At 36.8% G+C, this 60,948-nt stretch overlaps 6 protein-coding genes across 7 annotated transcripts in view; all 6 read left to right on the top strand.

Moving 5' to 3' along the window:
• The first annotated feature begins 233 nt into the window (after nt 1–233).
• Nucleotides 234–1,873, top strand: LOC121912112 (G-protein coupled receptor 4-like). Its single transcript, XM_042434196.1, has 3 exons — nt 234–302; nt 968–1,155; nt 1,290–1,873. The coding sequence occupies exons 1-3, from the start codon at nt 234–236 to the stop codon at nt 1,795–1,797; spliced, it is 765 nt and encodes a 254-aa protein (XP_042290130.1). The 3' UTR covers nt 1,798–1,873.
• A 9,866-nt stretch (nt 1,874–11,739) lies between these two features.
• Nucleotides 11,740–16,086, top strand: LOC121912110 (G-protein coupled receptor 4-like). The gene is made up of 4 exons (XM_042434194.1): nt 11,740–12,063; nt 12,714–12,901; nt 13,036–13,537; nt 15,850–16,086. Exons 1-4 carry the CDS (start codon nt 11,887–11,889, stop codon nt 16,084–16,086), a joined length of 1,104 nt encoding a protein of 367 aa, XP_042290128.1. The 5' UTR covers nt 11,740–11,886.
• Nucleotides 16,087–24,611: 8,525 nt separating this feature from the next.
• LOC121912109 (G-protein coupled receptor 4-like) lies at nt 24,612–26,065 on the top strand. Its single transcript, XM_042434192.1, has 3 exons — nt 24,612–24,680; nt 25,239–25,423; nt 25,558–26,065. Exons 1-3 carry the CDS (start codon nt 24,612–24,614, stop codon nt 26,063–26,065), a joined length of 762 nt encoding a protein of 253 aa, XP_042290126.1.
• A 2,302-nt stretch (nt 26,066–28,367) lies between these two features.
• On the top strand, nt 28,368–39,478 carry LOC121912108 (G-protein coupled receptor 4-like). The gene is made up of 4 exons (XM_042434191.1): nt 28,368–28,567; nt 37,058–37,295; nt 38,595–38,779; nt 38,914–39,478. Exons 1-4 carry the CDS (start codon nt 28,368–28,370, stop codon nt 39,413–39,415), a joined length of 1,125 nt encoding a protein of 374 aa, XP_042290125.1. The 3' UTR covers nt 39,416–39,478.
• An 8,825-nt stretch (nt 39,479–48,303) lies between these two features.
• Nucleotides 48,304–60,948, top strand: part of LOC121911227 (G-protein coupled receptor 4-like) — a 723,099-nt gene continuing 710,454 nt past the window's right edge. The window contains exons 1-3 of one of the 2 annotated variants that reach the window (XR_006099789.1): nt 48,304–48,469; nt 50,058–50,286; nt 50,862–51,064. The gene's annotated coding sequence lies outside the window, so the exon portion shown is untranslated. Of the gene's footprint in view, nt 48,470–50,057; nt 50,287–50,861; nt 51,065–60,948 lie in introns of those variants that run through there. The other variant, XM_042432527.1, reaches the window with a different exon arrangement.
• On the top strand, nt 51,064–51,742 carry LOC121912107 (mas-related G-protein coupled receptor member A4-like). The gene is made up of 2 exons (XM_042434190.1): nt 51,064–51,089; nt 51,181–51,742. Exons 1-2 carry the CDS (start codon nt 51,064–51,066, stop codon nt 51,686–51,688), a joined length of 534 nt encoding a protein of 177 aa, XP_042290124.1. The 3' UTR covers nt 51,689–51,742.

Here is a 60,948-nt window from a genome sequence, read left to right as displayed (position 1 = left end):
GTGAACTTGCACCTCAAGACTTTAGTGATGTCACTTAACAATGTTATGTAGATATTAAAAAACTTCCATAAACTGATCTCTCATACAACAGGTTTCACTCTGAAGAAGAAGAAGATTTCTACATCAACAACACCTCACAGATGGAAAGCAATGATTACAGCAATGTCACATCCAACTACAATTCCACCTCCGATTACATCCCTTATAATATTGAACCACATATTCTGTATATGATGACATACGTAATCATTAGTATCGGCCTTCCTTTGACTCTAGTGGCCATCTACTCTCTTTATTCCCAGGTGAGTACTTTATGACTAAGATTTATTAATTTTAGGTCATGTGTCTGTCATACAGTCTGTCTGTAATGAATCTTCATCCTGCTTGGGGGATGGAAGGAAGTCTTGTAATGACCTATAAATTTAAGCTAATTGGACCTTAAACACATGCAGTTAACATGTGTAGCTTCATTTCAGCTTCTCTTAAGGTGAAGTTAACAGCATCATTAACTTGTAGAGAACAAATTGTCAGAAAAGATTTGATTTAAACAATAAAAAAAATATATGTTCTCTCTCTCTCTCTCTCTCTCTCTCTCTATATATATATATATATATATATATATATATATATATATGTGTGTGTGTGTATATATATATATATGTATATTTATATGTGTGTGTGTGTGTGTGTGTGTGTGTATATATATATATATAACATATATGTTCTTGTTGTTGTTGAGTCTTGTAACATTGATTGACCAGTGTGTCATAATTGATGACACATTGGTCGATGCATGAATGTTTCTGACTGCAATTGCTGAGCAGAGCAAAATGACGTATTTATCATTACTTAGAATTCCATCCACTTGTATTTTTACACATTTTGTACAAAGGTCCTAAATTTTGAAAAACTGAAAAAAAAAATGTTTCCAGCTCCTTTTTTTATTTCTACCATATTTTTCTTGCAGGTGCAAAATAACAATGTTGCTCCAATCTTCATCATCAACCTCCTCATCTCTGACATCATTCAGTTCTGCTACATGATCATAAAAGTGACAGAACCTGTGGATTTGAAGATCTATCGAATCTTCTTTTATATTTACTGCTTTGGTTTGGTGACCAGTGTTGGCTTCATGGTCTGTATCGCCCTGGAAAGGTAGCTATCTGTCTGTACTGTATGTTTTTAGCTACTTCCATGTGTATGACCATTATATTACCATATAAATCTGAATCCCCTTAAAGTCAGGAATATTCTGTATCTGATGATAGACTGTGTATCTTGTGTTTCAGGTATTTGATCATCGCATGGCCACTGTGGTACCGCTTCAGAAGAACCATCAAGATCTCTCTTGTAGTCTGTGTCGTGGTCTGGACCCTTCCTCTTGTTTATGTCCTTGTTTTACATTTCTGGAATGATCATAGGGTCACAAACACCATTACCCCCGTCTTCCTCCTTGTTCCTTTCCCACTGCTCATATTCTTCCTGGGTGGGACCCTCAAATCGCTGTCTGCTGCCATCTCAGTCTCCTCTGATGAAAAACGACGAATTGTGGGAATGTTGGTCCTGGTGGTGCTCATCTACACACTGCTGTTTCTACCCACCACCATCATGTACTTGAGAGCAGAAACCACTGATAAGTATGAATTCAGCATGCTGTTTGCCATTCTTCTTAGGCTCAGTCCTCTTGCAGACTTGATTCTGTATGTTTTCATGAGGAAAGGGGCCATAGACAAGCTTTTGGCCTCTCTGTGTTGTTGCAGAATGAACAGTGATGATAAAAGCAGATCATCAGTATGAAAGACAACAACATGTACACAGTCAGCTCCATGCAGGCAGAGAAAGAGGGAGAAAGAAAAGGGAGAAAACAGATGTTAACTGTAATGTGTCTGAATGTTAACTAAAATACACTTAAACTAGCAAACAAAAAATAAATAAAGTGTTCGCTGTATGACAACAAATCTACTAACACTGTTTGTTGTCAGCCAGTGGTGTGACCATCACAAGTAGATGAAAAGGAGGCATTGTTTTGTTTATGTTGTGAGAGAAGTGGTTAGTGGGAAATGTTTGTCCATGCAGGTTAACTTTTTCTGGTTCATTGTTAGGGCTTCAACAAATGTGCATTAAGTTGATGTCTATCATTATTATCCTTTGAAGGGGACATTACATGCTTTTTGTGATTTTCTGTCATTTATATTCATAATTTAAGTCTGCCAAGGAGCTGGCCAATCAGAGCAGAGTGGGCTCATCAGGAGGCGGGTCTTAAAGAGACAGAAGCTAAAACGACCTGTTTCAGACAGAGGCTGACTGAGGGGCTGCATAAAGGGGCAGTATTAGATAAATAAGGAGTTTTTTGAACTGTAAATCATGCAAAAATATTCCAGTAGAGCCCCAGAATAAAACTATAGACCTGGAAATGTGCATGTTATGTCCCCTTTAATCAAAGAAGCAAACCAGATATTATTTGTTGATCAACTAAGCTGTTAAATACCATGATCACCCTGTTATTATAGCTGCCACTCTGTCTTATTTCTACAGGGAGATCGTCATATCAAGTCTAAAGACTTTCTTCTTCTTTAGCCTCTCATACACATTATAATATGTTACTTTTTTCCTACTTATAACTATATATGTCTATTATTGTGTGGGGGGGTATTTTTATGCATAAAAGTTAAACAACATATGATTTATTTCTTTTTATTTAATGTAAGTTATATTTTAGGAGATTTTGTGGTCGGCATGCTATGGCTTGGCAATACTGATAACATCTTACATTATTATACACAGCACTTTTATAAGAAATTGTAAATTTTCTGGAAATTCTATAAAAATATGTTTCTAGTCAAAAATGAGAATGTTTCCTTTTTACTAATTATGTGAATTAAACCCTACAAATCAACAAAATATCTGCTGATTGTTTCTTGTGTATATAATCATATAGCACAACTCTACTGTTGTGTAATACCATGGAGGCATTTTGCTTTTTTTTCAAATCACCAACGTATGTTTATTCATGTTAAGTTCTCATACTTTTTTAGATAATAATGTGGAGCAGAAATTATATCATATTTTTCACTATAAGTTACAGTAGTGAGGCCTACTGTACATTTCCCCCTTCTTAAACTTGTTGATTGCCAACTGTTGCACTAATCAGCTGACACTGCAACAGCAGAGATCCAACAAAAACATATTTCCCACAATCTCTTTAAATACTTTGACTTTCTGCAGGGTGACACTTTATAAAGAAAAACATGCATTTTCAGGAGATAACGTATGATTGCTAAGAGCTTAAGGTTACTACTTGATTAGTTGTATAGTGCACAAAAAAGATGATTAATTACAGTAGTTGTAATGTATTTAATCGTATGTGATTAAAGAACAGTTTAAAAAACAAGTATTGAGTCATTTCAACTCCATTCAGAGCACACATCTGTCATTTTCCTCTCCCCAGCCCAAAATACCTGTTTGGTTAGTCCACAGATACCTTTGGAACTGAAATCTTGTATTTTAAAGTTTTCTCTCTGACTTTTTAGGCATAACTGTGACTGAATTTCATCAACTCTGCACACTTAATGTGCATTGCAATGGCAGAACTGAAAAAGTTTTGGCTAACCTGAAGGATAAAAACTCATTTAGAGCAACAAACAGTCCTGATTGTCTGCTCATATGAAAAACAACAACTAAAAAGCCACAAGCAGAACAGACTAATGTGAGCTACATGACATATTTCCATCCAGCCTGAATGATACCTTCATATAACTGATTAGATGTATAGGTTAAATGGCCATGGAGTGAGTTATCCTAAGTCATGTACAACTAAGGTACATGGAAAAGTTCAACCCTAAAAAGGCAGCTGTCTCATGCTGTTGTTAAAGTGTATGCAGCAGCTGTTTCCTCCTGTCATGAGAGTTTTGGCTATAGACCTGTCTCTGCCCCCCAGTGGAATGTGTCGGTAGTGCACGAGGCCCTAGTGAGTGATCCCTATGAGCTTCTGGAGCGCTCCTCTCTGAAGGCGTTGTCATTCAAAACAACTTTGCTGCTTGCGCTGACCTCAGCTATGAGGGTGAGCGAACTGTGCACCCTGTCAGTTCACCCTAGCTGTTTCGTGGTGACCACAGCGGGGCTACTCTCAGACCGCCTGACTGATTTTTATAACTATCAGATTTATAGTTTCTAACCCTCTGACACTGCAGAGATCCAACAGGACACTCATACAAGTCAAGAGGTTATTTTGAAAGCCATGATCCTGTAAAAGGTCACAAGGCTGAGAAATGTCAGTTTTATTCCTTTTCAGTGTCTAATACAGATATCTAGCGTCCATTGTTGGCTTTCATCGTACTCTTCCTATATCAAACTAACAAGTGGCAGTTTTTGCTCTGAGCAAATTATTGTGAGGTTTATTTGAGTGATATTCCTGTCTGCTAACATCAGTGTTGAGCTGAATATTAAAAGAAAAAACAAGAATTTAACGCAGACATGACAAGAATTAATTATCATCTATTATGCATGCTATTGTTATGCTAATATGTATCAAACCTGCTTTGACCCCTGAAGTGATGAAATGTATGGAAATAACTATGGTGAGCAACCTGCCGTCTGAGGAAGGCCCACAGTTAGACCCATACCAATTTGCATACAGACACCACAGAGGAACTGATGATGTAATCACTAGTATAGTGCACATGGTCACTAAACACCTGGAGAATCCCAGGGCCTATGCCAGACTATTGTTTGTTGATTTTAGTTCAGCATGTAACATTTAATAACCCCATATATTACTTGAAGGATATGTTCACATTTTTTCAAATGAACATTGAAATAGCTCGCTGTAATCATTCCTCCTGTTCACACTGATCATTAGAAGATCCTTTCCTAATGTGCTTTCAATGTAAGTAATGGGGGACAAAATCCACAGTCATTGATTTCTGCATGTTTTGTGCAAAAATGGATTCAAATGTTTATCTGAACCTACAGAGAGGTGACAGACATCCAAATTAATCAAATCAAGTGGATATCTTCATTTTAATATAAAATTCCCTTGTTGTGTTTCCCTAGACTTTGATTCCCTTATGCTAAATAACTCTGATGTCCAGGACCAGATGTATAAGTCTAAAATAAAGAACTTTTTACAGTGGTGTGATGAACATCATCTCACCCTCAACACAAAAAGTTGGACTCTTTCAAGTACCTGGGCATCCACATGGATAATAAACCAGTATGAAATGTATCTGTCAGAGACGTGAACAGTCTGATCCAGAGCACTCAGGGAGCAGAACTATGCACTCTAAAGTGGTTAGAGACTTTAATCATCCAATGTAGAGCCTGCATGGAGTGAAAACATGCCCTTTGAAGCAGTCAAAGATAAAAACTGTCATATCTAGAGTGCGCACGGAGCATAACTGTGTGCTCTAAAGTGGTCATAGACATAATGCAGAAGAGGAGTGAGATGGTTGGGGTTAGGGTAAGAATATCAGGGTCAGAGCCAATCAGAGGCACAGTAGGGGCGGGTCTTCACAGAATGAGGGTGGGAAAAAAAATAACACAAACTGGAAAATTGTTTGAACTCTCTTCCTGGTTCTGTAGTCCAAAACTACGGTGGCCCCTAAGGACAAAGCATATACAAGAGTGAAAGCACAAACAATAAGAAGAACACGCTCCAAATCCTCCTAGCAGCCTGGAGCACTTCAGGTGTTTTTCCTTTTTAATATGTATTTTGGTATTTGTAGCATTTCTTGATTTGGAGCATGCTTTTTTATTAATGTTTGTGCATTCACTCTTGTATGTGCTTTGTCCTTAGGGGCCACCATACAAAACCCTTTCTAATGAATCAGGAGTCAAACCTGTTATTGTTGTCAGTTTGGAGATGAGTGGATGAAGCCAGTGCAGCACTGCACCATCAGCAATGTGGCTTGGCAGCTTGCCAGTTATTCCATATGTAGGAGATTATACAGACGGTTTTATGTTTGGCCACTAGATGGTAGCATGAAACATGAAATGACACAGTGGTTGCATGAGTCAGTGCTGAAACATCAATGTTGAGGTGCAGATAAAATGAAGATCACACTCAATGTCGGGAGTTCAACAGTTTAAATATGACAAAAGTTACAATTATCACCAAACACATTTAATGTCACTTAAAATTTAACACAGTACAAGATAATCTTAAACTGGACTGATATACTGTATATGCTTGGGAGTATATTATTGGCAGAAAGAATATTCCTGTTGATGTCAACTGTTTTCTGTCTTATTCTCTTTGTTTATTTTTACCAGACTGTGACTCAAATGTAATGCTAATAAATGAGAAGCACAAACTGTTAAGTTTGGTCATAACATTTATATTGAAGAAGTTATGTGTTAATGTTGTTAGAAATGGAGATGTGTCAGCCTGCAGTTGTTCTTCCAACCAACACTTTACAATACGGTACACAAAATTTAGCAAAGTTACTAAGGGTGTGCCTGAATACAAATACCTTATTCAGCAAAGCACAAATGGTGTTTTTTTTTTTGTTTTTGTTTTTTACGAATATTTGTTTCATACAAATATTTCAAAACTGTTTGTTTTCGGGAAGAGTAAAAAACATGTCAAATACCAGCGTGCAGGTCGGTTACATCACTAGTGCCATTGTCCCGTTTTAGCTTCCCCAAAGTTGTAAATGGAACCACGTTCCAGCTAGTTGTACTAATGTACTTTACATATTCATGTCTGTCTACTTTTTCCTCTCTTCCGTAGTATCAGGAACCTGATAAGAAAAAGTAAATTTAGTGATGCAAAACAAGGAAAACAGAGATGCAAACAGTCATGAAAATGAACATGCAAACAGTGACAGTTTACTGCTGTCCAACCAGTAAGTTTCTCCCTCTCTTCCCTTCTATACAAATTTCACATGTCATGTCATTTTGCTCTCCCCAGCCCAAAATACCTGTTTGGTTATTTCACAGATACCTTTGCAACTGAAATTTTGTATTTTAAGGTTTTCTCTCTGACTTTTTAGGCATTACTGTGACTGAATTTCATCAACTCTCAAGGTTATGGAGTGAGTTGTCCTATGACCAGCTTCTGTAATATTACACTGTATAAAATATTGCTCAGTCCAAGTGGACGAGATAAGACTTGTATCTGTACCAGTTTTGTTTGAGTATCTCTTGTAGTTTACGTTCAGATTTGCATTTATTCATGTGGGAGACACTTTTATCCAAAGTGACGTACAAATGAGGTACATGGAGAAGTTCACCCCTACATGCTTTTCACAGTCTGTACAGTGAAAAACAGGAATTGCTGCAGTGACTGAGTGACAGCTTAACAAGATCTGCAAAACGTTGAGGGAGTTAACCAACAGCTTTTACAGATATGGACATGATGAAACCAAATATCAACTTCATATTAATAACAGGAAAGGTGAGTCATATCTTACAAGTCCAAGTTGTTATCTGTTCAGAATAAGATTTAGATTAACTAGCAGCTAATGTGCATCATTAAGAGAAAAATAAGGTAACAGCAATGTCCCGACATGTCAGTGACATGAGTCCATATATCTAGAAAATACTGTCTAAGGTTTGTATTAAAAGTTGTTCTTTCTGTTATGTCTTCAACAGCCTCTTTGGTAACAGCTAAGGCTATTAAAAAGAGTTGGTTGTGATGTGATAATATGTTTATTGATGAAAGGTTTCCTACTAGCAACAGTATAGAGATGCTATGTCACCCGTAAGTTATGATGAACAGCATCTGTGTTTATCAGTCCTTTATGAAACTTATAACATTTATTCTAAATAGTAATATATGGATAGTGTTAGTAAGACATGGTGAATGTGTGAGTACACATTCTATTCTACTCTTTTTAAACTTACAGGTCTTACTTATGTCAGGGTTTATTAATGATTGTTAATAACCTGTGTATCTTGAATGTCATTTTGTACAAGAACCAAGACATTTGTAACAGTTTTTAGCAGTTTCAGCTTGTTGTGTGTGACACTATTGCTACTGAGTAAAGTTAACATAGTGTTGTATTGGTGCGATATTGAACCAAACTGGGTACAATTTTGCCACAGTGATGTTTAGTGTGTAAAATCTGTCTTATAAAAGTTCTTAAGCAACATAACTTAAGACAGGAGAAGGTGATATGATGAAAATGAACCTATAGAGTAGCTGATGGTGTTTTTTGTTGTTGTTTTTTAAAATTATGTTGATGTTTATACATATTAGCCATAGCTTTCATTTTTAACAACTGATATCATAAGAAATATAAATTATAATAAATGACATTACAAAAAGTCATTTGTCAAATGAAAGAACTTAAAACTAAAACATTTCATACTGTTTACAACCTAAACAGAATATAAAAACAACAACATAAGAAATATCAAGTGTCATTTCTTCCTACCATCACCCAGCAGGTTTTCACTTCTGTAATTCGTTGTGAAACACTTCATGGGCCTTTTTTTCCTCTTTCTTATCACACAAGAAACTATTATTGACTTAATTATTTATTATTGACCTCATTGGAAAGAATTACTCTCTGTATTACCCAAATATGTTCTCTTTTTTTCAAGGAATTTGAACATTATATTAGAAATACTGAATAATGTAGTAACCAGACACAAAATTGTCTGACAGTAACACTTCTAATTTCATTACTTTGTTTTATTAACTATCATTATTTTTGTTACCCCCACATGTTCTGCATTTTTGCAAATAGCAAAAATAAAAAAAAAAAAGGGGGAAGAGGTTAAATTGTGCAATAACTTCTACTGAAACTGCTGTACAGGGGCTGTTCAGAAGCAGATAACAATCTGCAGTCGCTGATACATTTAACACATCATAGTGGTGGAACAGCAGCACGTAACCAGGAAGCTTTGTGGTATTTTACTGTTTAGCATGAATACAATTTTAAGCAGGAACTTCTTGAACATGTTTATATTTTCCTGTGAGGCCTTCTGTGTTTCCCTACTTTAATTATCATTATTATTTGTAGTAGTAGTAGTAATGATAGCAGTAGTAGTACTCCTGCTGCTTTTCATTATGTGTTCACAGTACTTTTATTTGTGAGTTGAGTTTTCATGATCAGGTTTTGCGTTCCTCTCCATGCCTCCATGTTTTCTCCAGTTCCATTTTGTGCATTGTCGGCATGTTTGTGTTAATCTTTGGGGAACATTGTGATAGTGGAAATAATGGTTTTTGTAGGAACAGAGATTAGTGGATGCTAAAAAACCGTGTGAAATGTGAGAAATAAAGCATGAGATATATACTGCTATACAGCTGGAGAACAGGAGATGTGTATCTGTGTCTGTGTGCGTGTGTGTGTCTGTCAAAGGCTACTTTTGGGGACAAATATCAGATTAATTTTATTTTGAAGTCTGATTAACCAGACTGAACGGCATAAAATACTAACGACTCATTCATTACTTATCAGCTACTCTGCAGCTCTCCTCGGCTTTACGGAGCAAGAATGCCAATAAAACAATCTTCACAAAGTACAACTTCTCTATTCTTTTGAAGTCTAAGTAGAGGAACTTCCTGTGTCTCATACTCACCACTCAATCAGGTTGAGATCCTGCAGCTTTCAAAAGTAAATTTTGTGCATTTCCTTTGTACTTTTTTTCTTTTGCTGTCATACAGTGTAGAAGCAATAATAGTGTAACTCTATGTATAATGTAGCACATAAAAACTGTGAATTTAGTGATGCAAAACAAGGAAAACAGAGATGCAAACAGTGACAGTTTACTGCTGTCCAACCAGTAAGTTTCTCCCTCTCTTCCCTTCTATACAAATTTGACATGTGAGAAAAACAAGTATTTATGTGTCATAAAATATACAGTAAAATATACAGTATTTTGAAAAACAAAACTGTGGGAAAGTAAGACGAGTAGAAATAGAGAAGAAGTGATGAAAGCTGAGTTTTATAATATTTTCATTTGAAATGTTGAAATTTTCCTGAGTTACTTTCACAACAAAGTTCAAACTCTCAAAGGAAGATAAAACCACAACCCTGTATGTGACATCTTTGATGATGTTACATATTCTGTGTGGTTCTGGCCAATCAGAGAGTGATGTGATCTGAGATCAGTTAATTACAAATGTGTTTCAGTGCTTTCACTCACCATATTTACTGTAGACTGTTTGGATGCAGACGACCAAACATCAACCTCTGTGTAGGGAACTCATCCAGGTGTGGTCTTGCAGCTTTCGAGGTAAGTTTTGTGACATTTTTCACTTGTGTATGTAGAGATTGTAAAAATGACATTAGAACTGCAAACAGTCATGATAATGAGTATGCAAACTGTGACAAGCAGACAGCTTTGGACTGTAGGTGTACAGAATACTGTGGTTAAACCAACTGTGTTTTATTTCATTTGCGTTTTTTCCCGTAAATACCATTTTGATGTGTAAAAGTTGTGTAACAAAGACAAAAGAAAATAGCTAAAAAGATAATAACATTCAGAACTTTTCACTATTTTGAATGAAATAAAATGAGCTAAATAAAGAAGAATGAAGAAACAAATATCCATTATTATATTTCTGTATTTCTTGTATTTACTGTATGTTCTGAGCCAACATTGATCCACATAGAGGTATTTATAGTGATATTTGCAGTTTTGATGACAGTTGAGATATAAAAGAGTTTCCTCTGCTGTGACGATATGAAAAGAAATAAAATAAGATAAAAAATAAAAGTCTAACAGAGGGATAGAGTTACACAAACCAAGATAGATTACAGTCAATTAATGATTCCATCCCATAAGTGTTTCTTTTGTTTGTTTGTTTTATTTGTTGGTTATTTTTGGTGATTTGGTACATTTTATCCTTTATTGAGAGGAGACAGTAGAGTCAGACAGGAAATGAGTAGAGAGAGAGAGAGATGGGGATGACATGCAACTAAGATCTGCTGGAATCAAACTGGACATAAATGTTGTAGTTTTGTGGTATGAGTCTTAACCAGTACGCTACAGGGATGACCAGTATGTTAGTGTTGTTAAACATGGTGAATGTACCAACCTGCAGTTGTTTCCTCTAATTTATTTTCATGCTAACTCCAAAACATAGTCAGAGTGCACAACCTGTAAACAAAATATAAAATATGCAGATGATTCATAAAATGGTTTGGTCAGACATACAAACCTCCTTGTCCAAAATCAGAGAGCACAGAGTTATTCAACTGGTGGGATGTCAAGTGCAGAAGACAAACCATCCTAGACCAATGTCTCTGTACCTTAAATTACTGAAAGAACTGTATGAAGTTCTGTAGTTATGACCTCACATCATCATGTAAAAATATTTATATACATCACAAGGACTTGTATTATCTGACAAGTTATTTTTTGATGAAATATAGAACTTCAATGATTAGTCGATTATTCTCATTGCTACTTTATTGCTTTATTGTTTTTTCAAATTATTGTTTCAATCATTCTTCAAGCAAAAAGACCAAATATTCTCTGGTTTCAGCTCCTTAAACATTATGATTTGCTCCTTTGCAACAGTACATTAAAAATCTTTAGGATTTGGATTGTTGGTCAGAAAAAAACAATAAGCTGAAGACATCCCCGCAGGCTCAAAGAAATTGTGAGTGCCATTTTTTTACAGTGCATAAAACACTACATTTTATAAACTCAAAGGTTAATCATTTAATAGGGAAAATAATCGGCAGCTTAATCAATGATGAAAATAATTGTAAGTTGCAGCCTTGAAGAAATATTATTAGGAGAAAATGTAACAAAGACACCTTTTTATGGTTATAATATACACTGTATTTGTGTGAACTTGCACCTCAAGACTTTAGTGATGTCACTTAACAATGTTATGTAGATATTAAAAAACTTCCATAACCTGATCTCTCATACAACAGGTTTCACTCTGAAGAAGAAGAAGATTTCTACAACAATACCTCACAGATGGAAAGCAATAATTACAGCAATGTCACATTCAACTATGATTATAACTACACCGACTATGATAGCAACACAACCTACCTCTATTTTGAAACACATATTATGCATGTGATGACATGCGTAATCATTAGTATCGGCCTTCCTTTGACTCTAGTGGCCATCTACTCTCTTTATTCCCAGGTGAGTACTTTATGACTAAGATTTATTCATTTTAGGTCATGTGTCTGTCATACAGTCTGTCTGTAAAGAATCTTCATCCTGCTTGGGGGCTGGAAGGAAGTCTTGTTATGACCTATAAATTTAAGCTAATTGGACCTTAAACACATGCAGTTAACATGTGTAGCTTCAATCCAGCTTCTCTTAAGGTGAAGTTAACAGCATCATTAACTTGTAGAGAAGAAATTGTCATAAAAGATTTGTCAGGACAATTTGTACAGCATTATTTGAGCTCAGTATTTTGGGATTTGATTTAAACAATCAAGAAATATATGTTCCCTCTCTCTCTCTCTCTCTCTCTCTATATGTATATATATATATATGTGTGTGTGTGTGTGTGTGTGTGTGTATATATGTATATAGAACATATATGTTCTTGTTGTTGTTGAGTCTTGTAACATTGATTGGCCAGTGTGTCATATTTGATGACACATTGGTCGATGCATGAATGTTTCTGACTGAAATTGCTGAGCAGAGAAAAATGACATATTTATTATTACTTATAATTCCATCCTCTTGTATTTTTGCACATGTTGCACAAAGGTCGTAAAGGAAAAGTGAAAAAAGAAATGTTTCCAGCTGCTTTTTTTATGTCTACCAATGTTTTCTTGCAGGTGCAAAATAACAATGTTGCTCCAATCTACATCATCAACCTCTTCATCTCTGACATCATTCAGCTCTGCTGCATGATCGTCTTAGTGGCAAAACCTGAGGATTTGAAGATCTATCGAAACTTCTTTTGTATTTACTTCTTTGGTGTGCTGGCCAGTGTTGGCTTCATGGTGTGTGTCGCCCTGGAAAGGTAGCTATCTGTTTATCCTGTATGTTTTTAGCTACTTCCATGTGTATGACCATTATATTACTATATATATCTGAAGCTCCTCAAAGTCAGGAATATTCTGTATCTGATGATAGACTGTGTATCTTGTGTTACAGGTATTTTGGCATTGCTTGGCCACTGTGGTACCGCTTCAGAAGAACCATCAAGATCTCTCTTGTAGTCTGTGTCGTGGTCTGGACCCTTCCTCTTGTTTATGTCCTTCCTTACTATTACTGGGTTGATCATATGGTCACAAACACCTTTTCCTATGTCTTCCTCCTCGTTCCTTTCCCACTGCTCATATTCTTCCTGGGCGGGACCCTCAAATCGCTGTCTGCTGCCATCTCAGTCCCCTCTGATGAAAAACGACGAATTGTGGGGATGTTGGTCCTGGTGCTACTCATCTACACGCTGCTGTTTCTACCCAACATCATCTGGTACCTGGTAGGAGAAGACAGATATAATCATACCTTCAGTGAACTGACTCTCATTCTTCTCAGATTCAGTCCTCTTGCTGACTTGATTCTGTATGTTTTCATTAGGAAAGGGGCCATAGACAAGCTTTTGGCCTCTCTGTGTTGTTGCAGAATGAACAGTGATGATAACAGCAGATCATCAGTATGAAAGACAACAACATGTACACAGTCAGCTCCATGCAGGCAGAGAAAGAGGGAGAAAGAAAAGGGAGAAAACAGATGTTAACTGTAATGTGTCTGAATGTTAACTAAAATGCACTTAAACTAGCGAACAAGAGATAAATAAAGTGTTTGCTGTATGACAACAAAAGACTTTGTGCCACATCATTAGTTGAAATGTTGGTGTCAGTTATGCTCAAAGAAAACTACTAAGACTGGTTGTTGTCAGCCAGTGGTGTGACCATCACAAGTAGATGAAAAGGAAATATTGTTTTGATTATGTTGTGAGAGAAGTGGTTGGTGGGAAATGTTTGTCCATGCAGGTTAACTTTTTCTGGTTCATTGTTAGGGCTTCAACAAATGTGCATTAAGTTGATGTCTATCATTATTATCCTTTGAAGGGGACATAACATGCTTTTTGTTATTTTCTGTCATTTATATTCATAATTTAAGTCTGCCAAGGGGCAGCTTCCTGGAGCCGGCCAATCAGAACAGAGTAGGCTCATCAAGGGCGGGTCTTAAAGAGACAGGAGCTACAATGACCTGTTTCAGACAGAGGCTGAACTGAGGGGCTGCATAAAGCGGCAGTATTAGATAAATAAGGAGTTTTTTGAACTGTAAGTCATGAAAAATATTCCAGTAGAGCCCCAGAATAAAACTATAGACCTGGAAATGTGCATGTTATGTCCCCTTTAATCAAAGAAGCAAACAAGATATGACTTGTTGATCAACTGAGCTGTTCAACACCATGATCACCCTGTTATTATAGCTGCCACTCCGTCTTATTTCTACAAGGAGATCATCATATGAGGTCTATAGACTTTCTTCTTCTTTAGCCTCTCATACACATTATAATATGTTACTTTTTTCCTACTTATATCTATATATGTCTATTATTGTGTGTGGGGGGGGGGGTATTTTTATTCATAAAAGTTAAACAACATATGATTTATTTCTTTTCATTTGATACAAGTTATATTTTAGGAGGTTTTGTGGTTGGCATGCTATGGCTTGGCAATACTGTTAACATCTTATATTATTATATGCAGTACTTTTATAGGAAATTGTAAATTTTCTGGAAATTCTATAAAAATATGTTTCTAGACAAAAATGAGAATGTTTCCTTTTTACTAATTATGTGAATTAAACCCTACAAATCAACAAAATATCTGTTGATTGTTTCTTGTGTATATCATCATATAGCACAACACTACTGTTGTGTAATACCATGGAGGCATTTTGCTTCTTTTTTTCAAATTACCAACGTATGTTTATTCATGTTAAGTTCTCATATTTTTTTAAATAATAATGTGGAGCAGAAATTATATCATATTTTTCAATATAAGTTACAGTAGTGAGGCCTACTGTACATTTCCCCCTTCTTAAACTTTTTGATTACCAACTGTTGCACTAATCAGCTGACACTGCAACAGCAGAGATCCAACAAAAACATATTTCCCAGAATCTCTTTAAATACTTTGACTTTCTGCAGGGTGACACTTTATAAAGAAAAACATGCATTTTCAGGAGATAACGTATGATTGCTAAGAGCTTAAGGTTACTACTTGATAAGTTGTATAGTGTACACAAAAGATGATAAATTATAGTTGTTGTAATGTATTTAATCATATGTGATTAAAGAACAAGTATTGAGTCATTTCAACTCCATTCAGAGCACACATCTGTCATTTTACTCTCCCCAGCCCAAAATACCTGTTTGGTTAGTCCACAGATACTTTTGGAACTGAAATCTTGTATTTTAAAGTTTTCTCTCTGACTTTTTAGGCATTACTGTGACTGAATTTCATCAACTCTGCACACTTTATGTGCATTGCAATGACAAAACTGAAAAGGTTTTGGCTAACCTGAAGGATAAAAACTCATTTAGAGCAACAAACAGTCCTGATTGTCTGCTCATATGAAAAAGAAAAACAACAACAACTAAAAAGCCACAAGCACAACAGACTAATGTGAGCTACATGACATATTTCCATCCAGCCTGAATGATACCTTCATATAACTGATTAGATGTATAGGTTAAAAGGTTATGGAGTGAGTTATCCTATGACCAACTTGTATCTGTACCAGTTTTGTTTGAGTATCTCTTGTAGTTTACATTCAGATTTGTATTTATTCATGTGGGAGACACTTTTATCCAAAGTGATGTACAAATAAGGTATATGGAAAAGTTCAACCCTAAAAAGGCAGCTGTCTCATGCCATTGTTAAAGTGTATGCAGCAGCTGGTTCCTCCTGTCATGAGAGTTTTGGCTATAGACCTGTCTCTGCCCCCCAGTGGAATGTGCCGGTGGTGCACGAGGCCCTAGTGATTGATCCCTATGAGCCTCTGGAGTGCTCCTCTCTGAAGGCGTTGTCATTCAAAACAGCTTTGCTGCTTGGGCTGACCTCAGCTATGAGAGTGAGCGAACTGTGCGCCCTGTCGGTTCACCCTAGCTGTTTCGTGGTGACCACAGCGGGGCTACTCTCAGGCCGCCTGACTGATTTTTATAACTATCAGATTTATAGTTTCTAACCCTCTGATACTGCAGAGATCCAACAGGACACTCATACAAGTCAAGAGGTTATTTTGAAAGCCATGATCCTGTAAAAGGCCACAAGGCTGTGAAATGTCAGTTTTATTCCTTTTCAGTGTCTAATACAGATATCCAGCGTCCATTGTTGGCTTTCATCGTACTCTTCCAATATCAAACTAACAAGTGGCAGTTTTTGCTCTGAGCAAAATATTGTGAGGTTTATTTGAGTGATATTCCTGTCTGTTAACATCAGTGTTGAGCTGATTATTAAAAGAAAAAACAAGAATTTAACTTAGACATGACAAGAATTAATTATCATTTATTATGCATGCTATTGTTATGCTAATATGTATCAAACCTGTTTTGACCCCCGAAGTGATGAAATGTATGGAAATAACTATGGTGAGCAACCTGCAGTCTGAGGAAGGCCCACAGTTAGACCTATACCAATTTGCATACAGACACCACAGAGGAACTGATGATGTAATCACTAGTATAGTGCACATGGTCACTAAACACCTGGAGAATCCCAGGGCCTATGCCAGACTACTGTTTGTTGATTTTAGTTCAGCATGTAACATTTAATAACCCCATATATTACTTAAAGTATATGTTTCACATTTTTTCAAGTCTTAAAACAACAGTCAGTTGCTCAAATGAACATTGAAATAGCTCGCTGTAATCATTCCTCCTGTTCACACTGACCATTAGAAGATCCCTTCCTAATGTGCTTTCAATGTAAGTAATGGGGAACAAAATCCACAGTCATTGATTTCTGCATGTTTTGTGCAAAAATGGATTCAAATGTTTATCTAAACCTACAGAGAGGTGCCAGACATCCAAATTAATCAAATCAAGTGGATATCTTCATTTTAATATAAAATTCCCTTGTTGTGTTTCCCTAGACTTTGTTTCCCTTATGCTAAATAACTCTGATGTCCAGGACCATATGTATAAGTCTAAAATACAGAACTTTTTTACAGTGGTGTGATGAACATCATCTCACCCTCAACACAAAAGTTGGACTCTTTCAAGTACCTGGGCATCCACATGGATAATAAACCAGTATGAAATGTATCTGTCAGGGACATGAACTGTCTGATCGAGAGCACTCAGGGAGCAGAACTATGCACTCTAAAGCGGTTAGACACTTTAACCATCCAATGTAGAGCCTGCATGGAGTGAAAACATGCCCTTTGAAGCAGTCATAGACATAAACTGTCATATCTAGAGTGCGCACGGAGCATAACTGTGTGCTCTAAAGTGGTCATAGACATAATGCAGAAGAGGAGTGAGATGGTTAGGGTTAGGGTAAGAATATCAGGGTCAGAGCCAATCAGAGGCACAGTAGGGGCGGGTCTTCACAGAATGAGGGTGGGAAAAAAAATAACACAAACTGGAAAATTGTTTGAACTCTCTTCCTGGTTCTGTAGTCCAAAACTACGGTGGCCCCTAAGGACAAAGCATATACAAGAGTGAAAGCACAAACATTAAGAAGAACATGCTCCAAACCCTCCTAGCAGCCTGGAGCATTTCATGTGTTTTTCCTTTTTTATATGTATTTTGGTATTTGTAGCATTTCTTGATTTGGAGCATGCTTTTTTATTAATGTTTGTGCATTCACTCTTGTATGTGCTTTGTTCTTAGGGGCCACCATACAAAACCCTTTCTAATGAATCAGGAGTCAAACCTGTTATTGTTGTTAGTTTGGAGATGAGTGGATGAAGCCAGTGCAGCACTGCACCATCAGCAATGTGGTTTGGCAGCTTGCCAGTTATTCCATATCTAAGAGATTATACAGATGGTTTTATGTTTGGCCACTAGATGGTAGCATGAAACATGAAATGACACAGTGGTTGCATGAGTCAGTGCTGAAACATCAATGTTGAGGTGCAGATGAAATGAAGATCACACTCAATGTCGGGAGTTCATCAATTTAAATATGACAAAAGTTACAATTATCACTAAACACATTTAATGTCACTTAAAATTTAACACAGTACAAGATAATCTTAAACTGGACTGATATACTGTATATGCTTGGGAGTATATTATTGGCAGAAAGAATATTCCTGTTGATGTCAGTTGTTTTCTGCCTTATTCTCTTTGTTTATTTTTACCAGACTGTGACTCAAATGTAATGCTAATAAATGAGAAGCACAAACTGTTAAGTTTGGTCATAACATTTATATTGAAGAAGTTATGTGTTAATGTTGTTAGAAATGGAGATGTGTCAGCCTGCAGTTGTTTCTTCCAACCAACACTTTACAATACAGTACACAAAATTTAGCAAAGTTACTAAGGGTGTGCCTGAATACAAATACCTTATTCAGCAAAGCACAAATAGTGTTTTTTTTTTGTTTTTTTTTTTTTTTTACGAATATTTGTTTCATACAAATATTTAAAAACTATTTGTTTTCGGGAAGAGTAAAAAACATGTCAAATATCAGCGTGCAGGTCGGTTACATCACTAGTGCCATCATCCCGTTTTAGCTTCCCCAAAGTTGTAAATGGAACCACGTTCCAGCTAGTTGTACTAATGTACTTTACATATTCATGTCTGTCTACTTTTTCCTCTCTTCCGTAGTATCAGGAACCTGATAAGAAAAAGTAAATTTAGTGATGCAAAACAAGGAAAACAGAGAAGCAAACAGTCATGAAAATGAACATGCAAACAGTGACAGTTTACTGCTGTCCAACCAGTAAGTTTCTCCCTCTCTTCCCTTCTATACAAATGTCACATGTCATGTCATTTTGCTCTCCCCAGCCCAAAATACCTGTTTGGTTAGTCCACAGATACCTTTGCAACTGAAATCTTGTATTTTAAGGTTTTCTCTCTGACTTTTTAGGCATTACTGTGACTGAATTTCATCAACTCTGCACACTTTATGTGCATTGCAATGACAAAACTGAAAAGGTTTTGGCTAACTTGAAGGATAAAAACTCATTTACAGCAACAAACAGTCCTGATTGTCTGCTCGTACGAAAAAAAAAATCTAAAAAGCCACAAGCACAACAGACTAATATGAGCTACATGACATATTTCCATCCAGCCTGAATGATACCTTCATATAACTGATTAGATGTATAGGTTAAAAGGTTATGGAGTGAGTTGTCCTATGACCAGCTTCTGTAATATTACACTGTATAAAATATTGCTCAGTAGGTCCAAGTGGACGAGATAAGACTTGTATCTGTACCAGTTTTGTTTGAGTATCTCTTGTAGTTTACGTTCAGATTTGCATTTATTCATGTGGGAGACACTTTTATCCAAAGTGACGTACAAATGAGGTACATGGAAAAGTTCAACCCTACATCCTTTTCACAGTCTGTACAGTGAAAAACAGGAAACTGCTGCAGTGACTGAGTGACAGCTTAACAAGATCTGCAAAACGTTGAGGGAGTTAACCAACAGCTTTTACAGATATGGACATGATGAAACCAAATATCAACTTCATATTAATAACAGGAAAGGTGAGTCATATCTTACAAGTCCAAGTTGTCATCTGTTCAGAATAAGATTTAGATTAACTAGCAGCTAATGTGCATCATTAAGAGAAAAATAAGTTAACAGCAATGTCCCGACATGTCAGTGACATGAGTCCATATATCTAGAAAATACTGTCTGAGGTTTTTATTAAAAGTTGTTCTTTCTGTTATGTCTTCAACAGCCTCTTTGGTAACAGCTAAGGCTATTAAAAAGAGTTGGTTGTGATGTGATAATATGTTTATTGATGAAAGGTTTCCTACTAGCAACAGTATAGAGATGCTATGTCACCCATAAGTTATGATGAACAGCATCTCTGTTTATCAGTCCTTTATGAAACTTATAACATTTATTCTAAATAGTAATATATGGATAGTGTTAGTAAGACATGGTGAATGTATCAGTACACATTCTACTCTACTCTTTTTAAACTTACATGTCAGGGTTTATTAATGATTGTTAATAACCTGTGTATCTTGAATGTCATTTTGTATGATAACCAAAACATTTATAACAGTTTTTAGCAGTTTCAGCTTGTTGTGTGTGACACTATCGCTACTGAGTAAAGTTAACATAATGTTGTATTGGTGCGATATTGAACCAAACTGGGTACAATTTTGCCACAGTGATGTTTAGTGTGTAAAATCTGTCTTATAAAAGTTCTTAAGCAACATAACTTAAGACAGGAGAAGGTGATATGATGAAAATGAACCTATAGAGTAGCTGATGGTGTTTTTTGTTGTTGTTTTTTTAAATTATGTTGATGTTTATGTTTATGCATATTAGCCATAGCTTTCATTTTTAACAACTGATATAAGAAATATAAATTATAATAAATGACATTACAAAAAGTCATTTGTCAAATGAAAGAACTTAAAACTAAAACATTTCATACTGTTTACAACCTAAACAGAATATAAAAACAATAACATAAGAAATGTCAAGTGTCTCTTCTTCCTACCATCACCCAGCAGGTTTTCACTTCTGTAATACGTTGTGAAACACTTCATGGTCCTTTTTTCTCTTTCTTATCACACAAGAAACTATTATTGACTTAATTATTTATTATTGCAATCCCACTGCTCATTATTGTAATTAATTATTTATTAAATATGTTCTTTGGAGCCACGTTTCACATAGACGGTTACAAACTTTCTAAGAAAAACCTGTTTTCTTTTTTTTTTTTTCAAGGAATTTGAACATTATATTAGAAATACTGAATAATGTAGTAACCAGACACTAAATTGTCTGACAGTAACACTTCTAATTTCATTATTTAGTTTTATTAATTATCATTTTTTGTATTACCCCCACATGTTCTGCAAAAAAAAAAAAAAAAAAAAAAGGAGGAAGAGGTTAAATTGTGCAATAACTTCTCCTGAAACTGCTGTACAGGGGCTGTTCAGAAGCAGATAACAATCTGTGGTCACTGATACATTTAACACATCACAGTGGTGGAACAGCAGCACGTAACCAGGAAGCTTTGAAGTATTTTACTATTTAGCATGAATACAATTTTAAGCAGGAACTTCTTGAACACATGTTTATATATTCACATGTTAGTTCTGCTGTATTTCCATACTTATACTTACTAATGATCATTATTATTTGTAGCAGTAGTTGTAATGATAGCAGTAGTAGTTTTCCTGCTGCTTTTCATTATGTGTTCACAGTACTTTTATTTGTGAGTTGAGTTTTTATGATCAGGTTTTGCGTTCCTCTCCATGCCTCCATGTTTTCTTCAGTTCCATTTTGTGCATTGTCGGCAAGTTTGTGTTAATCTTTGGGGAACATTGTAACAGTGGAAATAATGGTTTTGGTAGGAACAGAGATTATTAGATGCTAACCATGTGAAATGTGAGAAATAAAGCATGAGATATATACTGCTATACAGCTGGGGAACAGGAGATGTGTATCTGTGTCTGTGTGTGTGTGTCTGTCAAAGGCTACTTTTGGGGACAAATTTCAGATTAATTTTATTTTGAAGTCTGATTAACCAGACTGAACGGCACAAAATACTAATGACTCATTCATTACTTATCAGCTACTCTGCAGCTCTCCTCGGCTTTACGGAGCTTTATAGAGAGTTTCAGCTCATTGTTTATCTGTCACCCTCTTGGTTCACTCTCTGCACTCTTATAGCTTCATTTTCAGCCACAGCAGGCAGCTGTTATCAGAGGAAAAGCTCTAAAAACCCACTGTACACTACCTGCTCAGCACCAACAGACAGTTACTGTAGACTAGCTGGTGAACATAATGGAGCATTTAGCAGCTAAAGATATAGATATTTCCCTCAGGAGTTGGTAGAGAGTAAAAACAGAGCTAAAAGAGAGTGAATATTGGACTTCCATTCACCAGGTGAATGAGACTAACCTTTGTCCTAATATTCATGCCTTTTTTAATGCTCCTGCATGCTTTATAGCAAGAATGCCAATAAAACAATCTTCACAAAGTACAACTTCTCTATTCTTTAGAAGTCTAAGTAGAGGAACCTCCTGTGTCTCATACTCACCACTCAATCAGGTTGAGATCCTGCAGCTTTCAAAAGTAAATTTTGTGCATTTCCTTTGTACTTTTTTATTTTACTGTCATACAGTGTAGAAGCAATAATGGTGTCACTCTATGTATAATGTAGCACATAAAAACTGTGAATTTAGTGATGCAAAACAAGAAAACAAAGATGCAAACAGTCATGAAAATGAACATGCAAACAGTGACAGTTTACTGCTGTCCAACCAGTAAGTTTCTCCCTCTCTTCCCTTCTATATAAATTTGACATGTGAGAAATACAAATATCTGACCGTCTCATAAACAAACAGTATGAAAAACTTGTGATGACAACTCAGAAAATATACAGTATTTTGAAAAACAAAACTGTGGGAAAGTAAGACGAGTAGAAATAGAGAAGAAGTGATGAAGGCTGAGTTTTGTAATATTTTCATTTGAAATGTTGAAATTTTTCTGAGTTACTTTCATGACAAAGTTCCAACTCTCAGAGGAAGATAAAACCACAACCATGTATGTGACATCTTTGAGGATGTTACATATCCTGTGTGGTTTTGGCCAATCGGAGAGTGATGTGATCTGAGATCAGATAATTATAAATGTGTTTCAGTGCTTTCACTCACCATATTTACTGTAGACTGTTTGGATGCAGAGGACCAAACATCAACCTCTGTGTAGGGAACTCATCCAGGTGTGGTCTTGCAGCTTTCGAGGTAAGTTTTGTGACATTTTTCACTTGTGTATGTAGAGATTGTAAAAATGACATTAGAACTGCAAACAGTCATGATAATGAGTATGCAAACTGTGAGAAGCAGACAGCTTTGGACTGTAGGTGTACAGAATACTGTGGTTAAACCAACTGTGTTTTATTTCATTTGCATTTTTTCCCGTAAATACCATTTTGATGTGTAAAAGTTTTGTAACAAAGACAAAAAAAAGGTGAGAAAATGACTAAAAAGATAATAACATTCAGAACTTTTCACTATTTTGAATGAAATAAAATGAGCTAAATAAAGAAGAATGAAGAAACAAATATTCATTATTCTATTTCTGTATTTCTTGTATTTACTGTATGTTCTGAGCCAACATTGATCCACATAGAGGTATTTATAGTGATATTTGCAGTTTTGATGACAGCTGAGATATAAAAGAGTTTCCTCTGCTGTGACGATATGAAAAGAAATAAAATAAGATAAAAAATAAAAGTCTAACAGAGGGATAGAGTTACACAAACCAAGATAGATTACAGTCAATTAATTATTCCATCCCATAAGTGTTTCTTTTGTTTGTTTGTTTTATTTGTTGTTTGTTTTTGGTGATTTGGTACATTTTATCCTTTATTGAGAGGAGACAGTAGAGTCAGACAGGAAATGAGGAGAGAGAGAGAGAGATGGGGATGACATGCAACTAAGATCTGCTGGAATCAAACTGGACATAAATGTTGTAGTTTTGTGGTATGAGTCTTAACCAGTACGCTACAGGGATGACCAGTATGTTAATGTTGTTAAACATGGTAATTGTACCAGCCTGCAGTTGTTTCCTCTAATTTATTTTCATGCTAACTCCAAAACATAGTCAGAGTGCACAATCTGTAAACAAAATATAAAATATGCAGATGATTCATAAAATGGTTTGGTCAGACATGCAAACCTCCTTGTCCAAAATCAGAGAGCACAGAGTTATTCAACTGGTGGGATGTCAAGTGCAGAAGACAAACCATCCTAGACCAATGTCTCTGTACCTTAAATTACTGAAAGAACTGTATGAAATTCTGTAGTTATGACCTCACATCATCATGTAAAAATATTTATATACATAACAAGGACTTGTATTATCTGACAAGTTGTTTTTTGATGAAATATAGAACTTCAATGATTAGTCGATTATTCTCATTGCTACTTTATTGCCTTATTGTTTTTTTTCAAATTATTGTTTCAATCATTCTTCAAGCAGAAAGACCAAATATCTCTGGTTTCAGCTTCTTAAATGTTGTGATTTGCTCCTTTTCTTTGTCATATGCAACAGTACATTAAAAAATCTTTAGGATTTGGATTGTTGGTCAGAAAAAAACAGTAAACTGAAGACATCCCCGCGGGGAGTGCCATTTTTACAGTGTATAAAACACTACATTTTATAAACTCAAAGGTTAATCATTTATCAGGAAAATAATCAGCAGCTTAATCAATGATGAAAATAATTGTTAATTGCAGCCTTGAACAAATATTATTAGGAGAAAATGTAACAAAGACACTTTTTTGTGGCTATAATATACACTGTATTTGTGTGAACTTGCACCTCAAGACTTTAGTGATGTCATTTAACAATGTTATGTAGATATTAAAAAACTTCCATAACCTGATCTCTCATACAACAGGTTTCACTCTGAAGAAGAAGAAGATTTCTACATCAACACCTCACAGATGGAAAGCAATGATTACAAGCAATGTCACATCCAACTATGATGGTCATAATTACACTGACTATAATTATACTGATGCCAACTATTATGTTGATCGACATATTGCTCATGTGATGACATGCGTAATCATTAGTATCGGCCTTCCTTTGACTCTAGTGGCCATCTACTCTCTTTATTCTCAGGTGAGTACTTTAAGACTAAGATTTATTAATTTTAGGTCATGTGTCTGTCATACAGTCTGTCTGTAAAGAATCTTCATCCTGCTTGGGGGCTGGAAGGAAGTCTTGTAATGACCTATAAATTTAAGCTAATTGCACCTTAAACACATGCAGTTAACATGTGTAGCTTCATTCCAGCTTCTCTTAAGGTGAAGTTAACAGCATCATTAACTTGTAGAGAAGAAATTGTCATAAAAGATTTGTCAGGACAATTTGTACAGCATTATTTGAGCTCATTATTTTGGGATTTGATTTAAATAATCAAGAAATATATGTTCTATATATATGTATATGTTCTTGTTGTTGTTGAGTCTTGTAACATTGATTGGCCAGTGTGTCATATTTGATGACACATTGGTCGATGCATGAATGTTTCTGACTGCAATTGCTGGGCAGAACAAAATGACATATTTATTACTACCTATAATTCCATCCACATTTTGTGCAAAGGTCCTAAATAAAAATTGAAAAAAAAAATGTTTCCAGCTGCTTTTTTTTATTTCTACCACTGTTTTCTTGCAGGTGCAAAATAACAATGTTGCTCCAATCTTCATCATCAACCTCCTCATCTCTGACATCATTCAGTTCTGCTACATGATCGTCTTAGTGGCAAAACCTGACTTGAAGATCTATGAAATCCTCTTTTATATTTACTATTATAGTGTGCTGGCCAGTGTTGGCTTCATGGTGTGTGTCGCCCTGGAAAGGTAGCTATCTGTTTATCCTGTATGTTTTTAGCTACTTCCATGTGTATGACCATTATATTACTATATATATCTGAATCTCCTTAAAGTCAAGAATATTCTATATCTGATGATAGACTGTGTATCTTGTGTTACAGGTATTTGGGAATTGCATGGCCACTGTGGTACCACGTCAGAAGAACCATCAAGATCTCTCTTGTAGTCTGTGTTGTGGTCTGGACCCTTCCTCTTGTTTATGTCCTTCCTCTCTATTTCTGGGTTAAATTTGAGATCTCAGAAACCATTTTCGCTGTCTTTCTCCTCGTTCCTTTCCCACTGCTCATATTCTTCCTGGGTGGGACCCTCAAATCGCTGTTTGCTGCCATCTCAGTCTCCTCTGATGAAAAACGACGAATTGTGGGAATTTTGGTCCTGGTGGTGCTCATCTACACGCTGCTGTTTCTACCCAACATCATTTGGTCCCTGGTAGAAGACGCAAGACTTAATGATACCTTCGACAACCTGACTTTCATTCTTCTCAGATTCAGTCCTCTTACAGACTTGATTCTGTATGTTTTCATGAGGAAAGGGGCCATAGACAAGCTTTTGGCCTCTCTGTGTTGTTGCAGAATGAACAGTGATGATAACAGCAGATCATCAGCATGAAAGACAACAACATGTACACAGTCAGCTCCATGCAGGCAGAGAAAGAGGGAGAAAGAAAAGGGAGAAAACAGATGTCAACTGTAATGTGTCTGAATGTCAACTAAAATGCACTTAAACTAGCAAAAAAGAGATAAATAAAGTGTTTGCTGTATGACAACAAAAGACTTTGTGCCACATCATTAGTTGAAATGTTTGTGTCAGTTATGCTCAAAGAAAACTACTAAGACTGGTTGTTGTCAGCCAGTGGTGTGACCATCACAAGTAGATGAAAAGGAAGCATTGTTTTGATTATGTTGTGAGAGAAGTGGTTGGTGGGAAATGTTTGTCCATGCAGGTTAACTTTTTCTGGTTCACTGTTAGGGCTTCAACAAATGTCCATTAAGTTGATGTCTCATTATTATCCTCTGAAGGGGACATAACATGCTTTTTGTGATTTTCTGTCATTTATATTCATAATTTAAGTCTGCCGAGGGGAAGCTTCCTGGAGCTGGCCAATCAGAACAGAGTAGGCTCATCAAGGGGGGGTCTTAAAGAGACAGGAGCTAAAACGACCTGTTTCAGACAGAGGCTGAACTGAGGGGCTGCATAAAGGGGCAGTATTAGATAAATAAGGAGTTTTTTGAACTGTAAGTCATGAAAAATATTCCAGTAGAGCCCCAGAATAAAACTATAGACCTGGAAATGTGCATGTTATGTCCCCTTTAATCAAAGAAGCAAACAAGATATTACTTGTTGATCAACTGAGCTGTTCAACACCATGATCACCCTGTTATTATAGCTGCCACTCCGTCTTATTTCTACAGGGAGATCATCATATCAAGTCTATAGACTTTCTTCTTCTTTAGCCTCTCATACACATTATAATATGTTACCTTTTTTCTACTTATAACTATGTATGTCTATTATTGTGTGGGGGGGGTATTTTTATGCATAAAGTTAAACAACATATGAGTTATTTCTTTTTATTTAATATAAGTTATATTTTGGGGGGTTTTGTGGTTGGCATGCTATGGCTTGGCAATACTGATAACATCTTATATTATTATATACAGTACTTTTATAAGAAATTGTAAATTTTCTGGAAATTCTATAAAAATATGTTTCTAGTCAAAAGTGAGAATGTTTCCTTTTTACTAATTATGTGAATTAAACCCTACAAATCAACAAAATATCTGCTGATTGTTTCTTGTGTATATCATCATATAGCACAACTCTACTGTTGTGTAATACCATGGAGGCATTTTGCTTTTTTTTCAAATCACCAACATATGTTTATTCATGTTATGTTCTCATACTTTTTTAGATAATAATGTGGAGCAGATATTATATCATATTTTTCACTATAAGTTACAGTAGTGAGGCCTACTGTACATTTCCCCCTTCTTAAACTTGTTAATTACCAACTGTTGCATTAATCAGCTGACACTGCAACAGCAGAGATCCAACAAAAACATATTTCCCAGAATGTCTTTAAATACTTTGGCTTTCTACAGGGTGACACTTTATAAGGAAAAACATGCATTTTCAGAAGATAACGTATGATTGCTAAGAGCTTAAGATTACTACTTGATAAGTTGTATAGTGTACACAAAAGATGATAAATTACAGTAGTTGTAATGTATTTAATCGTATGTGATTAAAGAACAGTTTAAAAAAACAAGTACTGAGTCATTTCAACTCCATTCAGAGCACACATCTGTCATTTTACTCTCTCCAGCCCAAAATACCTGTTTGGTTAGTCCACGGTTACCTTTGGAACTGAAATCTTGTATGTTAAAGTTTTCTCTCTGACTTTTTAGGCATTACTGTGACTGAATTTCATCAACTCTGCACACTTTATGTGCATTGCAATGACAAAACTGAAAAGGTTTTGGCTAACCTGACGGATAAAAACTCATTTAGAGCAACAAACAGTCCTGATTGTCTGCTCATATGAAAAAAAAACAACAACTAAAAAGCCACAAGCAGAACAGACTAATGTGAGCTACATGACATATTTCCATCCAGCCTGAATGATACCTTCATATAACTGATTAGATGTATAGGTTAAAAGGTTATGGAGTGAGTTATCCTATGACCAACTTTTGTGATATTACACTGTATAAAATATTGCTCAGTAGGTCCAAGTGGACGAGATAAGACTTGTATCTGTACCAGTTTTGTTTGAGTATCTCTTGTAGTTTACGTTCAGATTTGCATTTATTCATGTAGGAGACACTTTTATCCAAAGTGACGTACAAATAAGGTACATGGAAAAGTTCAACCCTAAAAAGGCAGCTGTCTCATGCCATTGTTAAAGTGTATGCAGCAGCTGTTTCCTCCTGAGAGTTTTGGCTATAGACCTGTCTCTGCCCCCCAGTGGAATGTGCCGGTGGTGCACGAGGCCCTAGTGAGTGATCCCTATGAGCCTCTGGAGTGCTCCTCTCTGAAGGCGTTGTCATTCAAAACAGCTTTGCTGCTTGCGCTGACCTCAGCTATGAGAGTGAGCGAACTGTGCGCCCTGTCGGTTCACCCTAGCTGTTTCGTGGTGACCACAGCGGGGCTACTCTCAGACCGCCTGACTGATTTTTATAACTATCAGATTTATAGTTTCTAACCCTCTGACACTGCAGAGATCCAACAGGACACTCATACAAGTCAAGAGGTTATTTTGAAAGCCATGATCCTGTAAAAGGCCACAATGCTGCTCAAAGTCAGTTTTATTCCTTTTCAGTGTCTAATACAGATATCCAGCGTCCATTGTACTCTTCCAATATCAAACTAACAAGTGGCAGTTTTTGCTCTGAGTAAAATATTGTGAGGTTTATTTGAGTCCTGTCTGCTAACATCAGAGTTGAGATGAATATTAAAAGAAAAAACAAGAATTTAACTTAGATATGACAAAAATTAATTATCATCTATTATGCATGCTATTGCTATGCTAATATGTATCAAACCTGCTTTGACCCCCGAAGTGATGAAATGTATGGAAATAACTATGGTGAGCAACCTGCAGTCTGAGGAAGGCCCACAGTTAGACCCATACCAATTTGCATACAGACACCACAGAGGAACTGATGATGTAATCACTAGTATAGTGCACATGGTCACTAAACACCTGGAGAATCCCAGGGCCTATGCCAGACTATTGTTTGTTGATTTTAGTTCAGCATGTAACATTTAATAACCCCATATATTACTTGAAGGATATGTTCACATTTTTTCAAGTCTTAAAACAACAGTCAGTTGCTCAAATGAACATTGAAATAGCTCGCTGTAATCATTCCTCCTGTTCACACTGACCATTAGAAGATCCCTTCCTAATGTGCTTTCAATGTAAGTAATGGGGGACAAAATCCACAGTCATTGATTTCTGCATGTTTTGTGCAAAAATGGATTCAAATGTTTATCTGAACCTACAGAGAGGTACCAGCCATCCAAATTAATCAAATCAAGTGGATATCTTCATTTTAATATAAAGTTCCCTTGTTGTGTTTCCCTAGACTTTGATTCCCTTATGCTAAATAACTCTGACGTCCAGGACCAGATGTATAAGTCTAAAATACAGAACTTTTTACAGTGGTGTGATGAACATCATCTCATCCTCAACACAAAAAGTAGGACTCTTTCAAGTACCTGGGCATCCACATCGATAATAAACCAGTATGAAATGTATCTGTCAGAGACGTGAACTGTCTGATCGAGAGCACTCAGGGAGCAGAACTATGCACTCTAAAGCGGTTAGAGACTTGAACCATCCAATGTAGAGCCTGCATGGAGTGAAAACATGCCCTTTGAAGCAGTCATAGACACAAACTGTCATATCTAGAGTGCGCACGGAGCATAACTGTGCGCTCTAAAGTGGTCATAGACATAATGCAGAAGAGGAGTGAGATGGTTAGGGTTAGGGTAAGAATATCAGAGTCAGAGCCAATCAGAGGCACAGTAGGGGCGGGTCTTCACAGAATGAGGGTGGGAAAAAAAATAACACAAACTGGAAAATTGTTTGAACTCTGCTCCTAGTTCTTTAGTCCAAAACTACGGTGGCCCCTATGGACAAAGCATATACAAGAGTGAAAGCACAAACATTAAGAAGAACATGCTCCAAATCCTCCTAGCAGCCTGGAGCACTTCATGTGTAGCGATTAGCTTTGTAGCATTTTTCTTGTTTCATGTGTTTTTCCTTTTTTATATGTATTTGTAGCATTTCTTGATTTGGAGCATGCTTTTTTATTAAAGTTTGTTTGCATTCACTCTTGTATGTGCTTTGTCCTTAGGGGCCACCATACAAAACCCTTTTAATGAATCAGGAGTCAAACGTGTTATTGTTGTTAGTTTGGAGATGAGTGGATGAAGCCAGTGCAGCACTGCACTATCAGCAATGTGGCTTGGCAGCTTGCCAGTTATTCCATATGTAGGAGATTATACAGATGGTTTTATGTTTGGCCACTAGATGGTAGCATGAAACATGAAATGAGACAGTGGTTGCATGAGTCAGTGCTGAAACATCAATGTTGAGGTGCAGATAAAATGAAGATCACACTCAATGTCGGGAGTTCATCAATTTAAATATGACAAAAGTTACAATTAGGTAATTACCAAACACATTTAATGCCACTTAAAATTTAACAAACTACAAAATAATCTTAAACTGGACTGATATACTGTATATGCTTGGGAGTATATTATTGGCAGAGAGAATATTCCTGTTGATGTCGGTTGTTTTCTGCCTTATTCTCTTTGTTTATTTTTACCAGGCTGTGATTCGAATATAATGTTAATAAATGAGAAGCACAAACTGTTAAGTTTGGTCATAACATTTATATTGAAGAAGTTATGTGTTAATGTTGTTAGAAATGGAGATGTGTCAGCCTGCAGTTGTTTCTTCCAACCAACACTTTACAATACAGTACACAAAATTAAACTAAGTTACTAGGGGTGTGCCCAAATACAAATATCTTATTCAGCAAAGCACAAATAGTTTTTTTTTTATATATATATATTTATATTTGTTTCATACAAATATTTTAAAAATTATTTGTTTTCGGGGAAAAAAAACCAAAAAAACCCAACATGTCAAATACCAGCGTGCAGGTCGGTTACATCGCTATCTCAGTCTCTCTCCTCTGCTCTGCTGTTACGTCTGTCAGCAGGTCTCAACGAGGGGAGTCACATCCACCTGCTACATGAAGCACATTTTCTTATAAGGACATCACTCCCAGAGTTGGAGGTGTTCCCCAGAGATAAAGTTGAGCTGCTGACACACACGAAGTGCTCCCAAGGGACTCAAAAATACAGATGCAAATACAAATACTGAGCCCTCTACACATCCCTAGTGGGTACCCATCTACCCTGTCTATGAGCATTCATTGGTTTCGAGCCATTCGATTATCATTACTCAATATTTAGTCAGAGCAGACCATACTCATGCTCTTAGATTCTTCCTCGTAGCAAACATTTTAGTAACTTTGCATAATTTTGAGTCTGCATATTTTTGGAGCATCCTAATACGATGTCTTTGCAGTGGACTTTGACTAGCTGCCTATCGTGATTACTACAACTAAGGAGGACAGTTTACTAGTTTCTCAATAAGCAAACTCATCAGTCAAATGTATCAGCACGTTCATCAGTACATGACTGCATCACTGTCAGTGTATTAACTACGCTCATCAGCAGTGAATGCATCATTCTTCATATGGTCTGACACTGTCAGCTCACTCTGTCTCAGCAATAGCTATGTTAAGTATTGTGCTTCAAGAGCTGTACATTCAGTCATATCAAAGCTTTCTCATATTAGCATTGCTCATAGGGTAATAGCTCAGCAGCTGTATTTGTACAGAGTTGGGAGTATGATTATTCCGTAGCTGGAGTCTCTAATATTCTTTCATCAAGGGAGCTATGTACTGCTAACTGTGTTTCTCTTCCACATTATGGGGAGCTATACTTCTACAAGCTGTTTTTGTCAGTGACAATGGTGTCTGGGTTTAGTCTTTCAGCTAATATCTGTTTATTAGATTCATTCATACATGTTAACACCTCGTTTTGTCGACCTTAATGAGTCTAAGGTGGGTGTTTTGTCAACTCGTCTGTTATTTCTGTCGTACATTTAATTTAATATTTTACAGTCTAAGCAATTTAAACAAAAGTACTCTTCATATATTAAACTATGACTCAGTATTGTTTGTTTTCCAGGTCAGTGCTGACCTAGTCAATACAGGGGGTGTTTGTCTCTGTTGATTTTAATCTCTTTAGCTGAAAAGAATTTATTTTCCATGTCATGTCCAATATTATGTTTCATGTCTTAGCAAACTATACCATCTTCATAATTAAATGCGGCCCATTTCAGTCCTGCTTGGTAAGCAGGCATTCTGTAGGGGAAAACATTAAGCTGTGTATTTCTTTTAACGATGGGGGCCTCTCGCCTCAAAATGTCCTGTAGCATCTATTACTTCTATACTGAATCATCTCTTATCATCCGGTAGAATAAACATTATCTTGGCTTCATTCACTTGTTGTTCTCCTATGTATGGAGCTTTAGATAAGTTCAGTCAGGAAGACTATCTTCGCATACATAGGCCATAGTTTTATATCTCATATCATTCTGCATTCACATCTCACACATTTTTACTCATTATTCCTTGGTTGTCTTTGCCAGGGCTGTCAATCGAGATATCAGTTGCTTACATCAGCGAGTCACATCTGTCCAATAGCAGTAGCAGCACACCTTCATCATAGTCTATCATCTGCTGCTGTCTTTCATGTAAGTTAGCATTATCCAGGGCATTCTTTTAGGATAGGTACAGCTGCTTCTGCTGCCAACAAGGCATTTCATCTGCCTCCCTGCAACAACTGGGATGGTAGTCGTCCTCCGCCTACACCTCCTACATTCAGCACAGTTCTCACAATCAAAGTTCTCTGAAGCCTTAATCTTGGTAAGTCATGCATATAACTGGTGGTGGTGTCCCGGTGTATGGGTGTCTCTCAGCTACTATCATTGCTGATCATGGCTAGTATATTCGCACTTCTTACAACATCAAAGACTTTCACATTCTCATCATATGTGCATGACAAAAGACATTTCTCATTCTATCACATGGCACGTGTGTGTATAGCCTATTGGGCATCATGTCACTCTGCTTTCAGTCTATCATGACCTCTCACTTTTCTCTTCACATGCACGTGCAAAACAGGGTCTTCAGAACCTCACACATAGGCTCATGGTCTTCGGGACCTCTAGTCACCCACCACATAGTAATGGTGATCCCAAGCATACATATATATATATATATATATATATATATATATATATATATATATGTGTGTGTGTGTGTGTGTACACTTATATATATATATATATATATATATATATATATATACACACACAAGTGTGTATATATACATGTACATAAGTGTACATATATGTACACTTATATATATATATATATATATACACTTCTAATTTCATTATTTTGTTTTATTAATGATCATTTTTTGTATTACCCCCACATGTTCTGCAAATTAAGCAAAAAAAAAAAGGGGGGGGGGGGGGAAGTTAGATGTGCAATAAATTTCCTTGAAACTGCTGTACAGGGGCTGTTCAGAAGCAGATAACAATCTGCAGTCGCTGATACATTTAACACATCATAGTGGTGGAACAGCAGCACGTAACCAGGAAGCTTTGTGGTATTATACTATTTAGCATGAATACAATTTTAAGCAGGAACTTCTTGAACATGTTTATATTTTTGCTGTTAGTCCTTCTGTATTTCCCTACTTTAATGATCATTATTATTTGTAGTAGTAGTAGTAATGATAGCAGTAGTAGTACTCCTGCTGCTTTTCATTATGTGTTCACAGTACTTTTATTTGTGAGTTGAGTTTTTATGATCAGGTTTTGCGTTCCTCTCCATGCCTCCATGTTTTCTCCAGTTCCATTTTGCGCATTGTCAGCATGTTTGTGTGAAACTTTGAGGAACATTGTAATCATGGAAATAATGGTTTTGGTAGGAACAGAGATTATTAGATGCTAAAAAACCGTGTGAAATGTGAGAAATAAAGCTTGAGATATATACTGCTATACAGCTGGGGAACATGAGATGTGTATCTGTGTCTGTGTGTGTGTGTGTGTGTGCGTGTCTGTCAAAGGCTACTTTTGGGGACAAATTTCAGATTAATTTTATTTTGAAGTCTGATTAACCAGACTGAACGGCACAAAATACTAACGACTCATTCATTACTTATCAGCTACTCTGCAGCTCTCCTCAGCTTTACGGAGCTTTATAGAGAGTTTCAGCTCATTGTTTATCTGTCACCCTCTTGGTTCACTCTCTGCACTCTTATAGCTTCATTTTCAGCCACAGCAGGCAGCTGTTATCAGAGGAAAAGCCCTAAAAACCCACTGTACACTACCTGCTCAGCACCAACAGACAGTTAGCTGTAGACTAGCTGGTGAACATAGTGGAGCATTTAGCAGCTAAAGATCCAGATATTTCCCTCAGGAGTTGGTAGAACAAAAACAGAGCTAAAAGAGAGTGAATATTGGACTTACAATCACCAGGTGAATGAGACTAACCTTTGTCTTAATATTCATGTCTTTTTAATTGATCATGCATGCTTTATAGCAAGAATGCTGATAAAACAATCTTGAAATAGTACAACTCCTCTCTTCCTTAGAAGTCTAAGTAGAGGCTGTATCCTGCAGCTTTCAAAAGTGAATTTTGTGTGTTTCCATTGTACTTTTTTGTTTTACTGTCATACAGTGTAGAAGCAATAATGGTGTCACTCTATTCATAATGTAGCACATAAAAACTGTGAATTTAGTGATGCAAAACAAGAAAACCAACATGCAAACAGTGACAGTTTACTGCTGTCCAACCAGTAAGTTTCTCCCTCTCTTCCCTTCTATACAAATTTGACATGTGAGAAAAACAAGTATTTATGTGTCATAAAATATACAGTAAAATATACAGTATTTTGAAAAAAAAAACCGTGGGAAAGTAAGACGAGTAGAAATAGAGAAGAAGTGATGAAAGCTGAGTTTTGTAATATTTTCATTTGAAATGTTGAAATTTTTCTGAGTTACTTTCACAACAAAGTTCAAACTCTCAAAGGAAGATAAAACCACAACCCTGTATGTGACATCTTTGAGGATGTTACATATCCTGTGTGGTTTTGGCCAATCGGAGAGTGATGTGATCTGAGATCAGTTAATTACAAATGTGTTTCAGTGCTTTCACTCACCATATTTACTGTAGACTGTTTGGATGCAGACGACCAAACATCAACCTCTGTGTAGGGAACTCATCCAGGTGTGGTCTTGCAGATTTCGAGGTAAGTTTTGTGACATTTTTCACTTGTGTATGTAGAGATTGTAAAAATGACATTAGAACTGCAAACAGTCATGATAATGAGTATGCAAACTGTGACAAGCAGACAGCTTTGGACTGTAGGTGTACAGAATACTGTGGTTAAACCAACTGTGTTTTATTTCATTTGCGTTTTTTCCCGTAAATACAATTTTGATGTGTAAAAGTTGTGTAACAAAGACAAAAAAAGGTGAGAAAATGACTAAAAAGATAATAACATTCAGAACTTTTCACTATTTTGAATGAAATAAAATGAGCTAAATAAAGAAGAATGAAGAAACGAATATTCATTATTATATTTCTGTATTTCTTGTATTTACTGTATGTTCTGAGCCAACATTGATCCACATCGAGGTATTTATAGTGATATTTGCAGTTTTGATGACAGCTGAGATATAAAAGAGTTTCCTCTGCTGTGACAATATGAAAAGAAATAAAATAAGATAAAAAATAAAAGTCTAACAGAGGGATAGAGTTACACAAACCAAGATAGATTACAGTCAATTAATGATTCCATCCCATAAGTGTTTCTTTTGTTTGTTTGTTTTATTTGTTGGTTATTTTTGGTGACTTGGTACATTTTAGCCTTTATTGAGAGGAGACAGTAGAGTCAGACAGGAAATGAGTAGAGAGAGAAAGAGATGGGGATGACATGCAACTAAGATCTGCTGGAATCAAACTGGACATAAATGTTGTAGTTTTGTGGTATGAGTCTAAACCAGTACGCTACAGGGATGACCAGTATGTTAGTGTTGTTAAACATGGTAATTGTACCAACCTGCAGTTGTTTCCTCTAATTTATTTTCATGCTTACTCCAAAACATAGTCAGAGTGCACAATCTGTAAACAAAATATAAAATATGTAGATGATTCATAAAATGGTTTGGTCAGACATGCAAACCTCCTTGTCCAAATTCAGAGAGCACAGAGTTATTCAACTGGTGGGATGTCAAGTGCAGAAGACAAACCATCCTAGACCAATGTCTCTGTACCTTAAATTACTGAAAGAACTGTATGAAGTTCTGTAGTAATGACCTCACATCATCATGTAAAAATATTTATATACATAACAAGGACTTGTATTACCTGACAAGTTATTTTTTGATGAAATATAGAACTTCAATGACTAGTCGATTATTCTCATTGCTACTTTATTGCTTTATTGTTTTTTCAAATTATTGTTTCAATCATTCTTCAAGCAAAAAGACCAAATATTCTCTGGTTTCAGCTTTTTAAACATTATGATTTGCTCCTTTCCTTTGTCATATGCAACAGTACATTAAAAATCTTTAGGATTTGGATTGTTGGTCAGAAACAAATAGTAAGCTGAAGACATCCCCGCAGGCTCAAAGATATTGTGAGTGTAATTTTTTATTTTTTTACAGTGTATAAAACACTACATTTTATAAACTCAAAGGTTAATCATTTAATAGGGAAAATAATCGGCAGCTTAATCAATGATGAAAATAATTTTTAGTTGCAGCCTTGAAGAAATATTATTAGGAGAAAATGTAACAAAGACACCTTTTTTATGGCTATAATATACACTGTATTTGTGTGAACTTGCACCTCAAGACTTTAGTGATGTCACTTAACAATGTTATGTAGATATTAAAAAACCTCCATAACCTGATCTCTCATACAACAGGTTTCACTCTGAAGAAGAAGAAGATTTCTATATCAACACCTCACAGATGGAAAGCAATAATATCAGCAATGTCACATCCGATTATGATTATAACTACACCGACTATGTTTATAGCAATGCAAGCAAGGCAACCTACCACAGTTTTGCTGGACCTAATATTATGCATGTGATAACATGCGTAATCGTTAGTTTCGGCCTTCCTTTGACTCTAGTGGCCATCTACTCTCTTTATTCCCAGGTGAGTACTTTATAACTAAGATTTATTAATTTTAGGTCATGTGTCTGTCATACAGTCTGTCTGTAAAGAATCTTCATCCTGTTACAAACCTGGCTCAGGGCTTGCAACAAAGGAGAGAGTCCACACACTGATGAACGGTGCAAAACGATATTTATTTAACTAAACATAACAATTCATACTTAAATATGGGAATGTTAGGCATCAGTGGTGTAAAGTGGGTGTGTGGATGCATGAAATGTTGGCTGTAAAAGTAAAGAAACACAAGTTCAACACAAATAATCTAAAGTGAAAGCCATGTGGACGGGGTGCTGCTGTTCAGCTGAAAAGAAAGAGAGAGACTCCTGGGCCAGCAGTCCTTTTATATCCTTTGGGCCACTCCCTCCTCAGGTGCAGCTGATCAGCTATGACCTCTTAGCCTGCCACTCCTGGAAAAAAATAACAAGAGTGTAACTGGAGAGAACTAGAGGCAGATAAATAAAGAGAGAAAGAGAGAAAGAAAGCAAGAGAGAAAGAGAGAAAAAGAGAGAGGGCTGTCACAATCCTGCTTGGGGGCTGGAAGGAAGTCTTGTAATGACCTATAAATTTAAGCTACTTGGACCTTAAACACATGCAGTTAACATGTGTAGCTTCATTCCAGCTTCTCTTAAGGTGAAGTTAACAGCATCATTAACTTGTAGAGAAGAAATTGTCATCAGGTTTATCAGAATTTTTCACTCCGCTCCCATCTGGTTGCATATAAAGGACAAAAAAGCGGTTTTAAATTCCATTGCAGACTAATCATCAGATTACGATATATATATAAGTATTTTCCTCTGCTTGAAATCGTTGTATGTATGTGTATGTATGCATCTATATGTCTATGTTTTAGAGGCACATATAATGCACAGTGTAACCAAATTTCCTCATGAGGACAATCAATATCTATCACTCTGTCTTTAGCATGCTAACACGCTAAACTAAGATGGTCATTGTCATTGTGAGCATATTAGTATTTAGCTCAATGGACCACTGTGCCTAAGTACAGCCTCACAGAGCAGTTAGCATAGCTGTAGACTCTTGAGGTTGTTGAGACTTGTAACATTGATTGGCCAGTGTGTCATATTTGATGACACATTGACCAATGCATGAATATTTCTGACTGCAATTGCTGTGCAGAGCAAAATGACATATATGTCACTATGCAGAATTACATCCACTTGTATTTTTGCACATTTTGTGCAAAGATTCTAAATGAAAATTGAAAAAAAAAAGAAAATGTTTTCAGCTACTTTTTTTATTTCTACCATTGTTTTCTTGCAGGTGCAAAATAACAATGTTGCTCCAATCTACATCATCAACCTCCTCATCTCTGACATCATTCAGTTCTGCTGCATGATCGTCGAAGTGGCAGAACCTGACGGGAAGATCGATGAAATCTTCTTTTATATTTACTACCATAGTGTGCTGGCCAGTGTTGGCTTCATGGTCTGTGTCGCCCTGGAAAGGTAACTATCTGTCTATTCTGTATGTTTTTAGCTACTTCCATGTGTATGACCATTATATTACCATATAAATCTGAATCTCCTTAAAGTCAGGAATATTCTGTATCTGATGATAGACTGTGTATCTTGTGTTTCAGGTATTTGCTCATCGCATGGCCACTGTGGTACCACGTCAGGAGAAACATCAAGAGCTCTCTTGTTGTATGTGTTGTGGTCTGGACCCTTCCTCTTGTTTTTGTCCTTCCTCTCTATTTCTGGATTGAATCTTCACTCAAAATTTTCGCTGTCTTCCTCCTCGTTCCTTTCCCGCTGCTCATATTCTTCCTGGGTGGGACCCTCAAATCGCTGTCTGCTGCCATCTCGGTCTCCTCTGATGAAAAACGACGAATTGTGGGAATTTTGGTCCTGGTGCTGCTCATCTACACACTGCTGTTTCTACCCACCATCATCTGGCTCCTGGTGGAAACAGCCATTTATAATCCTACCTTCAACTACCTGACTGTCGTGTTTCTTCAGCTCAGTCCTCTTGCAGACTTGATTCTGTATGTTTTCATTAGGAAAGGGGCCATAGACAAGCTTTTGGCCTCTCTGTGTTGTTGCAGAATGGACAGTGATGATAACAGCAGATCATCAGTATGAAAGATAACAACATGTACACAGTCAGCTCCATGCAGGCAGAGAAAGAGGGAGAAAGAAAAGGGAGAAAACAGATAAGTTAACTGTAATGTGTCTGAATGTTAACTAAAATGCACTTAAACTAGCAAAAAAGAGATAAATAAAGTGTTTGCTGTATGACAACAAAAGACTTTGTGCCACATCATTAGTTGAAATGTTTGTGTCAGTTATGCTCAAAGAAAACTACTAAGACTGTTTGTTGTCAGCCAGTGGTGTGACCATCACAAGTAGATGAAAAGGAAACATTGTTTTGATTATGTTGTGAGAGAAGTGGTTGGTGGGAAATGTTTGTCCATGCAGGTTAACTTTTTCTGGTTCATTGTTAGGGCTTCAACAAATGTGCATTAAGTTGATGTCTCTTATTAATTATCCTTTGAAGGGGACATAACATGCTTTTTGTGATTTTCTGTCATTTATGTTCATAATTTAAGTCTGCCAAGGGGCAGCTTCCTGGAGCTGGCCAATCAGAACAGAGTAGGCTCATCAAAGGGGGGCCTTAAAGAGACAGGAGCTAAAACGACCTGTTTCAGACAGAGGCTGAACTGAGGGGCTGCATAAAGGGGCAGTATTAGATAAATAAGGAGTTTTTTGAACTGTAAGTCATGCAGAATTATTCCAGTAGAGCCCCAGAATAAAACTATAGACCTGGAAATGTGCATGTTATGTCCCCTTTGATCAAAGAAGCAAAACAGATATTACTTGTTGATCAACTGAGTTGTTCAACACCATGATCACCCTGTTATTATAGCTGCCACTCCGTCTTATTTCTACAGGGAGATCATCATATCAAGTCTATAGACTTTCTTCTTCTTTAGCCTCTCATACACATTATAATATGTTACCTTTTCCTACTTATAACTATGTATGTCTATTATTGTGTGTGGGGGGTATTTTTATGCATAAAAGTTAAACAACATATGATTTATTTCTTTTTATTTAATATAAGTTATATTTTGGGGGGGCGGTTGTGGTTGGCATGCTATGGCTTGGCAATACTGTTAACATCTTATATTATTATATGCAGTACTTTTATAAGAAATTGTAAATTTTCTGGAAATTCTATAAAAATATGTTTCTAGACAAAAATGAGAATGTTTCCTTTTTACTAATTATGTGAATTAAACCCTACAAATCAACAAAATATCTGCTGATTGTTTCTTGTGTATATCATCATATAGCACAACTCTACTGTTGTGTAATACCATGGAGGCATTTTGCTTCTTTTTTTTTTTCAAATCACCAACGTATGTTTATTCATGTTAAGTTCTCATATTTTTTTAAATAATAATGTGGAGCAGAAATTATATCATATTTTTCACTGTAAGTTACAGTAGTGAGGCCTACTGTACATTTTCCCCTTCTTAAACTTGTTGATTACCAACTGTTGCACTAATCAGCTGACACTGCAACAGCAGAGATCCAACAAAAACATATTTCCCAGAATCTCCTTAAATACTTTGGCTTTCTGCAGGGTGACACTTTATAAGGAAAAACATACATTTTCAGAAGATAACGTATGATTGCTAAGAGCTTAAGGTTACTACTTGATAAGTTGTATAGTGTACACAAAAGATGATAAATTATAGTAGTTGTAATGTATTTAATCATATGTGATTAAAGAACAGTTTAAAAAAACAAGTACTGAGTCATTTCAACTCCATTCAGAGCACACATCTGTCATTTTACTCTCCCCAGCCCAAAATACCTGTTTGGTTAGTCCACAGATACCTTTGGAACTGAAATCTTGTACTTTAAAGTTTTCTCTCTGACTTTTTAGGCATTACTGTGACTGAATTTCTCTGCACACTTTATGTGCATTGCAATGGCAGAACTGAAAAAGTTTTGGTTAACCTGAAGGATAAAAACTCATTTAGAGCATCAAACAGTCCTGATTGTCTGCTCATATGAAAAAAATAACTAAAAAGCCACAAGCAGAACAGACTAATGTGAGCTACATGACATATTTCCATCCAGCCTGAATGATACCTTCATATAACTGATTAGATGTATAGGTTAAATGGCCATGGAGTGAGTTATCCTAAGTGATGTACAAATAAGGTACATGGAAAAGTTCAACCCTAAATAGGCAGCTGTCTCGTGCCATTGTTAAAGTGTATGCAGTAGCTGTTTCCTCCTGTCATGAGAGTTTTGGCTATAGACCTGTCTCTGCCCCCCAGTGGAATGTGCCGGTAGTGCACGAGGCCCTAGTGAGTGATCCCTATGAGCCTCTGGAGCGCTCCTCTCTGAAGGCGTTGTCATTCAAAACAGCTTTGCTGCTTGCGCTGACCTCAGCTATGAGGGTGAGCGAACTGTGCGCCCTGTCGGTTCACCCTAGCTGTTTCGTGGTGACCACAGCGGGGCTACTCTCAGACTGCCTGACTGATTTTTTATAACTATGAGATTTATAGTTTCTAACCCTCTGACACTGCAGAGATCCAACAGGACACTCATACAAGTCAAGAGGTTATTTTGAAAGCCATGATCCTGTAAAAGGCCACAAGGCTGCTAAATGTCAGTTTTATTCCTTTTCAGTGTCTAATACAGATATCCAGCGTCCATTGTTGGCTTTCATCGTACTCTTCCAATATCAAACTAACAAGTGGCAGTTTTTGCTCTGAGCAAAATATTGTGAGGTTTATTTGAGTGATATTCCTGTCTGCTAACATCAGTGTTGAGATGAATATTAAAAGAAAAAACAAGAATTTAACTTAGATATGACAAGAATTAATTATCATCTATTATGCATGCTATTGTTATGCTAATATGTATCAAACCTGCTTTGACCCCCAAAGTGATGAAATGTATGGAAATATGGTGACTATGGTCTGACTATGGTGAGCAACCTGCAGTCTGAGGAAGGCCCACAGTAAAAAAAAATAACACAAACTGGAAAATTGTTTGAACTCTCTTCCTGGTTCTGTCGTCCAAAACTACGGTGGCCTCTAAGGACAAAGCATACAAAAGAGTGAAAGCACAAACATTAAGAAGAACATGCTCCAAATCCTCCCAGCAGCCTGGAGCACTTCATGTGTAGCGATTAGCTTTGTAGCATTTTTCTTGTTTCATGTGTTTTTCCTTTTTTATATGTATTTGTAGCATTTCTTGATTTGGAGCATGCTTTTTTATTAATGTTTGTTTGCATTCACACTTGTATGTGCTTTGTCCTCAGGGGCCACCATACAAAACCCTTTTAATGAATCAGGAGTCAAACGTGTTATTGTTGTTAGTTTGGAGATGAGTGGATGAAGCCAGTGCAGCACTGCACTATCAGCAATGTGGCTTGGCAGCTTGCCAGTTATTCCATATGTAGGAGATTATACAGATGGTTTTATGTTTGGCCACTAGATGGTAGCATGAAACATGAAATGACACAGTGGTTGCATGAGTTAGTGCTGAAACATCAATGTTGAGGTGCGATAAAATGAAGATCACACTCAATGCCGGGAGTTCATCAATTTAAATATGACAAAAGTTACAATTAGGTAATTACCAAACACATTTAATGCCTCTTAAAACTTAACAAACTACAAAATAATCTTAAACTGGACTGATATACTGTATATGCTTGGGAGTATATTATTGGCAGAAAGAATATTCCTGTTGATGTCAGTTGTTTTCTGCCTTATTCTCTTTGTTTATTATTACCAGACTGTGACTCGAATGTAATGCTAATAAATGAGAAGCACAAACTGTTAAGTTTGGTCATAACATTTATATTGAAGAAGTTATGTGTTAATGTTGTTAGAAATGGAGATGTGTCAGCCTGCAGTTGTTTCTTCCAACCAACACTTTACAATACGGTACACAAAATTTAACTAAGTTACTAAGGGTGTGCCCAAATACAAATATCTTATTCAGCAAAGCACAAATAGTGGGGGTTTTTTTGTTTTTTTTTGTTTTTTTGCGAATATTTGTTTCATACAAATATTTTAAAAATTATTTGTTTTTCGGGGAAAAAAAAAACAAAAAAACCCAACATGTCAAATACCAGCGTGCAGGTCGGCTACATCGCTATCTCAGTCTCTCTCCTCTGCTCTGCTGTTACGTCTGTCAGCAGGTCTCAACGAGGGGAGTCACATCCACCTGCTACATGAAGCACATTTTCTTATATGGACATCACTCCTGGAGTTGGAGGTGTTCCCCAGAGATAAAGTTGAGCTGCTGACACACGCAAAGTGCTCCCAAGGGACTCATCAAATACAGACGAAAATGCAAATACTGAGCCCTCTACACATCCCTAGTGGGTACCCATCTACCCTGTCTATGAGCATTCATTGGTTTCGAGCCTTTCGATTATCATTACTCAATATTTAGTCAGAGCAGACCATACTCATGCTCTTAGATTCTTCCTCGTAGCGAACATTTTAGTAACTTTGCATAATTTTGAGTCTGCATATTTTTGGAGCATCCTAATACGATGTCTTTGCAGTGGACTTTGACTAGCTGCCTATCATGATTACTACAACTAAGGAGGACAGTTTACTAGTTTCTCAATAAGCAAACTCATCAGTCAAATGTATCAGCACGTTCATCAGTACATGACTGCATCACTGTCAGTGTATTAACTACGCTCATCAGCAGTGAATGCATCATTCTTCATATGGTCTGACACTGTCAGCTCACTCTAACTCAGCAATAGCTATGTTAAGTATTGTGCTTCAAGAGCTGTACATTCAGTCATATCAAAGCTTTCTCATATTAGCATTGCTCATAGGGTAATAGCTCAGCAGCTGTATTTGTACAGAGTTGGGAGTATGATTATTCCGTAGCTGGAGTCTCTAATATGCTTTCATCAAGGGAGCTATGTACTGCTAACTGTGTTTCTCTTCCACATTATGGGGAGCTATACTTCTACAAGCTGTTTTTGTCAGTGACAATGGTGTCTGGGTTTAGTCTTTCAGCTAATATCTGTTTATTAGATTCATTCATACATGTTAACACCTCGTTTTGTCGACCTTAATGAATCTAAGGCGGGTGTTTTGTCAACTCTAATTCATTCAATCCCGAAATTTCAATGTTACAAAAACAAAAGTACTCTTCATTTATTAAACTATGACTCAGTATTGTTTGTTTTCCAGGTCAGTGCTGACCTAGTCAATACAGGGGGTGTTTGTCTCTGCTGATTTTAATCTCTTTAGCTGAAAAGAATTTATTTTCCGTGTCATGTCCAATATTATGTTTCATGTCTTAGCAAAATATACCATCTTCATAATTAAATGCGGCCCATTTCACTCCTGCTTGGTAAGTAGGCATTCTGTAGGGGAAAACATTAAGCTGTGTATTTCTTTTAACGATGGGGGCCTCTCGCCTCAAAATCTCCCGTACCATCTATTACTTCTATACTTAATCATCTCTTATCATCCGGTAGAATAAACATTATCTTTGCTTCATTCACTTGTTGTTCTCCTATGTATGGAGCTTTTGATAAGTTCAGTCAGGAAGACTATCTTCGCATACATAGGCCATAGTTTTATATCTCATATCATTCTGCATTCACATCTCACCCATTTTTACTCATTATTCCTTGGTTGTCTTTGCCAGGGCTGTCAATCGAGATATCAGTTGCTTACATCAGCTAGTCACATCTGTCCAATAGCAGTAGCAGCACACCTTCATCATAATCTATCATCTGCTGCTGTCTTTCATGTAAGTTAGCATTATTCAGGGCATTCTTTTAGGATAGGTACAGCTGCTTCTGCTGCCAACAAGGCATTTCATCTGCCTCCCTGCAACAACTGGGATGGTAGTCATCCTCCGTGTACACCTCCTACATTCAGCACAGTTCTCACAATCAAAGTTCTCTGAAGCCTTAATCTTGGTAAGTCATGCATTTAACTGGTGGTGGTGTCCTGGTGTATGGGTGTCTCTCAGCTACTATCATTGCTGATCATGGCTAGTATATTCGCACTTCTTACAACATCAAAGACTTTCACATTCTCATCATATGTGCATGACAAAAGACATTTCTCATTCTATCACATGGCACGTGTGTGTATAGCCTATTGGGCATCATGTCACTCTGCTTTCAGTCTATCATGACCTCTCACTTTTCTCTTCACATGCATGTGCAAAACAGGGTCTTCAGAACCTCACACATAGGCTCATGGTCTTCGGGACCTCTAGTCACCCACCACATAGTAATGGTGATCCCAAGCTCACTCTTGGTCTTTCTGCTCATTTATCTCATATATTAAATATATAACAGTGTAACTTATTATTAATACTGCCATTCCTTGTCTAATTTTTCCATTGCATATTTTACTAGAAATCCATTGCCATCCGGTAAGGCAAAGATTGAGATATATTTTGCGTTGGTTTGCATGTTTCTCTCAGTTCTCTTTCCTATTATCCTATTCTACTCTCGCCTTAACCTCCCCCTTATAAATATGATGACATCACGATGGGGTCTAATTGCCAAATATTTTTAACATTTTCATCTCATTATGCATGTTCAATAAAATTATTGTCACTTAAAGAAACTGAGTCTCACTTGATTGAACTATAATTTAACATCTTTTTTGTACACTATACTATATACAACTTATCAGGTAGTAACCTTAAGCTCTTAGCAATCACACATTACCTTCCGAAAATGCATGTTTTTCTTTATAAAGTGTCACCCTGCAGAAAGTCAAAGTATTTAAAGACATTCTGGTAAATATGTTTTTATTGGATCTCTGCTGTTGCAGTGTCAGCTGATAAAAGAAGAATATGAGCAGTGGGAAAGGAACGAGGAGGAGGACGCCAAAACTGGCATTGCGGACATCAACGAAACACTTCATGGTCCTTTTTTCTCTTTCTTATCACATAAGAAACTATTATTGACTTAATTATTTATTATTGTAATCCCACTGCTCATTATTGTAATTAATTATTTATTAAATATGTTCTTTGGAGTCACGTTTCACATAGACGGTTACAAACTTTCTAAGAAAAACCTGTTTTCTTTTTTCAAGGAATTTGAACATTATATTAGAATTATTGAATAATGTAGTAACCAGACACTAAATTGTCTGACAGTAACACTTTTAATTTCATTATTTTGTTTTATTAATTATCATTTTTTGTATTACCCCCACATTTTCTGCATTTTTGCAAATTAAGCAAAAAAAAAGGGGGAAGAAGTTAGATGTGCAATAAGTTTCCTTGAAACTGCTGTACAGGGGCTGTTCAGAAGCAGATAACAATCTGTGGTCACTGATACATTTAACACATCATAGTGATGGAACAGCAGCACGTAACCAGGAAGCTTTGTGGTATTTTACTGTTTAGCATGAATACTATTTTAAGCAGGAACTTCTTGAACATGTTTATATTAGGCCTTCTGTGTTTCCTTACTTTAATTATCATTATTATTTGTAGTAGTAGTAGTAATGATAGCAGTAGTAGTACTCCTGCTGCTTTTCATTATGTGTTCACAGTACTTTTATTTGTGAGTTGAGTTTTCATGATCAGGTTTTGCGTTCCTCTCCATGCCTCCATGTTTTCTCCAGTTCCATTTTGTGCATTGTCAGCAAGTTTGTGTTAATCTTTGGGGAACATTGTAATCATGGAAATAATGGTTTTGGTAGGAACAGAGATTATTAGATGCTAAAAAACCATGTGAAATGTGAGAAATAAAGCATGAGATATATACTGATATACAGCTGGGGAACAGGAGATGTGTATCTGTGTCTGTGTGTGTGTGTGTGTGTGTGTGTGTGTCTGTCAAAGGCTACTTTTGGAGACAAATTTCAGATTAATTTTATTTTGAAGTCTGATTAACCAGACTGAACGGCATAAAATACTAACGACTCATTCATTACTTATCAGCTACTCTGCAGCTCTCCTCGGCTTTACGGAGCTTTATAGAGAGTTTCAGCTCATTGTTTATCTGTCACCCTCTTGGTTCACTCTCTGCACTCTTATAGCTTCATTTTCAGCCACAGCAGGCAGCTGTTATCAGAGGAAAAGCTCTAAAAACCCACTGTACACTACCTGCTCAGCACCAACAGACAGTTAGCTGTAGACTAGCTGGTGAACATAGTGGAGCATTTAGCGGTCAAAGATCCAGATATTTCCCTCAGGAGTTGGTGGAGAGCAAAAACAGAGCTAAAAGAGAGTGAATATTGGACTTACAATCACCAGGTGAATGAGACTAACCTTTGTCCTAATATTCATGCCTTTTTTAATGCTCCTGCATGCTTTATAGCAAGAATGCTGATAAAACAATCTTGAAATAGTACAACTTCTCTATTCTTTAGAAGTCTAAGTAGAGGAACCTCCTGTGTCTCATACTCACCACTCAATCAGGTTGAGATCCTGCAGCTTTCAAAAGTAAATTTTGTGTGTTTCCTTTGTACTTTTTTGTTTTACTGTCATACAGTGTAGAAGCAATAATGGTGTCACTCTATATATAATGTAGCACATAAAAACTGTGAATTTAGTGATGCAAAACAAGAAAACAGAGATGCAAACAGTCATGAAAACCAACATGCAAACAGTGACAGTTTACTGCTGTCCAACCAGTAAGTTTCTCCCTCTCTTCCCTTCTATACAAATTTGACATGTGAGAAAAACAAGTATTTGTGTGTCATAAAATATACAGTAAAATATACAGTATTTTCAATAATAAAATTGAGGGAAAGTAAGACACATAATATAGAAACATAGAAACAGGGAAGAATGAGAATAAAGGTTATGGCACTGCTTAGAAATGTCTTCCAGGAATTCCTGGAAATGATGAAAGTTGAATTTTGTATTTTCATTGGAAATATTCACATGAAGTTACTTTCATGACAAAGTTCAAACTCTCAAAGAAAGATAAAACCACAACCCTGTATGTGACATCTTTGAGGAAGTTACATATCCTGTGTGGTTTTGGCCAATCAGAGAGTGATGTGATCTGAGATCAGTTAATCACAAATGTGTTTCAGTGCTTTCACTCACCATATTTACTGTAGACTGTTTGGATGCAGACGACCAAACATCAACCTCTGTGTAGGGAACTCATCCAGGTGTGGTCTTGCAGCTTTCGAGGTAAATTTTGTGACATTATTTTTCACTTGTGTATGTAGAGATTGTAAAAATGACATTAGAACTGCAAACAGTCATGATAATGAGTATGCAAACTGTGACAAGCAGACAGCTTTGGACTGTAGGTGTACAGAATACTGTGGTTAAACCAACTATGTTTTTTTTCATTTGCGTTTTTTTCCCATAAAAACCATTTTGATGTGTAAAAGTTGTGTAACAAAGACAAAAAAAGGTGAGAAAATAGCTAAAAAGATAATAACATTCAGAACTTTTCACTATTGTGAATGAAATAAAATGAGTTAAATAAAGAAGAATGAAGAAACAAATGTTGTTTATTATATTTCTGTATTTCTTGTATTTACTGTATGTTCTGAGCCAACATTGATCCACATAGAGGTATTTATAGTGATATTTGCAGTTTTGATGACAGCTGAGATATAAAAGAGTTTCCTCTGCTGTGACGATATGAAAAGAAATAAAATAAGATAAAAAATAAAAGTCTAACAGAGGGATAGAGTTACACAACCCAAGATAGGTTACAGTCAATTAATGATTCCATCCCATAAGTGTTTCTTTTGTTTGTTTGTTTTATTTGTTGGTTATTTTTGGTGATTTGGTACATTTTATCCTTTATTGAGAGGAGACAGTAGAGTCAGACAGGAAATGAGGAGAGAGAGAGAGATGGGGATGGGGATGACATGCAACTAAGATCTGCTGGAATCAAACTGGACATAAATGTTGTAATTTTGTGGTATGAGTCTAAACCAGTACGCTACAGGGATGACCAGTATGTTAGTGTTGTTAAACATGGTGAATGTACCAGCCTGCAGTTGTTTCCTCTAATTTATTTTCATGCTAACTCCAAAACATAGTCAGAGTGCACAATCTATAAACAAAATATAAAATATGCAGATGATTCATAAAATGGTTTGGTCAGACATGCAAACCTTTTTGTCCAAAATCAGAGAGCACAGAGTTATTCAACTGGTGGGATGTCAAGTGCAGAAGACAAACCATCCTAGACCAATGTCTCTGTACCTTAAATTACTGAAATAACTGTATGACATTCTGTAGTAATGACCTCACATCATCATGTAAAAATATTTATATACATCACAAGGACTTGTATTATCTGACAAGTTATTTTTTGATGAAATATAGAACTTCAATGATTAGTCGATTATTCTCATTGCTACTCTATTGATTTATTGTTTTTTCAAATTATTGTTTCAATCATTCTTCAAGCAAAAAGACCAAATATTCTCTGGTTTCAGCTTTTTAAACATTATGATTTGCTCCTTTTCTTTGTCATATGCAACAGTACATTAAAAAATCTTTAGGATTTGGATTGTTGGTGAGAAACAAATAGTAAGCTGAAGACATCCCCGCAGGCTCAAAGAAATTGTGAGTGTAATTTTTTATTTTTTTACAGTGTATAAAACACTACATTTTATAAACTAAAAGGTTAATCATTTAATCGAGAATATAATCAGCAGCTTAATCTGTAATGAAAACAATTGTTAGTTGCAGCCTCGAAGAAATATTATTAGGAGAAAATGTAACAAACATAAACTGATCTCTTATACAACAGGTTTCACTCTGAAGAAGAAGATTTCTACATCAACACCTCACAGATGGAAAGCAATGATTACAGCAATGTCACATCCCAATATAATGGTCATAACTGCACTGACTATGATTGTAGGAATGAAACCTACTCCTATAATTTTGGCTCATATACTGAGTATGTGATGACATGCGTAATCATTAGTATCGGCCTTCCTTTGACTCTAGTGGCCATCTACTCTCTTTATTCTCAGGTGAGTACTTTATGACTAAGATTTATTAATTTTAGGTCATGTGTCTGTCATACAGTCTGTCTGTAAAGAATCTTCATCCTGCTTGGGGGATGGAAGGAAGTCTTGTAATGACCTATAAATTTAAGCTAATTGGACCTCAAACACATGCAGTTAACATGTGTAGCTTCATTCCAGCTTCTCTTAAGGTGAAGTTAACAGCATCATTAACTTGTAGAGAAGAAATTGTCATAAAAGATTTGTCAGGACAATTTGTACAGCATTATTTGACCACAGCATTTTGGGATTTGATTTAAACAATCAATAAATATATGTTCTATACATATATATATATATATATGTTGTTGTTGAGTCTTGTAACATTGATTGGCCAGTGTGTCATGTTTGATGACACATTGGTCGATGCATGAATGTTTCTGACTGAAATTGCTGAGCAGAGCAAAATGACATATTTATTATTACCTATAATTCCATCCACTTGTATTTTTGCACATTTTATGCAAAGGTCCTAAATGAAAATTGAAAAAAAAAAATGTTTCCAGCTGCTTTTTTTTATTTCTACCATTGTTTTCTTGCAGGTGCAAAATAACAATGTTGCTCCAATCTTCATCATCAACCTCCTCATCTCTGACATCATTCAGTTCTGCTACATGATCATCGAAGTGGCAAAACCTGACTGGAAGATCGATGAAATCTTCTTTTATATTTACTATTATAGTGTGCTGGCCAGTGTTGGCTTCATGGTCTGTGTCGCCCTGGAAAGGTAGCTATCTGTTTATCATGTATGTTTTTAGCTACTTCCATGTGTATGACCATTATATTACCATATAAATCTGAATCTCCTTAAAGTCAGGAATATTCTATATCTGATGATAGACTGTGTATCTTGTGTTACAGGTATTTGGTCATCGCATGGCCACTGTGGTACCGCTTCAGAAGAACCATCAAGATCTCTCTTGTAGTCTGTGTAGTGGTCTGGATCCTTCCTCTTGTTTATGTCCTTCCTGTCTATTTCTGGGTTAGATTTGAGATCTCAGAAACCATTTTCGCTGTCTTTCTCCTCGTTCCTTTCCCACTGCTCATATTCTTCCTGGGTGGGACCCTCAAATCGTTGTTTGCTGCCATCTCGGTCCCCTCTGATGAAAAACGACGAATTGTGGGAATTTTGGTCCTGGTGCTGCTCATCTACACGCTGCTGTTTCTACCCAACATCATCTGGTCCCTGGTAGAAGAAGCCAGATATAATCATACCTTCAGCGGCTTGACTTTCATTCTTCTCAGATTCAGTCCTCTTGCAGACTTGATTCTGTATGTTTTCATGAGGAAAGGGGCCATAGACAAGCTTTTGGCCTCTCTGTGTTGTTGCAGAATGGACAGTGATGATAACAGCAGATCATCAGTATGAAAGACAACAACATGTACACAGTCAGCTCCATGCAGGCAGAGAAAGAGGGAGAAAGAAAAGAGAGAAAACAGTAATGTGTCTGAATGTTAACTAAAATACACTTAAACTAGCAAAAAAGAGATAAATAAAGTGTTTGCTGGAAGACAACAACAGACTTTGTGCCACATCATTAGTTGAAATGTTTGTGTCAGTTATGCTCAAAGAAAACTACTAAGACTGGTTGTTGTCAGCCAGTGATGTGACCATCACAAGTAGATGAAAAGGAAGCATTGTTTTGATTATGTTGTGAGAGAAGTGGTTAGTGGGAAATGTTTGTCCATGCAGGTTAACTTTTTCTGGTTCACTGTTAGGGCTTCAACAAATGTGCATTAAGTTGATATCTATCATTATTATCCTCTGAAGGGGACATAACATGCTTTTTGGGGGGGGTTGTGGTTGGCATGCTATGGCTTGGCAATACTGATAACATCTTATATTATTATATGCAGTACTTTTATAAGAAATTGTAAATTTTCTGGAAATTCTATAAAAATATGTTTCTAGTCAAAAATGAGAATGTTTCCTTTTTACTAATCATGTGAATTAAACCCTACAAATCAACAAAATCTCTGCTAATTGGTTTGTATATATCATCATATAGCACAACTCTACTGTTGTGTAATACTATGGAGGCATTTTGCTTTTTTTTCAAATCACCAACGTATGTTTATTCATGTTAAGTTCTCATACTTTTTTAGATAATAATTTGGGCAGAAATTATATCATATTTTTCACTATAAGTTACAGTAGTGAGGCCTACTGTATATTTCCCCCTTCTATAACTTGTTGATTACCAACTGTTGCACTAATCAGCTGACACTGCAACAGCAGAGATCCAACAAAAGCATATTTCCCAGAATCTCTTTAAATACTTTGGCTTTCTGCAGGGTGACAGTTTATAAAGAAAAACATGCATTTTCAGAAGATAACGTATGATTGCTAAGAGCTTAAGGTTACTACTTGATAAGTTGTATAGTGTACACAAAAGATGATAAATTACAGTAGTTGTAATGTATTTAGTCATATGTGATTAAAGAACAGTTTAAAAAAACAAGTACTGAGTCATTTCAACTCCATTCAGAGCACACATCTGTCATTTTACTCTCCTCAGCCCAAAATACCTGTTTGGTATTTGGTTTTAGGCATTACTGTGACTGAATTTCATCAACTCTGCACACATTATGTGCATTGCAATGGCAGAACTGAAAAAGTTTTGGTTAACCTGAAGGATAAAAACTCATTTAGAGCATCAAACAGTCCTGATTGTCTGCTCATATGAAAAAAAAACAACAACTAAAAAGCCACAAGCAGAACAGACTAATGTGAGCTACATGACATATTTCCATCCAGCCTGAATGATACCTTCATATAACTGATTAGATGTATAGGTTAAATGGCTATGGAGTGAGTTATCCTAAGTGATGTATAAATAAGGTACATGGAAAAGTTCAACCCTAAAAAGGCGGCTGTCTCATGCCGTTGTTAAAGTGTATGCAGCAGCTGTTTCCTCCTGTCATGAGAGTTTTGGCTATAGACCTGTCTCTGCCCCCCAGTGGAATGTGCCGGTGGTGCACAAGGCCATGGTGAGTGATCCCTATGAGCATCTGGAGCGCTCCTCTCTGAAGGCATTGTCATTCAAAACAGCTTTGCTGCTTGCGCTGACCTCAGCTATGAGGGTGAGCGAACTGTGCGCCCTGTCGATTCACCCTAGCTGTTTCGTGGTGACCACAGCAGGGCTACTCAAAAACAAGAATTTAACTTAGATATGACAAGAATTAATTATCATTTATTATGCATGCTATTGTTATGCTAATATGTATCAAACCTGCTTTGACCCCCGAAGTGATGAAATGTATGGAAATAACTATGGTGAGCAACCTGCAGTCTGAGGAAGGCCCACAGTTAGACCCATACCAATTTGCATACAGACACCACAGAGGAACTGATGATGTAATCACTAGTATAGTGCACATGATCACTAAACATCTGGAGAATCCCAGGGCCTATGCCAGACTATTGTTTGTTGATTTTAGTTCAGCATGTAACATTTAATAACCCCATAGGATATGTTCACATTTTTTCAAGTCTTAAAACAACAGTCAGTTGCTCAAATGAACATTGAAATAGCTCGCTGTAATCATTCCTCCTGTTCACACTGACCATTAGAAGATCCCTTCCTAATGTGCTTTCAATGTAAGTAATGGGGGACAAAATCCACAGTCATTGATTTCTGCATGTTTTGTGCAAAAATGGATTCAAATGTTTATCTGAACCTACAGAGAGGTGCCAGCCATCCAAATTAATCAAATCAAGTGGATATCTTAACATTAATATAAAGTTCCCTTGTTGTGTTTCCCTAGACTTTGTTTCCCTTATGCTAAATAACTCTGACGTCCAGGACCAGATGTATAAGTCTAAAATACAGAACTTTTTACAGTGGTGTGATGAACATCATCTCACCCTCAACACAAAAAGTTGGACTTTTTCAAGTACCTGGGCATCCACATGGATAATAAACCAGTATGAAATGTATCTGTCAGAGACGTGAACTGTCTGATCTAGAGCACTCAGTGAGCAGAACTATGCACTCTAAAGCGGTTAGAGACTTGAACAATCCAATGTAGAGCCTGCATGGAGTGAAAACATGCCCTTTGAAGCAGTCATAGACACAAACTGTCATATCTAGAGTGCACACGGAGCATAACTGTGTGCTCTAAAGTGGTCATAGACATAATGCAGAAGAGGAGTGAGATGGTTGGGGTTAGGGTAAGAATATCAGAGTCAGAGCCAATCAGAGGCACAGTAAGGGCGGGTCTTCACAGAAGAGGGGTGGAAACAAAAATAACACAAACTGGAAAATTGTTTGAACTCTCTTCCTGGTTCTGTAGTCCAAAACTATGGTGGCCCCTAAGGACAAAGCATAAACAAGAGTGAAAGCACAAACATTAAGAAGAACACGCTCCAAATCCTCCCAGCAGCCTGGAGCACTTCAGGTGTAGTGATTAGCTTTGTAGCATTTTTCTTGTTTCATGTGTTTTTCCTTTTCTATAAGTATTTTGGTATTTGTAGCATTTCTTGATTTGGAGCATGCTTTTTTATTAATGTTTGTGCATTCACTCTTGTATATGCTTTGTTCTTAGGGGCCACCATACAAAACCGTTTCTAATGAATCAGGAGTCAAACCTGTTATTGTTGTCAGTTTGGAGATGAGTGGATGAAGCCAGTGCAGCACTGCACCATCAGCAATGTGGCTTGGCAACTTGCCAGTTATTCCATATGTAGGAGATTATACAGATGATTTTATGTTTGGCCACTAGATGGTAGCATGAAACATGAAATGACACAGTGGTTGCATGAGTCAGTGCTGAAACATCAATGTTGAGGTGCAGATGAAATGAAGATCACACTCAATGTCGGGAGTTCATCAATTTAAATATGACAAAAGTTACAATTATCACCAAACACATTTAATGTCACTTGAAACTTAACAAACTACAAGATAATCTTAAACTGGACTGATATACTGTATATGCTTGGGAGTATATTATTGGCAGAGAGAATATTCCTGTTGATGTCAGTTATTTTCTGCCTTATTCTCTTTGTTTATTTTTACCAGGCAGTGACTCAAATGTAATGCTAATAAATGAGAAGCACAAACTGTTAAGTTTGGTCATAACATTTATATTGAAGAAGTTATGTGTTAATGTTGTTAGAAATGGAGATGTGTCAGCCTGCAGTTGTTTCTTCCAACCAACACTTTACAATACGGTACACAACATTTAGCAAAGTTACTAAGGGTGTGCCTGAATACAAATAATTCAACAAAAATTCAGCAAAGCACAAATATTTCTTTCATAAAAATATTTTAAAACTATTGGTTTTCGGGAAGAGAAAAAACATGTCAAATATCAGCATGCAGGTCGGTTACATCACTAGTGCCATCGTCCCGTTTTAGCTTCCCCAAAGTTGTAAATGGAACCACGTTCCAGCTAGTTGTACTAATGTACTTTACATATTCATATCTGTCTACTTTTTCCTCTCTTCTGTAGTATCAGGAACCTACTGCATGTTATCACTCACCATATTTACTGTAGACTGTTTGGATGCAGAGGACCAAACATCAAACTTAGTGTAGGGAACTCATCCAGGTGTGGTCTTGCAACTTTCAAGGTAAATTTTGTGACATTATTTTTCACTTAAGTAGGAAGGGAGCATAAAAATGACATTAGAACTGCAATCAGTCATAATAATGAGTATGCAAACTGTGACAAGCAGACAGCTTTAGACTGTAGGTGTACAGAATACTGTGGTTAAACCAACTGTGTTTTATTTTATTATTTGCATTTTTTGTAGTGTAATTTTGATGTGGTTGTGGTTTCATCTTCTCTTTGAGAGTTTGAATTTTGTCATTAAAGTAACTCAGAAAATTTTGAACATTTCAAATGAAAATATTATAAAACTCAGCTTTGCATTGTTGGGCCTCAAACCAAGAGGTCACACAGAGAAGGCCTACATGTAACCTGTGAGGCCTGACCACGAGGTGCTTGTTCCTTTGTTTCCCCCGAGACAAAGGTATAGCGCCAAAATGCTGCTTACAGACAATGGGAGTCCATTGCAAACTCCATTTCCAAGGATGCTTTGTGATTTTCACACCTCAGCAGGGAACAGTCAACATACAGTCTCATTGGTGGAGACGCTCCTGCACAGCGGAGCGTCCTGATGACGCAGCCATGACATCACCACCCCTTTAAAAACTGAACGTGCCCTGAAGCACACGCCTTTCCCATGTCACTGAGCTAAGGGTAACTTTTGTTCCCCTGTGAGTCAGCGTGACTAAAGGGGGTACTCCACGCACGTGTTTTCCCCTCATTGAAGACTCCCCTCGCCGGACTAGACGAGACTTCACCCGTGTTCACCCGAACACATTCCCGGATCCGAGAGAGACCGCTGCTGCAACCAGCGTCCTCAAATTCTCTCGAGAAGGAAGAAACACTTCTTCACCGAGTCGACTCTGCTGTTCTTTCCGCCATGCCGCCGAGAGCCAGCTGCCGTGCTTTTCGCCGACCGTGCGAGAACGGCCACCGTCTGCATTCGAGCCCAGGACAAAGCCGGACATAACGACGGATTACACACAAATCCTGCTCGCTTTCTGAAGCGACCAAGTAAGAGGCATAAGTCTGGGCAGAGGCAGTGTTAGTTGTGTGTTCCTATCAGCATCAGTTGCTGTTGTTTAGCATTTAGCTTTTAGCTTTATTGCTATTGTTTGTTGGGTTGTTGACAGACCGCCGAGTCCATTTTTCTCTGTTTACTCTCAGGAGTATTTTAAGTTTGCTGCCTGTTTAGTTGTGTTCACCATGCTAGACTGTTTTGTGTTTGTCCCGCTCGGGACTACTGCTGTGTTTGTGCCATCGTGAGAGAGAAAGTAAGTTGCTTTGTCGGTCAGAAACCAGACAACCTGTGTTACAGACTGCCGTCCGTACACACGCTGTCTGTGGACAAAGGAACTGCTTCTCTTCCCCTCACGATCGCATTCTCTCCTTCTTTCATCTCTTCTGACTAACACATACACGCGCGCACACACACACATACACGCACCAACATATTTTTGCACATCTGATGGTCAGATAACGTCGGACAAAGCTTTGCTTTGTCTTTCCTTATCCGCCATCAGACACGTGTGTTTTTCACAGAAGTGGGTGAGTGCAAGACACCGTCCACCAGACAGCGCCATCTTGCTTCTGTCTAACCAAGACACCGCCATACTTCTGCCATCCGGTTCTCGCGCAACGTGACTTCCTCCCATAGTCACGTCTTCATTGCAGACCAACGACGTCATCACGTCAGGCCCCGTCGCCATCTTGTCGCGCACACACACACGCACACACGCATTCCCCTGCATGTGTCCAACCCTGTACATAGCTGTTTGTGTTTGTTTGGTAGGATTAGATTTTAGGATAGTTGTTTATTGCATGAAGCATTTGTTAACTTTGTTAATTTTGCTAAGTTTAATAAACACTGTTATATCTTTAAAGAGAAGTTCTTCTGTCATTATTGTGTGTAGTATTGTGAAAAGTGGCTGATTGAAGGAGTCAGAGCTCGAATTCAACCCTTCTTTGTTCACCCTTGAATGTTGATATCTCTCTGATATTAACATTCTAAGTGAACTCCTTTTATGAGACTACCTTGTTTGGTTATTGGTCCCGGTTTCCAGGTGGTGCCCCGTATTTGTTAATTCATATGAATAATTCTATTAAGTGTCATAATTAGTTAATTATCCTTGATAATTCATAATTATTGCAAATAATCAACTGTGTTCCTCACAGATCCAACAGTTGGTGCCCGAATTATTGATTAAGGTTAACAATATCTTATTTTAATTCTAATATCTGAATTATGATTTATTGCTTATGACCAAATGCACTACTGCCCGTGTATTTTTGCACATTTTGTGCAAAGGTCCTAAATGAAAATTGAAAAAAAAAAATGTTTCCAGCTGCTTTTTTTATTTCGACCATTGTTTTCTTGCAGGTACAAAATAACAATGTTGCTCCAATCTACATCATCATCAACCTCCTCATCTCTGACATCATTCAGTTCTGCTACATGATCGTAAAAGTGACAGAACCTGTGGATTTGAAGATCTCTCAAATCTTCTTTAATATTTACTGCTTTGGGTTGATGACCTGTGTTGGCTTCATGGTCTGTATCGCCTTGGAAAGGTAGCTATCTGTCTATCCTGTATGTTTTTAGCTACTACTGGTCCTTTTTTTTCTCTGTCTTATCCACAACAAACTATTATTGACTTAATTATTAGGGACTGAGCCCCAAAGGGGTGAAGACCCTATTGTATTTCATGTGTTTGTTTCTTTCTTCTTCTTCCTCTTCTTCTTTCTTTATTATTACACCACTTAAACCCTTAATTTGACCCCCTAAACATGCTTAAAAACTCAGCGCCACCTATGTATCTAATATGGCTGCCACGGCCCATAGGGATGTTGTAGAGAGATCGAACCAAAACTTAATTATTTGTCTCATCAAGACCTACAAATCATACACTGACAACCCTGACGTAAATCCAACAGGAAGTCTGCAATATGCCCATCAAAGTACAACTTTGCACCAATTTTGGACCCCCAAGAAACGCTATCTCCTCCTAGGGCGTTAATGGTATCTGCTTGAAACTTGAATACATGACTTATCACACTGTGCTGAACAAAAGTTGTTTGTAAGAACTCGAACAGTTTAGATATTGTTAGCCCTGAAAGTTGTAGTGCCACATCACACCTTACAATGTAAACCAATGGGGAGGCCATCTCTAGGCATGGACTTTGTGTCAAACAAATGGTTCTGATGTCTAAACTATAAGTCTGACCACTTTGAAACCTGTATCAATGGATTCCCGACGAAATTTCCTACAAAAAAATGTTTTTTAATGTAGGATTTGGCCAAAGTCATGGGATTTATGAGGATATTTCACAAGAAGAATGACATTCTCCTCTCCAACTGAGAAGGAGAGAGAGAGAATAGGAGGGGGGGTTGGTGTGGGGATTGAATGGAGCTCATTGAGTGAGGGTGACAGTTTAGTGATAAAGTGCTGCAGAAAAATAAAATCAAAACTAAAATTTGTAGCTCTGTACAGCAGTTTTTCCTTTATTAGGGCCCAAGCACCTAGCGGTTCGCTCACACTCTCCATTCAAATATATGAGTATTTTTCTGTGTCCAGCTGCAGTTACTTATTGTCTCTACACACCTGACAGTACACATTTCAATCAAACTTTGACCAGGTCATGTGGGTTAAAAGTCTTTACTTTTCTAAAAATAAACTTGATGAAAATTAGGAAATTAATTTGTTTTACACACAAACTCATCAAGAGTTTTGTTCACTAATTGAAATTCAAGTGAATGGGCCCAAAACTTGCATAATTTTGATGCCACAGGTGTGAGCAAGACAGACATGTCTCACCCTGCAGAAAATTCTCATCCTCACACCATTGAGATTTGATGCTTCGCCATGACAGAGGAAGTTGCTATAACTTTATTGTACATGCTCCAGTCTGCACCAAACTTTACATGTTTGATAAGAGTCCCAGCCTGAACACGTCTACATGACAATATTCCATCAGTGATGCAAACTGGCTGAATAGCGCCCCCTACGAAATTTCAGCGAAGCAGCCCCAGCAGCAGGCAAAACAGTGGACAAAGGAAGTGATGTTTATCTCCTTCTTGCATTTTCTGAAAACAGCCCGGGTCTGAAAACATCTACATGCCCGTGACAGAAGACCTTCGATTGCGTCATGGCCCGACGTGCATGGAGGCGCGGGGGCCCGTTCAACACTGCTTGCAGCTTTAATTTATTATTGACCTCATTGGAAAGAATTACTCTCTGTATTACCCAAATATGTTCTTTGGAGCCACGATTCATGTAGATGGTTACAAACTTTCTAAGAAAAATCTGTTTTCTTTTTCTTTTTCAAGGAATTTGAGCATTATATTAGAAATACTGAATAATGTAGTAACCAGACACAAAATTGTCTATAAGTATTTGAAGTAAGCAGAAAAAGGGGAACAGGTTAGATGTGCAATAAGTTTCCTTGAAACTGCTGTACAGGGGCTGTTCAGAAGCAGATAATCTGTGGTCGCTGATACATTTAACACATCATAGTGGTGGAACAGCAGCACGTAACCAGGAAGCTTTGAAGTATTTTACTATTTAGCATAAATACAATTTTAAACAGGAACTTCTTGAACATGTTTATATTTTCCTGTTAGTCCTGCTGTATTTCCCTACTTTAATTATCATTATTATTTGTAGTAGTAGTAGTAATGATAGCAGTAGTAGTTCTCCTGCAGCTTTTCATTCTGTGTTCACAGTACTTTTATTTGTGAGTTGAGTTTTCATGATCAGGTTTTGCGTTCCTCTCCATGCCTCCATGTTTTCTCCAGTTCCATTTTGTGCATTGTCGGCATGTTTGTGTGAAACTTTGGGGAACATTGTAATAGTGGAAATAATGGTTTTAGTAGGAACAGAGATTAGTAGATGTTAACAAACCTGCTGCCTTTTGTTATTACAAACAACAGGTTGCACTGTGAAGAACGGCACCGTTCTACAGCGAGTACATCTTTGACTACAATGACACCCTGTATGACTACGTGTTTGAAGAGTTTGTCTTTCTATAAAATGATTTTCCAACATTCTTACACGTGATTACATGGACTGTGAT

Source organism: Thunnus maccoyii, chromosome 14 (assembly GCF_910596095.1).
Source record: "Thunnus maccoyii chromosome 14, fThuMac1.1, whole genome shotgun sequence".
In the NCBI taxonomy this organism is placed as follows: domain Eukaryota; kingdom Metazoa; phylum Chordata; class Actinopteri; order Scombriformes; family Scombridae; genus Thunnus; species Thunnus maccoyii.
This window is presented reverse-complemented; position numbering and strand designations above follow the sequence as displayed.

Excerpts from the sequence above, each read along its gene's own strand:
- LOC121912112 (XM_042434196.1), top strand. The coding sequence starts at position 234 with ATGACATACGTAATCATTAGTATCGGCCTTCCTTTGACTCTAGTGGCC. Across the intron at positions 303-967 it reads TCTACTCTCTTTATTCCCAG|GTGCAAAATAACAATGTTGC; the intron begins GTGAGTACTTTA and ends TTTTTCTTGCAG. Across the intron at positions 1,156-1,289 it reads GTCTGTATCGCCCTGGAAAG|GTATTTGATCATCGCATGGC; the intron begins GTAGCTATCTGT and ends CTTGTGTTTCAG.
- LOC121912110 (XM_042434194.1), top strand. The coding sequence starts at position 11,887 with ATGGAAAGCAATAATTACAGCAATGTCACATTCAACTATGATTATAAC. Across the intron at positions 12,064-12,713 it reads TCTACTCTCTTTATTCCCAG|GTGCAAAATAACAATGTTGC; the intron begins GTGAGTACTTTA and ends GTTTTCTTGCAG. Across the intron at positions 13,538-15,849 it reads ATGATAACAGCAGATCATCA|TGGAATGTGCCGGTGGTGCA; the intron begins GTATGAAAGACA and ends TCTGCCCCCCAG.
- LOC121912109 (XM_042434192.1), top strand. The coding sequence starts at position 24,612 with ATGACATGCGTAATCATTAGTATCGGCCTTCCTTTGACTCTAGTGGCC. Across the intron at positions 24,681-25,238 it reads TCTACTCTCTTTATTCTCAG|GTGCAAAATAACAATGTTGC; the intron begins GTGAGTACTTTA and ends GTTTTCTTGCAG. Across the intron at positions 25,424-25,557 it reads GTGTGTGTCGCCCTGGAAAG|GTATTTGGGAATTGCATGGC; the intron begins GTAGCTATCTGT and ends CTTGTGTTACAG.
- LOC121912108 (XM_042434191.1), top strand. The coding sequence starts at position 28,368 with ATGCAGCAGCTGTTTCCTCCTGAGAGTTTTGGCTATAGACCTGTCTCT. Across the intron at positions 28,568-37,057 it reads GTGAGCGAACTGTGCGCCCT|GTTTCACTCTGAAGAAGAAG; the intron begins GTCGGTTCACCC and ends CTCATACAACAG. Across the intron at positions 37,296-38,594 it reads TCTACTCTCTTTATTCCCAG|GTGCAAAATAACAATGTTGC; the intron begins GTGAGTACTTTA and ends GTTTTCTTGCAG.
- LOC121912107 (XM_042434190.1), top strand. The coding sequence starts at position 51,064 with ATGTATGTTTTTAGCTACTTCCATGT. Across the intron at positions 51,090-51,180 it reads GTTTTTAGCTACTTCCATGT|GTATTTGGTCATCGCATGGC; the intron begins GTATGACCATTA and ends CTTGTGTTACAG.